This window comes from Equus caballus, chromosome 1 (genome assembly GCF_041296265.1).
Source record: "Equus caballus isolate H_3958 breed thoroughbred chromosome 1, TB-T2T, whole genome shotgun sequence".
Classification (NCBI taxonomy): domain Eukaryota; kingdom Metazoa; phylum Chordata; class Mammalia; order Perissodactyla; family Equidae; genus Equus; species Equus caballus.
Window position 1 is genome coordinate 161461063 of NC_091684.1, and position 63655 is coordinate 161524717.

The 63655-nt window shown below is 50.0% G+C and overlaps 1 protein-coding gene and 1 long non-coding RNA gene across 3 annotated transcripts; both read left to right on the forward strand.

Moving 5' to 3' along the window:
* The first annotated feature begins 314 nt into the window (after positions 1-314).
* LOC106782151 (uncharacterized) lies at positions 315-1441 on the forward strand. The gene is made up of 2 exons (XR_001378998.3): positions 315-473; positions 1236-1441. It is a non-coding gene; the product is annotated as an uncharacterized lncRNA (long non-coding RNA).
* Positions 1442-13858: 12417 nt separating this feature from the next.
* BMF (Bcl2 modifying factor) lies at positions 13859-35968 on the forward strand. Of its 2 annotated transcripts, XM_070272004.1 has the most exons (6): positions 13892-14026; positions 14412-14539; positions 16662-16958; positions 18460-18620; positions 30444-30541; positions 34460-35968. In XM_070272004.1, exons 3-6 carry the CDS (start codon positions 16667-16669, stop codon positions 34581-34583), a joined length of 675 nt encoding a protein of 224 aa, XP_070128105.1. In that variant the 5' UTR covers positions 13892-14026; positions 14412-14539; positions 16662-16666; the 3' UTR covers positions 34584-35968. The 2 variants fall into 2 exon arrangements, with proteins under 2 accessions (XP_023475902.2, XP_070128105.1); XM_023620134.2 differs by lacking the exon at positions 34460-35968 and having other exon boundaries at positions 13859-14026; positions 30444-34439.
* Positions 35969-63655: the final 27687 nt, after the last annotated feature.

The following is a 63655-nucleotide window of genomic DNA, read 5'->3' on the forward strand; positions in this document are numbered from 1 at the left end:
GGCTGCATCTTGGCCTAAGTGTGGACAATCCTGTGAAGAGAGAAGGCAACTGTAGCAATGCCATGTGAGTGGCTCTGGTCATGCAGAATCTAGAGACCTCGCCCATGGTTGGGCTCTGCCCTCAGGAAACCAAGTAACTCAAAGGCTTAAGGGCACAGAGCTCCTTGACAGTGCAATTTGGGGCCAGAGGTCAGGGCAGTCCAGACTTCCCTCTAACCGGGCAAGGCTCAGGCCCAGCTGTGGATGCTGCCATACTTGCTGTCCCCTCCTACTTCCTCCAGGCACTGCCTGGCTTCTGGGGCAGAGTTCTGAGTGACAGCTCATTAGCTGCAGAGAGCCCGTGGAAATCTAAACTTTAGGACAATCTGTCTGGCCTTGTTTGGGAGCCAGGCTGGTCAGCAATGGCCAGAGAACAAAGGGCTCTACAGCTCTGGGAAGAAAACAGCATGAAGCTTTAATGGTGCACTGTAAAGGTGGGTGTAATGACCTGGGGCCAAATTCCCCTACACTCCCAGGTCTGCTCCTCTGCCAGCCTTCCTAGAGATTTCCTTCGATGGCTCCATGCTGCTGGCATGCGCTCACATGTCTGCCCCACTGTAGCTGCTGTGCAGATTCTCTTCGGGGGGTGGGCACTCTCTAAGGGTCATGTGCCCGGCAGGCCCACCCTTCCCGGACTGAAGAGCTCTCTGCTGCCTGAGGATTCTTTGGGGCTCAGGCTCACCTTAACTCACTGCTTACGTGAGCCATGGATCTGGAGGGAGAAGAAGGGAGGGCAGCTGGGCCTGGATCTGGAAGGGGAAAAAGGCCGAAGTTGAGAGGGCGGAGAGATCAAGGGAGGACACTAGGTCTCTGTGGCACTGGATTTCTCGCCCTCACCTCAGGGAGGCCCCAGACACTGGCTGCTCCTGGGCTGCAGCAGTGTCCTGCCCTGCCGTCATGCCACCTGCTTCCCACAGGCCGGCTTATCACATTCGCTTGATTGAAATCACCACTGGCTACCCTAATTAATTCATTGTGCATGTTTGCTTCTAAGTATATGCAAATATATGCAAATAAGCACACCATCTGTGGCTATCCCAAGAGTCCTGGTGTTATTTTTGCTCAGATTCCCAGGTTGGGAATGTGGGATTCATGTGGGCATTCCAGAGGGCTGGGGGCATTTAAAAGATGGGACCATTTCCTTTTTAAAGAAAACAGCCCACTTTCCCTCTACTCCCTTTTCTTTTTTCTTTTAGAAATTCAGCCCTAGACTCTGCAAGAGAATGGAGAAATGTGAACCCAAACCCAAAAATGAAAGCCCGGAAGAAAGCCCCAAGCCCTCATGGGAATGGGTACAACCTGTGAGGCGCTGTCTCTCCTGTGAAGAAACAGGGTCACAAGATTGTCATATTATTTTTTACACTAATAATTTTAGAATTAAAATCAACTTTATGTTCTGCTATTTGCGTTTCTAAGTTGTGTACTGGAAATGTAGATTGTAAGTGAAAATGGATTCAACCACAAGTTTGCCACAGCCCTGGCTGGGGAATTATCAGAGAAATAGTTAACATGTAAATCCTACCCTGTTCTTAATTAGCAATAGCTCTGAAAGTCACAGACACCGAGTCTCAGGGACACTGGTGCTTCTGGGGGGTCACAGAGGAGATTCGGGCAGCTGACCGATCGTACCCCTGCCACTCCTTCCCTTTCCTGGGAAAGGGAAGGGAAACTAACATTTCCTGAGCATCTATGTGGCTGGCACCATTTTAAGAACTCGCACATTTGTTGTCTCATTTAATCCCCATTTTTTATAAACAGATGAAGAAACCGGGACTCAAAGAAGTTCAGTAACCTGTGAGAGGTACAGCAGGATTTCTCTCTGTGTCCGAGGATTCCAAACCTGGCCCTTCTTTCACTACCAGCTACTTCCCTAAATCAGCCTGTAGCAGAGGAAGCTTCTGCTTTACAGGCAAGCTCAACCCAGGAGTCTGGTGGCTATTCTCCCTAACTTCAGGCAAGGCTAGGAGCCACAATCCATTGTTTCCAGAGGCCCCATTTTGCATAACCACATATCCAGGATGGCACACGGGCTCTAGGGGACCCTGGCTTCCATTTTACTTCCATAGTCTGCTAAGCTGCACACCAAGTTCTCTTTCTGTCTGAGAAATCACCCTAGACTTTGAAAGCACCAAAGATAGGCCAAGTCAGGCAGGGTGTGGCCGCTGTGTGTGCTGGGTAAAGGCTGCATCTTGAGACAATCTGGATCAGGCTCCTGGGGTGCAGGATGGGGGCTGATAGAGGATCTTGCTTGTTTCATGAATAAGTAAAGGATTTGGGCGACACCAGACGCTCTTTGTTCAACGCAGACGCCTCCTTGTCCTCCAGAGGGAATTTAACACTGAGTGATTAAAAATGAACATCAGGCTCAAGCTTTCAGCGTCTGTTTCCTGGGATGGTGGTCCATCTGAGCGGAGGGGCAAGATGCATCGTTCCACGCCCTCCAGCTCCACCTCAGGTTAGCGAAGAGGCTCTGTTTCCCACTGTGTCCCTCTGTAGGGCAGATTTGGGAGGAGGAGGCGTAGGATGGAAATTAGGTCTTTTAGGCCCTCCTCCATAACCTGCATTAGTAAATTTATTAATTTTAAAGTCTGAATCTTCTTTTCTTCTTGTTAATGCAAAGCTCTCCCTAGAGGTATAGTCCTCAACCCCAGATGTTCATTTGAATAACCTGGGGAGCTTTACAAAATTCTAAGTCTCGGATCCACAGAGATTCTACTTGGTCTTGGGGAGACCACGGGCATCAGCAGTTTTTTAAGCTCCCCAGGTAGTTCTAATGTGCAGCCAATGCTGAGAACTGCTTCATCCATACCACTCGGAGGAATTCTTAAAACACAGACCGCTGGGCCCCACCCTGGGAGTTTCTGAGTCAGTAGGTCTGGCAGGGAGAAGAAGAATTTGCACTTCTAACAGTTCCAGGTGATGCTGACACTGCTGGACCAGGGACTACACTTTGAAAACTGCTGTTCTAGAGAGACTCTTAATGGTGAAGGCAACTGTTAATAATAACTCCTACTATTTATAGAGAACTTACGATATGTTGAGCACCTTGGTGTCTAGCATTTTACATTCCTATAGTAATCATATTCTGTATAATATGATTTCTTAGGTAAATTATATGCTGTTTTTAACATGTTACAGTTATTTTGTATGTGTTAGGTTTGACTCCCCAGCTAGAATATGTACCTTCTGAAAACAGGGCCAATTGTTTTTTCATTCTTTTTCTGGACTTTCTCTCCCTCTCCTGTAGTTGTCATACAGTGCTGAACACATAGCAATAGCTATGATTTGTTGAGCATCTCCTATATACCAAGGCACTCTACTAGGTGATTTGTATAGTTTCTTACAGTTTCTGTTCCCCAACAACCACAAGAAGAGGGTACTATAATCATCTCCATCTGAAAGGAGATGTAACTAAGTTCAGAGAGCTTAATTTACTATTCCCAAATCATCAGTAGGTGCCAATGCTGGAGTTCAAATTCCCATTTGTCTGACCCCAAAACCTTGTTCTTACCCTGTTACACTGGCTTCTTAACTGAGTCACAGCATTATCTCTGACCACCTTATTAAATCCCCAAGGAGTCCTGGCTCCTTTCTCAATGGCCTCTGGGCCTGACTGGAGTGGAGAAGGGGTAGCGGGTCTTGATGACTTTGGGGATGCTGGCTAGAATGGGGGGAGTGGACTAACCAAGGCCTCTTGGGCCCCACAGCTTTTATATCCTCAAACCACTATACCTGGCGCATAGTTGAAGCACAGTATTTATTTAATAGACTAGCACTATCTGTACCTTATATTATAGCACTTGATTGTATACTGTTTTGCGTTAATGTCCTCTTTTTCTTCTTCTGTGTAAAGTGTACCTCCTCAAAAGACTAAGAAAACAAAAGATTACCAAACCTAATCCAGCAATACATAGAAAGGATTATACGTGAAGCGGAATTTGTCCCAAGATTGCAAGGTTGGTTTAACATATATAATCAATCAATATAATACACAGTATCAAAAATAAAGGACAAAATCACATGATGATCTCAATAGACACAGAAAAGGCATTTGACAAAATCTAACACCCTTCCATGATAAAAACACTCAATAAACTAGAAATAGAATGAAACTTCCTCAGCCTGATAAAGGGCATCCTCAAAAACCCCATAGCTAACATCATACTTAACAGTGAAAGACTGAAAGCTTTTGCCCCAAGATGAGGAATAAGACAAGGATGTTCACTATTGTCACTTTTATGCAACATTGTACTGGAGGTTCTATCCAGGGCAGTTAGGCAAGAACAAGAAATAAAAGGCATACAGATTGGAAGTAAGAAATAAGACTTTCCTCTATTCACAGATGACCTGATCTTGGATATAGAAAAGCCTAAGGAATTCTCAAAAAAGAAAAAAAAAAAACTATTGGACTAATAAATGAATTCATCAAGATTATAGAATATGAGATCAATTTACAAAAGTTAATTGTATTTCAATACACTAGCAATGAACAATCAGAAAATAAAATTAAGAAAGTAATTATATTACAGTAGCACCAAAAGAATAAAATACTTAGGAATAAATTTCTAAAAGATGTGCAACATGTGTACACTGAAAACTATAAGACATTGTTGAAAGAAATTGAAATTAAAAAAGATCTAAATAAATGGAAAGATATCCTATGTTTATGAATTAGAAGACCTAACATTCTTAAGATGGCAATACTCCCTAGTTGATTTATAGATTCACTGCAGTCCCAATCAAAATCCCAGATGGCTTTTTTGCAGAAATTGACAAGCGGATCCTAAAATTCACATGGATATGCAAGGGACTAAGAATATCCAAACGATCTTCAAAAACAAGAACAAAGCTGGAGGACTCAAACCCCCCAATTTCTAAAGTTACTATACAGCTACAGTAATCAAGATAGTGTGGTACTGGCATAAAGGAGAGACTTAGAGATGGAAGGAATAAAATTGACAGTCCAGAAATAAACTCTCACAAATATGGTCAACTGATTTTCAACAAGGGTGCCAAGACCATTCGATGGGGGAAAGAATAGTCTTTTCAACCAATGGTGCTGGGACAAATGGATAGCCACATGGGATATAATTGAGCTCGCTCTTTAAATCATTCAGAAAAAAATTAGCTAAACATGGAGCATAGGCCTAAATGTAAGAGCTAAAACTATAAATCTCGTAGAAGAAAACATATGAGTAGATCTTTGTGACCTTGAGTTAAGTAGTGGTTTCTTAGATATGACACCAAAAGCATAAGGGACATAAGGAAGAATAGACAAATTGAACTACAACAAAATTAAAAACTTTTGTGCTGCAAATGACATCATCAACACAAGAAGTAAAAAAGTCTAAAAGAATAGGAGAAAATATTTGCAAATCATGTATCTGATAAGGGACTAGTATCCAAAATATATAAAGAATTCTTACAACTCAACAATAAAAAGACATCTAACCCGATTTAAAAATGGGCAAAGGGGGGCCGGCCTGGTGGCGTAGTGGTTAAGTTCATGCACTCCACTTTGGTGACCTGGGGTTCACGACTTTGGATCCTGGGCATGGGCCTACATACCACTCATCAAGCCATGCTGTGGAGGTGTCCCACACACAAAATAGATGAAAATTGTCACAGGTGTTAGTTTAGGGACAATCTTCCTCAAGCAAAAAGAGGAAGATTGGCAACAGATGTTAGCTCAGGGCCAATCTTCCTCACCAAAAAAAAAAAAAAAAAAAGGGAAGAAAGAAAAAGGGCAAAGGATTTGAATAGACCATTCTCCAAGGAAGATATACAAATGGCCAATAAACGCATGAAAAAATACTTAACAGTATTAGTCATTAGGTAAGTGCAAATCAAACCCACAATGATTCTTCAAAAGATTGAACATAAAATTACCATTTGACCCAGCAATTCTATTCCTAGATATATACTCAAAAGAATGGAAACAGGTGTTCAAACAAAACCTTGTCCACGAATGTTCATAGCACTATGCACAATAGCCAGAAGGCAGAAACAGTCTAAATGTCCATCAACTGATAATCAAAATGTGATAAATCCATACAATGGAATATTATCCAGCCATAAAAAGGAATGAAGTCTGATACATGCTACATCATGGATTAATCTTGAACGAATTAGGTTAAGCGAAAGAAGCCAACTATAAAAGACAACATAATACATGATTCCATTTATATGGAACGTCCAGAATAGGCAAATCTACAGAGATAGAAAGTAGATTCATAGTTACTTGGGCTGAGGAGGGGTTGAGGGAGATGAAGCATTACTGCTAATGGGTATGGGATTTCTTTTTGGGGTGACGAAAATGTTCTAAAATTGTGATGATGGTTACACAACTCCATAAATATTGTAAAAACCATTAGATTGTACGCTTTAAATGGGTGAATGATATGGTGGGTGAATTATATCTCAATAAAGACTATAAGGGCCGGCAATGGGAAGGCAGGCAGAAGTGTATAACACTCCAAATATGGTGTGGGGCACTTAGTATGTGCTCAATAAATACTTAATGTAAAGGAAAGAGTTTCTTTTCAGAGAAGAAGTCATGAGGTTACCCCTCTTGGGGATGTGTGGAAATAGGAAGAGATCCCATTGCCAAAAATCCAAAAGAGATCAAATGAAACAAAGTCCCCAAAACATAAGATGAAATTATTTTTTTTTAAATTGCATCTCAAAGATAGTGACACAAACTTTGTTTTAAGTACCAAAGAAATGGAATACAGAAGCTCTCTGCCTACAGGGCATATTTGAGCAATAAACACTTAAATAAAAACTTCCTGCAGACAAGGAAACGGGTAAACTCCAGGAATGCTTTCTGAGGAACCACCCTCTGAACACAAAGCCATATCGAGATTCTTTTTTTCTCCTCCCCTCTGAGAGCTCACTTACTCCAAAGGCACCATGAAGGTCATAGTCTATGACCCTGTCTCCGAGCTGATGTAAGCTGGGGATGCAGTTTCTCCCTAAAGTCAGTAAGAATTTATGCCAGGGGCCCACACAGAGGTCAGTTTTGTATATTTTATGCCCTCATTGAGAAAATGATTCTACTTGGAAGCGTTTGGGAATTTTTGATGTTTCTCCAGTTGTGAAATCCAGGATTGAGGCTAATACTTAGTTTCTTCATCACGAGTTTACACAGCCTCAGATGATGCTTAGGAGTCCATGAAACCTGGAATAGGCTCCACAACCTGGTCTGGCCTGGGGGAAGAGTTCAGAGTCCTTGGGGTCCGCCTTCATTCCTTAGCGGTTTATTACATCTAGAACAGGCTTAATGCCCCTGGAGCCTTAGAAGAGAGCCGGAAATGGCCCTATCGTGACTCAGTTTCACATTGCAGTTTGACTTTTTTTAAACAAAGTAAACCAGTATCAGTAACTTAAGGCTGGTCTGGTCCTAAGAGAACAACTTGATTTTTATTCAAATCACTGATTCAGGTGCCCTAACCCCTGCCAAGGAGTAAGTCAGGTTACTGGTGCAAAGAGCATCTGAGAGCTGGGAGAGACCCATGTTGCGCTCACTGGTTTAGTGTAGCTCTCTCTCCAGGTGAAGAGACACCGATAACCCTGCTAGTAGAGCCGTTGAAAATGTCACTCAGACTCAAGTGAACCATTTCCAAATGGGGATGATAACGTTAACGGAAGCAGCCTCTCCACACAGGATGACTTCCACGAAAATGTCGAGCATTTTATGAGCCGATAAAGGGCTGACTGTTGTTGCTGTGGCCCAAGGGGAGGCCAGAGAGAGGTAGCAAATGCAGGAGGAAATCAGGGTAGGAGAGATTAAGGAGATAAGAAAGAATGCTGCATGGGGCAGCAGGAGAAGGAAGTTGGCAGAGAGGGAAAGGAAGTCCAGGATGGACAGAAGAGGAACCACAGGGGCAAGGATGTATCCTCAGTTCCAGAAGATTCCATGGCCATGTAGGGAGGAAAACACAGCCCCGTGCAGTGTCTGCCGATCTATTGGGCTCCAGAAAGCACACCAGAGACATCCTGGCTGTGTTGGCAGGCTCTTCAGCTCCTTCCTCTTGCTGGCCCACCTGACAGGCAGGCATGGCCCAGACATGTGGGCACTCTTCCTTCAAAGGCAAATGCAAGGGTAAGGGTGCCTGCCTGGGACTTGTCTGCTGCATCAAAGAAGACTTTTTCTCTGAGCCCATGGGATCTCTGATTGGTCCTTGACTGGGAAAGCCCCTTCAGCCTGACCTCCCCTTCCTCGTCTGGCAGTGCTCAGAAAAGGGATGAGGGGCCCCGGTTGGTCCTGTGCAAATCCCATCCAAGCGACAGACCACGGTCCCTTGTCCAGTCATGCATGTTAGCCTAAACCCACAGGGCTAGGGCGGGGCTAGAAGATAAGGCAGTGTGCTCAACGTAGGCAAGGATAGAAGCAGGAACTGAAAATGTGCCCCAGAGCTGATGCTGGGCCGCTGGACCGCTTCCTGCGGGTGATGCAATCACTTCTGCCGCAGGTGGTGGTGACAGTGGGAGTGTTTGCAACTGAGAGAGGCTGGAATTCACCTCGCTAGGCTGCCTCAGGCTTGGCCTTCCTGTTCTGGGGGCACAGGGGACAGTGTGTTATTGATGGGGGAAGGGGAGTGAATTCTGTCTGTGGGGAGGGACTGGGTGTGCTTTAAGGCAGTACATGTAGGGGATGTGAGCATAGGCTCTCATGTCAGAAAGATGTGGCCTCCAATCATGGTTCTGTTGCTGTTTTGACTGTCTTTGGAGAAGTGACCTTAGTGTCCTTGAGTGTAAAATGGCACTGATGGTGACAGCTCCCTCTTGGGGTTGTTTAGGATTAAATGAGATGCCTTTTGTCACATGTCTGGCATTTGGTAGGTGCTCAATAGGTGAGAGTTGTTTTGGCTAGAGCCCAGGGACCTCAGGCAAGATTGGGACAAGAAGCTGATGTTGCCCCAAAGTCCTAACTCCTGCCCAGCTGGCCTGTTTACCCAAGTTATGCCACCTCTGAATCTGTAGGGGCAAGGACATAAATTTGAGTGTTGGAAGGTCACTTGTGGATGGCAGAGCTAGGAACTAAACCCAGATTTCCTGATATCTAGCCTAGAGCCCTTTCTATTTGACCTGATGACAAGTGGGCTTCGGGAACAAGGAAGAAGTGGGGCATCAGACATTTCCAAGACGCCTTTGTGCAAGGAAACAGCAAGACTGCTTTGGTGGAAGCTCAGCCTCCCTCAGAAGGCTGTTTACCCTCAGCTCTCAAGTCACAGCTCTCCCTGCCACATCCCTCTCCTGTCCCCAGTTTTGCTTTGAGCTTGGGTGTAGGTGTGCATATAAGGGTTCATGTTTGGGGAGAAAGGGTGCGAACATGCTCAAAGATCCTCCCAGGGCTTGTATCTGCACCTCCAGTCCTTGGTATGGAGCCTAGCCCATAGCAGGTGCTCAGAAAATGTTTGATGAACTCGTACCTGGGGGATTGAGACTCTCCCTCATTGCCAGAGAGTGACCCTCTCCCACTCCAGGACATTGGGGGCTAGGGAGGTGGCTGGAAATCAGCTGATCCAACTCATCTTCTCAGAGGAGCAGATTCAAAACCTGGGAGGCTCTAGGCCTGGAAGGGACCAGTCCCCCGTTCTGCCAGGTGGCAGTTTTCCTTGATAGTAATTGATCATTCTCTGGCCTCAGCTGGAAATTTCTGAGATTTCCCTGCTAATCCCAAGGAGAAGCATGTACTGAGGTACTAATGTACTTTGCCCAGGAAAGAGGCTGCATCCTGGGGAAGTGGAGTAAAAGGAGGAGTATTCTGATTGGATTTCTTCATTCCTCGGCAGAATACAGCCAACTTCTTTTTCGTGGGCTGGGCATGCTGAGCCCTGGGCTGGGCAGGAGGTGGGGGAGAGAGGAGCTGAGGACACTGCCCTAAGGACCATGCCTGTAGTTTTTCTGTAAATTCTTCTCCACAGACTTAGTGAGTTCCATCATGGGCCAAGCCTGGAGGAGGGTGGTCTGAGGGTATCAAAGGGATGACACATCGTCTTTGCCTCCTAGGGGCAGCCTCTGCTGGTGAGAAGAAACTCAGGTAAGGCCAGCCATCCCAAGTGGCAAACACAACGTAGATAGGACATTTATGGAAAATCCTCCACTGCAGCTTTTTTTCCCACTCGCCAACACAGAACTCTTCACATTTTTTAAATGCGGAAATGTACATTTATTCACTCATTTGGTAAATATTTATTGAGTGTTCCCCCCAAACAAAACTGAAGATGTGCTGAATGTCATAATTCATGGGCTCCTGGACCGCACCTTATCTTTTAGGTTCTACCGGGCTTCAGCACGGTAGCCTCAGACTCTGCATTTCCCTATACACACAGGTCTCTGAAGTCCCAAATGTCTTCTCTTTAGTAGCTGCTTTTTCTATTTGAATTCCCCTGAGCCAGTGACTGGCAAGTAGTGAATTCATCGACTGGGAAATCAAGTCTCTCCACTTGCTTACTCCATCAGCAGAAGCCAATTTGTCTGTTCTGCTATATTTTCTCTCTCTCTCTCTCTCTCTCTCTCTCTCTCTCTCTCTGTCACACACACACACACACACACACACGCACACACTCTGTAACTCAGAAGAGAGGGGCTATTCCTTTGCCGACAGATGGAATAATGCACGGAGAGATAAATTCACTCTGTTAGAGCAAATCCAGGGAGAGAAGGATACCAAGCCTTCCAGGTTCCTGGTCTTTCTTCTGTACACGATCCCTCCTAGAGGGATTTAAGAGGCAAGGGGCTCCCCCACCAAGACCCCCACCTTACCCATAAATCAGTTTCCAATCTAACCCCTCCCTGGGGGTTGAGTTACAAACCTCGGTAACCCCGGGGCAGCCTGCCTGGTAATTCCTATTATTCAGCTGTCAGCTGGTTTTTTACAAACCTCCCTTCCCAGTGATCCAGTTACCGGAGTTTTAGAGCCCATTCCTTGTCTCAGAGAGAAATCCTATAGCCAGGTGGAACAATGGACAGGGCTCCTGCCCGCTTTCTACGGGGAGCTGGGTTTTTCTTTTCTGTTGAAAGCAGCCTCCTCTTAACTCTTTGCATCCCTCCCAGTTCATCGGGGAAGGTCTGCCTCCCTCTCAGGCTCCCACACTGATGACTTTCAGAGCAACTCTGCCTTGCCCTGGGCAAAGTTTTGCCTCCTTCAAGAGCCAGCTCTAGCCAGCAGAGGAGAAAACAAACTGGGGCAAGGAGTGGGAAGAGAAAGAGATAAGACATTCTCCAAAGTAAAGGTTGCTGTGGCTGCAATGGGCACTTGCTCTGAGCCTAGTCAAAAGCTCAGGGTTCATCTGTTCGTGGGGTTCCTTGGTCAGGGAGCTCAGAGCCCTGATCTCCAGCCCAGTGGGCCCTGACACTGCTGAGTCTGCCCTGTGCTGGAAGGAGAGAAAGGGCCTGGAGGGAGGGGTCTGCTTTGACAGTGATGAGAGGTGGAGAGTGAGGCTCCTGACCTCCCTGACCCCTTTATCCCTGACAGTCTTTTCTGGTCCCTCCAGCTCAGAAGGCTGGGCCCCTGCTGCTTGACCTTAGAGGCTGAGAGCACAGGAGGCGAAGCCACCGGTGTCCTTCAGAACCAGCCTGAGGGAGCAGTCTGCGAAGGCCTGGGAGAGAGGTCTTGGAAGAAATGTCACTAGAGCGTGAGACCCTCCCCCCATCTTGCAAACTGCCCAGACCCATTCAGATGATCCCCTCTGCTCCCCAGCTCCATTTCCCTAAGTGGTGATGTTTAATCTTTTATAAGGAAATCTTGCAAGCTATGGAGATATCCCCCAACACACATGCAAATGTTTGTGTGAACCCACAAAAAACTTACCCAGTTTCAGGGGCTCACAGACCCTAAGCTGAGGAGACCGTGGTGAGTCTGGCGAATACATGGATCCCAGGTTAAAATCTTGCTCTACCACCTTCCTTGCCTTGTGGACCCAATTCCATCGTGCAGGGCTGTGAGGAAGCAGACAGAGCTGGAGCAGCTTAGATAGGTCGGGAGAAGTAGGATGACCCCTACCCCCTGGGGCCTGTGCTACCCCAGAGGACACATTCAGAGCTGCTTGGTCCTTCAGTTCTACTCTTGACATAGTGATGCCATTTAGCACCACAGTCCAGCCTGAGATGCTGGCACAGGAGAAATGACAATAAGAAGAGAAGGATGGCAGGAAGGAGGGGAAAGAGGTCTGTGCATGGTGAACATGGTGAGGGCTCCCCAGTGCCCTGCATGGAGGCTGGGATTGGTCTCTTTATCTCCCCACGTGTGGCATTGGCCACCCTGGACTCTCCCCTCTTTCCCTTTTCCTTCTTCTCCATCCTTTGGGGACAGTGTTTTCCTACTTGAGCAACCACAGCCCTCAACATGTCTGGTTCGCTCTCTTTCAGGTACTCTTTGCAGGAGCTAGAGAAGGAATGGGTAGGAAAAAGGCTCAAGGAGACTTCAGGCTCCTCTGGGCTAAGGGTCCCGGCTCCATTTAGCTTAAGTCTGTCTGAGTTTACAACCCAGAGAGAGCAGCTTGGTGGTCAGAGCACTGCCAGTCCTCACCGCCCCATCAATGCTCACCTAGTCTGTTGCAGGGACTGGCCCCCTCTCACTGATTTCTAGCCTCTTCATTTCTCTTTCCTAAAATTCAAGCTTGGTCAAGTCACTCCTCTTCTATAAAATCTTTGCTCCCCTTTGCCTCCAGAATTAAGTACAGATTCCACAGCCTGGCATCCCAGAGACACCTCGGTATCTGACCTGAACCTACCTGTTCATGCCCACTCTTCCTGAATCCTGGTGTCCTCCAGCCTGCCCCTGCTCCCAGTACAGGTTCTCCAGTTCCACACTTTACTCTGCTGCCCCTAGGCCTGGGCTGTTTTATCTGGTTTTCTTTATTGAAAAATCTCCCCATCCTTCAAGGCCCAACTCAAAAGCCATCTCCCTGAAGCCTTCCCCAGTCTTTGCATTCTGGATTTTTCTGCCTCTCCCAGCAGTCATTATCCCTGGAATGAACACATCCATGCTGCTTTCCATCAATTTCAGTCTACCTCTCCAAGCAGACTGTCAGCTCCCTGAGGGCAGGCACCAAGCTTCTGGCATCTAGCCCAGTACCTGGCACAATGTGGGCGCTCAATAAATGTTTGTGAAATAGCCCTTACCAATAGTACGCCATCTGCAGGACACGTTGCTCTCCTGGCAGCACCAGCACCATCTCTGGATGCTGCCATAAACAGGATGTGTGTCAACCGCCCAAGCAGCCCCTACATTCTTGATCTCGCCTCTCTTCAGCTAGATGCTTATTTTCTGATTGTCCACGCCCAATCAAGAAGAGGATTTGAGGGTCCCTTTGGATGTGTTTGATCTGAATGTCACTCACTAACAGCGCGATACACGTGTTCTCATGCTTCCTACAGTATTGGGGCTGGAATTTTCTTCTGACCCGCTCGGTAGGCGGGAGAATGCTTTGCCACCAGGTCGGGATCCACAGGAACGTGTACCTTGCACTCACTGGATGCCGCCAGCCTCGTCTCAAAGCTGCCCGCCTCCTCTTCCCCTCCTTTTCTGGACGCGCGTAATTATTCAGCCTATTCCCAAGAAAGAGAAGACAAAAGTCACTTTGGCGCCCCCTCTCTCCCTCCTAATACAGAGGACTCAGGGACTCTCCTGCGCTTCCCTAGCCTGCGTTAGGAATCTGCGCGGGCGGCGGCGCTCCTATTGCGTTTCTGGAGGGGGTAGGAATTTTGCTCGGCCCCTTGCAATGTTTCCAAGGGAAGGTTCGTACATTCGTGACCGTCCCTGGCAGCCGCCCAGCCCGGGACTTGGGGCTCCACTCGCCATTGGCCAGCCGGCGGGGTGACGCGCTGGGGGCGGGGCCTCATCAGCTGTTTGCGGGATGCCCCGAGCGGGCGTATTTTGGAAACAATACCGCGCGGTGCAGAGTGGCCTCCTCCCGCGCCCGCCCGCCCGCTGCCGCCGCCGCCCCCGTCCGCGCCTCCCGCCTCCTGCCGCAGCCGGGTGAGCGCCCGGGCGGCCGGGGGCCGGGCGGAGTTGGATTGCACCTCCTCGGAGAAGTGGGGAGAGGAGTCGCGCTGCGCCTGGGGGCCCGGGAGGGGTTGGGCTGCGGGCGTCTGGGGTGACCATGAGGGACTGGGGCGCCGGGGTGCAGGAACGGGGTGCAGAACCCACATCTGGGTGCGTTGTTCCACGAGGGAACTTGGGGGTACTGGCATTTGAGACTCCAAGGAGTTGGGTCCAGGTGGGCAGGGTAAGCAGCGGTGCACGGCTGAGCAGACCTGGGCGCCCTAGAACGGCCGGCCTCTGGGTCTGACTTTGGGGTAGGGCAGGGAGTTGTGGGCCGTCCCGCCTCCCTGCAGAGTCTGAAGGCTCCTCTCCTTAACAGCTGGGCTTTTCCCCTCCTTCCCAATTGAGTCTGGGCGCCAAGCCCCCAAGTGCTCGTCACGCTGGACCCTGGCACGGAGCCCTGGCATCACGACTCGGAGGCCGAGACTCTCTCCTGGAGTCACCCAGGTCTGCTGTGTGTTGTGTGAGTGCGTGAGGGTGTATGTGTGCGTTCCCAGATTTTAGCCCCTGTGGAGGTTCAGAGTGTCTGGCTACTGCCTTCTAGGAGGAGGAGTCTAGGTTCAGCATCCCTGTTAGAGCCCTCAGGGGCTAGGAAGGCTCCAGCGGGCTTTAGTTCTCCTTGCTAGGAATAAAGCCTTCCCTGGCAGTGCTCTCAGGAGATGCCCTTCTCCTACCCGTTTGGACATCACCTCTTCAGCTCAGGGGAAGGGGAAGAAGAGGTTTCTCTTTACTGTATCCCAGCTTACACTTGGCCTTGCCCAGCAGCCCTCACCCTCAGAGGCTCCCACCTACAGAAGAGCCACCTGCAGTTCCTGTGGAGAGTGGGAAGGGTCCCCCGGGCTTGCAGAGCCACACCCTCTGGCTGCCCCTCCCCCACCGTCCAGCCAAACAAGGGTTGAACTTTGGGGCTTTGCTGGGAGGGGGAGGGGGAGGTGACGGGCTTCAAAGGAAAAACCAAGACAATGACTCCTGCTTGTGACTGGCTTTGGAGGGCCCCTGCTTAGGTTGGGATTGCCAGCTTGCAGAGGAGGTTGAAGGGCAGGAGGGCAGCCCCTGCCAGGTGACTGGCAGGACAGCACTTGGTCCTTTCAGTGGGAAACTTTCTTTCCTGGGACTGATAAGCTGGAGTTCTCTCACCCCCCTTTGGAAAACATTATCCGAAGAACACCATGTGCCTGTTTTGCCATCCAAGTGGGCATCTCCTCGCTCTCCAGGGAAGAGGGCAGAGATAGGACCATAGATAGCTCAGGGTCTGGATGGGATAGAGGGAGGGTTGAAGCAAGCAGAGAAAGCTTGCATTTGGGAAGGGCAGGATTTCTGAAATAAGGGAGATTCATTTAAGTACTTTACCAACCCACAGACCATTTGGCTTGTTCTTCAAAGGCAGGAGACCGGAGACAGAATTCCCAGGGGACCTCTAATTGAATCTGGCAGTGACAAACATTGTCTCTCTATATCCTTAACCACTTGGGGTTGCTGCTTCTGGCTGCCCTAGGGGCCCTAAGTGGTTCCTGGTGTATGTGTAGGGGCCTGGGTTGGGAGCTCACGTTGCTGGGTAGTTCCAAGCTCAGACTTCCAAGACCATCAGGCAGAGCAAGAGGAACTTCTTTATCACCATGAAACTCATATCAACAACCTGAATAGTCTAGGCTGGGAGTGAGGTCACAGAGAGAGGGCTGAATTTCACTTCCTTCTGTGAGGCAGGTTGTACCAATCTCAGGTTCAGTGCTGGCAGGAATGGGAGGCTGTGGGGAAAGATTTGAAGTCTTGGAGACTAGTGAGTAGACTGAACTGGGGGAGGCTGGCTACTTTGCTGGATGCTGGACCTACCCTCGAGTCCAGGTTGTGGTGGGCAGACAGCTCTGCTTTGCTGAGTGGGCAGCTGCAATGACGAACTTAGGTCTTTTTCCCCTGTCTCTCCTAGGACACTCTCTTACCACACCTCCAGCCTGTTTGTTGTGTTGAGCAAGCAGTGGGTGGAGACTAGTAGATGAGCAGCTGGGCGGGGCTTAGCAGGTTTGGAGGGAACCTGGCTGCCCTAGGATTGCTGGCTTTTGTTTTTGCTGGTGAGCCTGGAGCTCAGCTCAGACTGAGATGAGAGCTTGGTGGTTACTCCTCAGGGCAGTGAGTGTGTGTGTGTGTTGTGAGCACTGCTCATACAGCCAGTCACAGCGCCCTTCTGCCCTTCCACAGTCACTCACAGAGGACAGCCTTGTCCACATTTCCCCAGCTACCCATTGTGCTTGTAGCAGCTGATCCTGCCTGTGCTATTGCTCAGAGTCAGTAGCAGTCAAACTTCAGGACTGGGACTGTCCTGGGTCAGAAGAAGAGGCCAAGGGGAGGGTGACTCTGGGTGGGCCCAGGGAAGAGGTAGGGCGAGTCCCTGAAAGGTGAGGCAGTCCACATTTGGGGGTGGGTGTTACTCTTGGCACTGCTTGTCTGTCATCAGTACCAGGCCTTACTTCCCCAGATAAGAAGAGGGGCAGGGAAGAAGGAAGGCGGGGGGAGTCCTTCCAGGTTTGGCCTGACTGGGGGCAGCATCCCGGATGCCTGCATTGCGCCCTAACAGGGGACATGGAGCCGCCTCAGTGTGTAGAGGAGCTGGAGGATGATGTGTTCCAGCCAGAGGATGGGGAGCCGGGGACCCAGCCCAGGAGCTTGCTCTCTGCTGACCTGTTTGCCCCGAGCCAGCTGGACTGCCCCCTCAGCCATCTGCGGCTCTTCCCTCTCACCCACTGCTGTGGCCCTGGCCTTCGACCCACCAGCCAGGAAGACAAGGCCACCCAGACCCTCAGTCCAGCCTCCCCAAGCCAGGGTGTCATGCTGCCTTGTGGGGTGACCGAGGAACCCCAGCGACTCTTTTATGGTGAGTGCTCTTAGCCTCAGGACTCCTCCCATAGAGACTGGGGGAAAAGAGGGGACTTCCCCTCCCCAAACCTGCCCCTTGCTATTTCCTTCCCTAAATGGAGCAGCAGGGGCTGCTGAGTCCGCAGCATTCACCCTTCTGCCTCTCTGCTTGTTATTGCTCCTCACCTGTGCTCCTCGGGCCCAAGAACGGCAAGTTGCCCTGCCGTTGTTTCTGCTCTTTTGTCCCTTCCTGGAGGGATCTGTGGGTCCCTGGTGTCTCCTTGGGTTGGAGGGAGGGTCCCTGGGCTTTGGCTTTTACACCCTGTGGCCCATTGAGTGGCCCAGCCTTTTGTGTCCTGGTAATGATGTGGCTCACATTGCCCTGGAGAAGGTTGGGGGATCTGTGACTCGCTGTTGACACTGAAGGGAAAAACCCAGCCTATTCTTGGAAGGAAGGTTCCTGAAGGCAGAAGGTGGCCCCCAATTGTCACTCGGGACTTTCTGTGCTAGGAAGGGGAACTGGAGAAAGAGGTTTGGCCTGCCTGGGCTCAGTGCCAGCAGAGGGGCTGTTTCTAAGGCTCAGACAAGACCCCTTCATTTGTGGGCTTAAATGGTTTGTTTTATGAGCAACATGCCCTCCTCTGGCAAAAGGGCAGGGTTCGACACTCAGTCTGTTTTCTTGTTTGAGCACAATAGCTGCTGGAGGGAGGGAAAGGTTCGGAGGCTATCTTGCTGTGTCTGACGGAGCAGGTCGCAGGGACACTGTGGTTATTCTTAGAGGGAGCTGCTCCACAGGGCAGTTCTGGCCACGCAGTTCTGGCGGGAGTCTGAGAAGCTGGATAAGGCGGGCGGGCGGGCGGGCGGGGAAGAGGGACAGGAGGGAGCAGGCGGTGGGCACCCCTAGCGGCAGCTGGATTGCCTGCAGTGGTAAGTGAGGAGCCTGGGGCTGCCTCCAGAGAGGAACTTGGCTGTTCTGTGGGTCTAAGGAGTTTTCTCTCCCTAATTTTTGTGCCACTGTCCGGAGCTTCAGGACCGAAGACCAGCCTTTCTCTGCTTCACTAAGAAGTGAAGATGCTTTTTTGTTTTCTCTTTCTCTGTCCCTTGCTTTGCTCAACCCAGGAACTCTGGAGAGCTGCCTCCAGTGCTTTCCCAAAGAGCTTCAACCTGCTACCACATGAATAATAAATTGTGGTCAATGTAGCTCGGTAAATAAGGACAGAAGGTTAGCACGTTCACCGTGCCTATTACCTTTGCCATGGCTCTGCCAGTGACTGGAGAACTGAAGCGAAGGCTGGGACCATTTCATTCTGTTCTCCCAGCATCAACTTTTATACACTCGGGCAGATGGCAAGTCAGGCTGTCTGAATTTGGCAGAGTCCCCTGATAAAGGCAGGCTATGTTCCTCTCCCTTCCCATCCTGGGGTTTACCCTTGGCCCCAGGTCTCAGCTAGGAGTGGTAGGCATGGGGAGGATGGGGCAGTCGTGGAGAATGCTGAGATGTGGGCCCTCTGTCTTTGCAGGCAATGCTGGCTACCGGCTCCCTCTCCCTGCCAGTTTCCCTGCAGGCTTGCCCCTTGGTGAGCAGCCCCCTGAAGGGCAGTGGCAACATCGAGCAGAGGTACAGATTGCCCGAAAACTTCAGTGCATTGCAGACCAGTTCCATCGGCTTCATATGCAGCAAGTAGGCATGGGGGCTTGGGGGGGTGGTGAGTCTTCTGGGGCTGGGGGGCCGGGGCCTGCCTCAGCGACTCCGTCTGCCAAGCCTCAAGGATAAGGTCCTGGAGTTTTGGCCTAATGCTGTTGTGATTCCCGTGGACTGGATGGGCCCGACTGCGTGAGCACTCTTGCCCTCATCTCAGAGCTCTAAGTTGGTTATGGGCCTGCTCTAAGCTCAGGCTCCATGAGAGGAGGGTGTCGAGATGCTGCGACCCCTCCTGGGGAATGGGATGGCTTTCTGCAGGCTTGCTTGACAAGCTGTCTCTTCTTGAGGCCCGGGTTGGGCGATTGTCCCACACAGACCTCAGGGGAAGATTTTCAGGGTGCTGCAGGGTAACTGGACAGTTGGGGGTGCCTGGCTGAGGTGCAGTGGGAAACAGGGGAACCCAGACTGGGGATGGGCCTGAGTGGGGGAAAGCGGTGGAACCGGTTGTAACCTGACACTTTCCAGCTGGGGAGGCCGCTCCTCATTGTCTCTGTCTGGGAAGCGGGGCTGGGACTCTGGAGAGTGTACCTCCGAGAGTCTCTCCAGACCAGCGGCCGGGCGCTCGGCGGGTGCTTGGCCGGCAGCCTGGCACCAGCCCCGCCAGGGCGGAGCATCGCGTGTCAGTCGAGCATGTGGCAGAGTCCATCAACAAAGGCGGCGGCTGGCAGGCTCGTGCTGGAGGAGCCCTCCGTGCCACGGCCTGGAGGCTGCCCTGCTCGGCAGCCGCCGTCTGGGCCAGCCCCCAGGCACTTAACCCTTCTTCTCTGGGCTGGCTTTCTGGATGGCTGCCAAGGCAGGGAGAGGAGCCCGAGGCTGGATCTGTGCTAGGACAGCCACTGCTGAAGCAAAGGCACACCACCTGGAAATGAGCACAGTCCCTACCTCTGGGACAGTGTCCCTGGGCCAGCAGGCTGTGTGTGTGTGTGTGTGTGTGTGTGTGTGTGTGTCTAGTCTTGTCTGTCTGTCAGGAAATCAAGAGAATAAATAATTCACCATGACTGGGCACCCCCTGAGGTTCCATGGGTAACTTCAGGTGACCAGAGGAGAGCTATTGATAGTAGAAGGTTTGACTTAAGGGCCAAACTGTTGCCAGCACCAGGGGAAAGAGAAATTGTGGGTGTCCTGAGAACAGGCTATCAGGGGTTAGATATGGTTAGTGCCTCTGCCAAGGGGTTCTGAGGGAAGTTTGGGGCTAGGCTTGGTCCTGGTGGCTCTTCCAGTCCCTTAGTGATCAGGAATGGAGGGTGGCCCTATGCTTAGATAGTAGGGGAGTCTGGCCTCCTCCTCTGGCCCCCAGCTGTAGTCCCTGTTCCCTCCTTTGATTGTTCTGTGGAAACTTGGCTTCGAGTTTCCCCTTCAGTCCCTGTGTGGACTTACTCTGATTATTGATTTCTGTCTCTTGGCCTCCTTCCTGCCCTTTCACTCTACCCTGGTTCTGTGGCCTGTGGCTGGACCTCACTCAGCTTCTGTCCTGGTGCTGGAGCTGATGGAGGACACAGTGGCTGTGGGTCTCCTAGACTCATCTAGAGGACTATCTGGAAGGCAGCTTTCTTCATTCCCAATAGACCGGATCTCTCCCAACACTTGCTTCCCAGAAACTTCCCCCATCCACTGTTGAGCCCCTGTAGGACTGGGAGCAGGCGGGGAGCCCTCCCTTGCCCAGCTGTGCCAGGAACAGGACCAGAACATAGCCCTGGGCCTTTCTTCCTGACTCAGTCCTGAACAGGAGGAGGCGGCCCTTATGCCAAGGTCTGACCTTGCTCTTTGCTGCTTGGCATCATTTCCCCCAGTCCGGGGCTGCCTCTTTGAGGGCATGGTTCAGCTCTGGACAAGGTGCTGTCCTCTCAGCCAGAGCCACCCCAGCCAGGGAGGAGGAGGAGCAGAACAGCAGAGCTGGAGAACTGCAAGACAGTCTCCCCTGCTCTGCATCTCACCCCATACTGGCTCTTGAGTCTCCTGTGCCCCTCACCCTCCTGCCAGCTACCTGCTTCTGCTACCCTGCAGTGGCAGGAGGCTGGCCAGTGAGGCCTTTCCCACCTAGAGCTGGTTTTCCCAGATTTTCCATTACAAAGAGCCAGGCTTTTTGTTCAGGGAGTCCTGTTGCTCTTAACCCCCTACTCCCCACTAACCCTGCTCACAGACCTTCACCAAGAGCTCATCCTGTGGGAAGGGCCAGGATCACGGTACAGGCAGAGGGAGCACTGGCATGCCTAGGACCTTCTGGTAGACAATTGTAAGAAGTGAGTCGTTTTCTGAACTTGATTATTATATAAACTATGGTCTAAATATTTTCGTATCTAGAAAGTACTGTTGTCACTCTTATATTCTTATCCTTTACCTTCTTTCCCTATTCCCTTGCCTCACCTTTGCGGGGAGGGAAACTGAGGCACTGGGATGGAAGTGGTTTGGGATTAAGTTTCTAGGCTTCAAGTACAAAGTCGGAAGGCCCAGGGCTGAGCACCAGCTCTGCCACCTGCTAGCCATTGCAGAGTCACTTGACCTCGCAGAGCCTGTTTTCTCTTCTGTCAATTACAGCTAATACCACAGAATGTGACTCTGAAGATTAAGTGAGAAAATATCTATGACCGTTCCAGGCACACAGTAGGTATTCTTTAATGCTTCTTTCTTTCTGTCTGTCTATTATCCTGATTATCCCCCACGTTTGTTCTTGTCAGTTCGCAATGCATTTCCCACCGCACCTGTCAAGCTGATCCCTGAGCAGAGCTGCCTCTTCTGAGTATCCTCTGCCTGCCCTGTCCAGAGAGATCAGTGTCCACACCATTCACTTATGGGCCTTGGCCTTGTACAGTTCTCCTCAGAGAATGGTGGTCATCCCCCAGCATTGTGGGACAGCCCAGAAAGACAACCCAAGAGGCAGTAAGAAGGTAGAAGGGGCCTGGCCATCCCTCTCCTCAGATCTGGTTGGTGTCCCAGGACCAGAGAGTGGCCATTGGTCCCTAAGTCCTGTAGGGAGTGTGAGCTCCTGCCTTTTGTCCCTGGTTGCAGACCTCAGTTATCCTTTTTTTGTGTATTTTTTTCTGTACATTCTCCCTAGAAGATGTGGAGAAGAGGGAGGGGTATGAAGATGGAGCAGTGCATTTTAGGATGGCATCATGGAATATTGAGTGCGTCAACATGACCCCAGATGCAACTGCTCCAAACTCCCCTGGGTGTGGGTTTATGTGGGCCGTAAACCCTCCCAGCCTATTTCCCAGGGATCATGGAGGGTGGAGGTCTAGCCTGGTTACCCAAGTGATCAGTTCACGGGGGCTCCTCTGGACCAACAGGTGAGGAATTGGAGGCAGAAGATCAGTAAGGTGCTTGCTGCCTGCTCTTTGGGTCTCCAAAGCGGCAAGAGAGTTGGAGGCAGAGTGAGTGGACATAAAAGCCTTTGTAGACTTCATCACACACCCTGCCTTCCTTTGGCTGGGTCAGGAGTGGAAGGTTCCCCTCTTTGCTCCTCTGTGAGCTGACTGGCTGCAGCAGGTGACCTCTAGTGGCCTTCTGACCATGGCCTACCTTGACTCGGGTTCTGTGAGAGGGCCCTGGTGTTTCCGTGTCCATCCAGCTTCTGCATGGAAGAGGGTAGTGCAAGTCTGCTTTCTCGCTGAGCTCACGGGCTGCTCTGGCCAGAAGGTGTGAGTCCCAGCTTCTTTCCCTCTGCCGTGGGCTCCTGCAGCGTGGGCTGAAGAAGGGGCTGTAGCTGCTATCCTCTCCCCTTAGGAAAGTCTCCGGTCCCATTGGCACCATATTGAAATTTGTAGGGATGTTTTTGGGCAATGTTAAGAAGCCAAGAATCCTCACAAAAAAAGTAGCTGCTGTAGACTGTTGAGTGAGCAAAGCTACAGCAGTGTTGGAATTCTTTGTGTTGGAAATGGCTTTTTCCCTTGGACCAGGAGTGGCTCCATTCAGAACAGTCGGATTTGGAAATTCCCTGAATAGTAATTAGACTTTTTGGAAAATGAAATCTGAGAAAAATTTCCAGCTACTCAGTTTAAATCATCTCTAGTTGCAATATCACAGAAAGGATCCTGGAGTTAGAGGCAGCCCTGGGTTCAAATCCCAGGTCTATAACTTAGGAGTTCTGCATTCACAGGCAAATCATTTAACTTCTCTGAGCCTCGGTTTCCAATACTTACCTTGCAGAGTTGATGTGAGGGCCCTTTGGAAACTGTAATACGTGTAACCATTAACATATGGACAGTTTAACACCTTTGGAAGTGGGTTAAAAGTTGATTTTAGGATTTCGCTTGGACAGAACTTTATAGTTCTTGGGGAGCTCTTTTGAAAGTTGTACCCAAGGTGGTGTTTGCATGGTTTATTAACTAGCAGCTGCCTTGCCAGCAGCCTGGATCCTTTGTTCAGGGAGCCACCGACTGCTTCCTGACCCTTTGGGAACGCTCTCCTTGTTGGCAAGTGGCTTTCTGGAGTTCAGACTCTGGCTAATGAGGTGGTTCGGGCCCTAGAATGAGGCAGCCCTGGGCAGGAGCCCCAGAGAGTCACCCTAGAGTAAGAAGGGTCCCTTCGGAGCCAGCCTCTGTCCCAGGAGTGGGAGGTCTACCTAGGGCATGCCTGGGGAAGAGTGAGGCTGGGGGAGGGGCTGTTGAGAGCCGCCGTGCGTGAGAGCCATGCTGGGGCTTGGGGGCCCTGTGTTTGCTCTGTGGCTGGCTCTGTTTATATCGCTCGCTATATTTAGCTTCTGAGTCATCAGCGTGGCTGACTGGAGGCCGAGTTCCCCACACAACTCTGCACCTGACTACTCTCTCTTCCAGGAGAAGGGCCTTGTAGTTCCGGACAGTTCATTCCTTCCCCACCAAGGCAAGCCATGGGGATGGGAGTTGGCTTTTGTTTTTTTTCTCTTGAGGGGTGGGGGTAATAGGGGGACGGGTTGGGGGAGGCACTGAAAAAAGAGAGAGAAAGACAAATGTCTGGTTTGCCTTTTGATCCACATCTGGCAACTAAGAGGGCATGTTCCATGACCAGAATGAGAATAGTCGTGTGTGTGTTGGGGAGGAGGGTCAGGCCTTCTTCTCTGCTCAGCTTGCCTTGTCCTGTCCAGGGAACTGGCCCCAGGCAGGACAAGAAGAGCCAGCTGCAAAGCCCCCAAATTGAAAGTCAGAGCCTTGGGGTTCCTTCTCCAGAGCACTTTAGACCCCCCACCCCCCAGTCCCCTCTCTGCCTCACCTCTGACCAGAACACACACACCGCTGTTCCTTTCTGAGTTGTTAAGAAGTTGCCCAGGAGTTTGATGGAGCTGTTCTCAGACTCAGGGAAACAGAGCCCCCCCTGGGGGAAGCTGGAGAAGCCTTCAGTAGTTCCTACCTCCAGGCGGTGGAAGGGCAGCGTGAGGCTCTGGGGACATGGGTGGTATGCACAACCCTGTCCCGAACCTCCAGCCCACAGTGCCAGTGGCTTCCAGTCGTGTTAGCGGAAGCCCTCTTGTCTTCAACTGAGAACCGGCTGGCCCCAGGCTGCCCTTTCTTCCTTGAAGAAGTGATTGGTGTTGCCATGGTGGTGGCCGGTGGCTTCAACATCCTCTTAGCGCTGCTGGCTGGGCTGAGGAAGCTCTTGGCAAGGAATATTTTTTCCTTTTCCGTTTTGCCACGTTGCTCGTTCCTCGGCTGTCTGGGTCAGGAGCATTCTGGGGCAGTAGGCACCCTGGGCCCAAGGGCTGCCCCATGGGTTTCGGAACCCATTCCTTGGCTTGGCAGCCTGGAATTCTGAGCCCAGCTGCCCCTGTCTGCCACGGCCCAGCCCAGAGTGAAAAGTCAGGGATTTCTCCAGGACTTCATGGGTCTATTTAGAAGATAGTCCTCCTAAGGGGGGCGCTGTGAGCAGAGCTTACTGAGGGAAGCATTCAGCAAAGTGAAGTGGGGCCCACGTCTCTCTTGTCCTCACCAGGGAGGGGAGAGCTGCTCTGTGCAACACCAGGTCCAACGCTTTACATATGTTTTTCTCGTTTAATCACCACAGCAACCTTGTACTTCTAGACCCCATTTTCTAGGAAACTGAGGCTCAGAGAAGTGAGATAATATGCCCAAGTTACACTATAAGTGCCTGAGCTGGGAGCCATACAGATCTGATTGATTCTAAAACCATGCTCTTCCCACCCATGCTCCTCAGCGAGCGCTCCTGGAGAGCGAGGCTACGATGGAGCTCTCACTTTTGCCCCACCCGGCCCTGCCTCCTGTAACGCTTAGTTCTGTGTTCTTGCTTTTCTCCCCTTCAGATTGTAAAATACTTGAAGACAAGGTTTACATCCTGCTCATCTTTGTATCCTTCATAACTCTTAGCTCAGTTGGGTGCTTGATAAAAGCGCACTGAGCTGAACAAAAACATCTTCCCAACTTCTTTCAAGTGAATTTTTCTTGAAGTCCCCTTATCTCTGTGTTCCTCTTCTCAGTGGCAAGGCTCTTTCCTTCAGCCTCGACCAGAGTGGGTTTAGGCTATGATGGGGGAAAGAGAAGAGACAGGAAAAGGTCACTTTATAGCATAGCTTCCTGTAAAGCCGGGTAAAGCCGGCATTCTAAAGAAACTGATGTTGGTTGCAGAACATGATCTGAAGTTATAATTTCAGTCCAGTTTTAGCTTTATTTCTGTTTGATCTTGGTTAGCTCTGCCTCTGAAAGGTTTATTTTTTCTGGTCCACAGCATTCTTACTAAATAGTTAATGATCCGGAAACAATGTCTTTAAACATGCTAGGGGAGCAATTCAGAGGCGGTTCTTTTTGAAAAGTTAATACTATTTTCATAATGTGAATAAAACACACTGTAATATTTTAGTGAAAGAACAGGGCCCCGGAGTCAGAAGTCAGGAGTCTGAATAACCCCCCACTCAGCTAACTTGCTCGGGGAAACTTTTCTGAGCCTTTGCTTCCTCCTCCATGAGATGGGATGGGTAATACCTGCCCTTTCTCTGTCCCAGATCTTTGTGAGGAGCACACGGGAAGACAGGCACGCACTCCGTTCCAAGTATGAAATATTATAAACGGCTGGCTGTTTGGAAGACTTGCAAGGTTCTTTTAAAAGCAGAGCCACCGCGTTGCCTTGCTCCTTCCTCTAATTCTCTGGGGTGAATCAGCTCTTGCTGGAGCATCTGGAACACCGATGACACACAAAGCCCCCAGAGGGTGTGAATTGGATCCGAAGCGGGAGAGGCAGAGGGAGATTCTTATGGGGGGTGAGGGGCAGGGAACACTCTTTGTGCTCAGGGCAGAGGCCATGTGGGATGAAACAGAGTTTGATTTGTGTAATCCACCCTTGTCAGACACCATAGCCAGCTCTTAAAAAAAAAAAAAAAAAAAGAAAGCCATTTACTAGTTGGGCCTCTCCCCAAGCAGGAGGCTGATTCTGTCACGTCGAGCACATCTCTAGACCTGGCCAGACATCAGTTGTTCTGGCCTCAGACAAGTGGGTGATCTTGCAAGGCTGACTTGTCTGTAGTCAGTCCAGCGTGCACTCGTTGAGCACCTATTGTATGCCCCTGCCTGTGCCCTGTTATACAGGAGGAACGACGGCGCGTTCTGTCACAGTGCCTTGCATACAGTGGGGGTGACTTGAACACTTGTTGGCTGATGCCTTCATCCGTGACCACAGCAGGAAAGTGGAACTGAGGCAAAGAAGCATCCTAGATCTCTAATACCTGGTTGTGCTCCTTAAGTCAAGAGAGTGTTTTTATCCACTGTGTTAGGACCCCTTCCCGTGGAGCATCACCTCTGTTCTTTCCCTCCGTGCCTTGGCCCTGCCCTCCTGTCTCTGAATTTGAGGCCTTCTGGTGTAAGCTTCAATTCCCACCAGCTTCCCATCTGCTGTACCCCAACCCGCTACCCCTGAGGGCACCCCGGCTATGCATTATGGGAACCCCCACTCTTTGCAGGTTCCCGAACTTTGAGGGGTGCTCAAGCCAAGTCTGGGAGAGCAAGGCCTTGCTCCAGGGGTTTGTCCCCGTTGATCTCAGATTGTATGCTGGCTGCCCTGCCGAGTGCCTGAGAGTCAGAGGCCAGGCGTCCTCTCTCCTGTTCCCCTTCCTTCTTGCCTTCTCCCCACCTCTCTGGGAAGAATCCTGTTCTCTGGTGGTTGGTGTCTTTGTGTACTTCATCCTGTTCCGTGAATGGTGATTTCCTTCCTCTTTACTGTTTCTCTCACTGGCCTCCCTTCAAGTCCTTTTTCTTTCCTCTCTAGTCAGGCCCTTTTGTTTAATTTTTAAAAAAATACTTCATTTATTGTTGCTCCTCATAATCAGGGCATTCTTTGATTCTCTTGGTATGAGGCAGCTTGGTTTCTTTTCAGAAAAGGGCCTTTGGGGGGCTGCCCTGTGGCAGGAGAAGGTTCAGGGGAATATGTGTAGCATCTGCTTGTGCCCAGAGAAAGGGCTGCTGGGACCGCAGGCAGGTTCCGGGGCCAGCTCTTGCTGGCCTCACAACTGCCACAGCAGCCAGCTTCAGTTGGTCCAGGGCAGTCTGTTCTCCAGGCCAACCCGGACCCTCCACCAGGCTGACTGGAGTCACTGGTTGGTGCTGTGAGTTGTAATCCTGAATGTAACTGTGGATGACAAATGCCGAATCGCCAGTCCTTAGGGTTGGAAAGCACCTCAGTGGTTTTCAAATGCCTGTCTGTGGCCTGGCTGCCCAGAACCCCCGCGGCAGGATTTACCTCTGGCTTGGCCGAGTCCTTCCTCTGGTGGGAAGAGATTGAAAGAGACTGAAGAAAAAACCAGATTATGAAGTGTTTTCTTCTAGGATGTAGGATTATGAGTGATTTTCTTTTCTCCTCTAATTTCTTGAATTTTCCAAAGTTTCTACAGTTAACAGGTATTACTTTTATGACTAAAATATATAACGAATGTTACTTTTGATTTAAAAAATGTCACCCCGGGGAGCTTGTTCAGGATACAAATTCCTGGGTCCCTTCCCTGGAGATTCTGACCCAGTCTGGGGGGGTCCCGGGGACTCTGTCTTTACAACAGCACCTTAGTGGATTCTGTGACACAGTCAGGTTTGGGCAGCACTGATCTAATACAACACCTGCATGTCACTAATAAGGAGAGTGGAGACTCACAGACAGGCTGGTGGGAGACCCCAGCCTACGGCCAGATCCTCTGATTCCTGGCCCAGAGTGCCGTGCACCGCCACGGTGCCCCGAGGCCTGTCACAGGCAGAGGCACAGAGCCTGGGTCCTTTCCCAGGGTGGGGCCGTGTGCCCTGCCTCCTGAGCCTAGGCCTGCCTGTGTCTCCCAGCAAGACCTCAGCTTTCCAGTCTGACAGTACTCCTGGCCCACAGCTGCTTCTGGGTCCCCCACCACCCCCAAATGATGGGAGAGAGGGTGCTGCCTTGTTTCATCCCTAAAGACCTCAGGACCTAGGCAGCAGGTTGGCCTTCATCAGGGGAATCTTGGGAGAAACATATAGAGATGGAATTGGCCTAGACCCCAAGTCACAGACTTGTGATCTCCCTTCCTTAGCTATTGAGCTGTTTTGAGATGATTTAGAGCAGGGGAGGATGGCGGGCCTGCTTTGGTATGAAGAAAGGTATATGGTAGCGCTCGAGCCTTGCGATGAGGGGAAGGACCAGTGCTCTAGGGCCGGGAGGTCTGGGTTTAGCCCAGTCCTGGCCACTTACCAGCTATGTGGCCAAGTTCCCTCTTTCAGTGATCTCATCTGTAAAGTGGGGTTGTACCTACGTTTATAGACCAACCTCATGGGGTTGTTGAGAGGACCCGTAGAGTTTACTTTGTGTAGAGCAGTGCTGCTCATACTCCAGTGCGTCTCCGAGTTACCTGGGGATCTTGTTAAAAATGCACTTTCTGATTCAGTAGGTCTGCATTTCTAATAAGCTCCCGATGATGCTGAGGCTGCTGGTCCGTGGACCACACTTTGAGAATCAAGGATGTAAAACACTCAGAACCTGGCACACTCAGTGTTACTATTATTGCTATGATCACGGTTGTTGTTGTTACTTGGCCTTTCCAAACAGGCACCTGAGGAGACTCAGAATTCCAGCAGACTGGCCTCTCCAGGGATTAGTCTTTTCCTGGATTCTCCTCCTGTTCCACCCCATGACCTTTGCACCTGTCCTGGGCAGCAGCTGGGGGGGGGGGGGGCCGGGGCCTCGTGCTCTGCCCAGCTGCTGTGGGCCTGAGTCTCCAGGTTTGCAGCTGAGTCCATTGTCACGCTGCTTTACTCTAACCAGATTTTGTTAAGCCGGGTGTGTTTCCTCCTTTTACTCATCTTTATTTACAAAACATGAGGAAGCCATGGTCTCCCCAGCCACAGTGGGCCAGGCCTCCTCTGTGGCACACCCCATTTCCCTTCCCTTCCTAGTAGTAGCCATGCCTCCACCTTTCTGGATTGTTTTCTGGCCTCCCTTCTGCAGATGAATGCTGAATGCTGTTGCCACAGACGTGGGGCATTCTGTTCACCTGGGTTGGCAGGGCTCTGAGGTCAGCTTCTGTTGACGCCTCCCCTCTCTTTGCGGCCTAAGGTGAAACGGAACCCAGCAGCCTGGACATCGCCTTGTTGCCTGGGGCCAGAGGGATGTGGGAAGTTCTAGGAGTCTGGGAGACCTGGCCTCACTTTCCTGTTCTGCCACTAACTTACCCGCTCCCTCCTCTTCCGCTCTGACTAGGAGTTGCCTGGTGGGGGCCGGGCTGTGGCTAAAGACAGCCCAAGAGAGGGCTCCAGCTTCCCCAGACACTTCACATAAACGTGCTGGCTGCCTGGGCCACTACGGTAATCCGAGTCTGGCCCATGCTGGCTCCTTTCTGCACACTAGCATTTTATTCCTCTGGCCACACTGAGAACCCGGCGGAGGGGGCCCAGCCAGGTCCTCCTGCCCTGGCAGACAAAGAGAGGACAAAGACCACCTCTCCAGTGCCCCTCAGTCCCCTCAGGGGACTTCTGCTGGCCCCTGGGACGTGATACCTGTGTGGGCGGGGCACCAGCCACCGTCCTGTGAGCCACTGACCCCTGACCTTTGCCCTCAGCTTCCCTGCCTGACAGTAGGACCTGGGATAACCTCCAGAGAGTAGTGTGCATTCTTTGTTTTTGTTTTGTTTTCAAGTATGTTCTTGCTTAACGTTTAATTGGCTCCAGTCAGTAGGAAAGCTCTCCAAGAGGGATTATTTATGGCTTACTGTCAAGAGCAGCTATAAAAAGGGCCGCGCTGAGCTGGAGATGCTGGGAAGGGAGAGAGGGCGGGCGCACAAGTGTGTGTGTGTGTGTGTGTGTCTGTGAGTGTGCGTGTTTGCACTGGATGAAATCAGATTTTTGCTGCCTCAGCAGTGTGGTTTAAATTGAAGATTAACCCTTTGACCTTCACAGTGTCAAATCACTTGCAGATGCAGCCTCCCCCTGCTTTTCCCCCTTGTTCTCTGTGTTACTTTGGAGGTGGGGGGAAGCGAGGGGGGCACTTCTTCTCTTTCTTTCTGAAGAAAGTTTGTTGTTCGTGCAGCTGAGGTTTGAGGGGCTCAGGAGCCAATCTGATTAAAAGCAGCACTTGGCTAAACTCTGGAAAATCCTGCAAGCAGGGGAAAAAGTTTAATCCTCTTGTGCACAGTGCATAAAGAGCCTGGTCTTTTCTTTTTAATGTTCCAACTGCAATTGTTTTTGGAGAACTCGACTATCTCGCCGTCATCGCCACTTCTCTGGGCACCCCCCACCCCCTGCCCCGGCGCCCCCCCCAGTTTGCTGCACTGATGGGATTAAAGGGCCACCGTCCCAAGGTTTGTCCATCCGAACTTAATGGAAATGAGAGGGAGTCCTCTGAGGCTGCCTTTAGGAGTCACCTTGATTCTTTTCCTTTCAGCACCAGCAGAACCGAAATCGCGTGTGGTGGCAGACCCTGCTCTTTCTCCACAACCTCGCTTTGAACGGAGACGAGAACAGGAACGGGGCAGGTCCCAGGTGAGGCTGGGCTGCCCTCTCCGCATGGCACAGCAGGAAGGACAGCGCGAGGACTGATGCTGTGTCTTGTGGAGTTGTTTTGTGTTTTTGATTTTAAAATGTTTCTCTGTTTGTAAATAAGACATACCCAAGTGGGACCTCTTTCCCTGTTTCGGGCCTCGACCACGAATGGGGGCCTTTGTCAAACACTGTTGAAGTAGAGGCTGGTGTGTCTGTGATGGTGGGGCCTCCCAAGGGCTGTGACAAGTACATTCTTCAGTCAGCAGTTGTCGAAGATGACTGGGTAGTCATGTTCTCTGTCAAGCGGACTGTTGTTTTCTCACAAGAACTCGTTTAAGAAATAGGAGACTGGATTAGACTCCTGGTTCCACCAAACCTATCACCCTTCCACCGTGCATGGGCCTGAGATCTGGACGGTCACACTGCTTTCACCCACCAGGGCCTTGGCCAGGGGCTTTCCATCTGAGCATGGCAACTTCACTAGGCCAGCCAGCCTGTCTCTGGGTTCTCGTCTGGCCCAGCCAGCACCCACTGCAAGGGCTCAGGGGTTCTTGCCCAGCCCTGTCATCTCCAGCAGACCTCAGGGAGGGTTGGGTTTCTCCAAGGACCCCCTCAAACATGCCACAACATGAACCAAACTTCCGGGTAGGCCTCAAATCTGACTTGGTCCCACTTGGAGGCCCCAGGATTGGTCCTGAGGTGCAGAACCACTGCCACCTCTGGCTCTCTGGGACTGGCGTGGTGTCAACGATGGATGAGCCAAATAGCCAGTCAACGTGCTGTAGCCAGCAGCTTGTGCCTTTGTCAGCTCTTCTTTCTGAAGACCCAGCCAACAGACTGCATTCCATCCCCAGTATCAACACTCTAGGGCGTGAAGGGGCAGGATGGCAGTGGGACTGGGAAATGTGGTGGCCATCCCACCTGTAAGAGACAGCCCTAGAGGAACCCAGACATCTTGGTTTCCTTGGAAACAACATACCTCCTCCCCCTTATCCCCATTCCTTTTTCACACCTAGTGGGATACAGGAAGAAGCCAGCACAGTGGCTTTGTCAGCTGAAATGTGTCTTTTAGAGTAACAGACAGTGATTAGAGTGCGGAACCGTCAAAGCTGGTACACATTTCCTGTCTTCCTTCAGCTTCCAGCCAGGCCAGGAGGGTGTGCTCTGGAAGTCAGCAGGATTGCAGCTGCCTCTGTCCGAACTTCTTCCCTTCTCTCCCTGCTGTGGCACTAATGGAGAGAATTTAAAGCAGCCAGTCTGGCTGCTCTGATCGCAGACACAGGGAATCTGAAAAGACACAGGGAATCCATTAACCAGACACTTAGAAATTAAATTATAATTTTTGCATACGTAAGAAAAGATAACATTGGTGCTAATGGTGAAGCAAGGCCCAAAGAAAAGATGGCTTCCCTGGGCAGAGAAGATCCCAAGGCTACCCAAGGGAATTGGAGGAGTTCAGAGTAAACTCTCAGATCTGAACAAGCCCAGGCTCCTCCACTTCTGCCCAGAGGAGGTCTTCAGTACTGTCGAAGGAAGCATTGATCTTCTGGATGTACAGTTGGGCAGGTTGTTCACTGCACAAGGGCACCTGCAGAGGAAGATAATGGAGGCTAAAATCCAGCCCGTGCTGTGCCTGCTAAGCTGTATGCCCTAGTGTCTACCCAGGAAGGGGTGCTGTATGGGCTCACCGTGGCCCTGAGAAGGAACTCAAACTGTGGATAAGCCTTTGTTTTGTTCTGCGTGGATGCTCTGGAGGTATTACCTCTTTTTAGCCAAAATTATATTCTCAGGGTGTGTACCATGGTTTGTCTGCTAAGAAGATGGGTTCCTGCTTACAAGAAGGAGCCCAGGGAACAGGCATGAAGACTGGCTCTGGGACACGCTGACCATTGTGGAATCCAGCCTTTCCTGTGTGTCTCCATACCGTTTTATGATGGGTATAGGACGTGTGTTGTTTTCCCTTCTCCTGGACCATGGCTGTGACAGGCAGGCTGCTGCTATGTGCTTGAGTGGCACACACAAGAAAACAGGATTAGTTCTGCCAGCCACCTTTGAACCTCTCTTGGCAGACTTTCCACCTGAGCTGAGTGAGAGTAAATAAATGGTCTAGGCCTGGGTGCTGAGGCACAGCCATCGGCTTCAGACACCTTGCCAGGCCCAGGCAGGATGCCCTGTGGCCTGTCTGGGGAACTGAACCAGGACTTTGACAAGCCCACCTGGACGTCGAGCCTAGGGCCAGGCACGGGGAGGGTGGTCTGACCGCACTGTCTCCATTTTCTGCGAAGCCAGGAACTAACTCACTGTCTAAGCAAGCCGGGGCAAAATTTCAAACTCCCTTCCTTCCCCCTCCCAAAAAAACCCCAGGAGGTAACTGGCAGAGTAGCCCCAGGAGGGGGAGAGGTTCCTCCTGGCTGGCTGTGTTTAATTGGCCTGGTGAGCCAGCCTGGCCCCTTCCCCCTCTGCTTGGTGAGTTGGTCTGAACATTCCTCAAGTCCAGCCTCAGGAGACACGTCCCTCCCCTTGGGCCCCCTCTCCCCATCCCCCACCTCCAGGAGCTTGGCTGTCTCTAGTGACGGGGGTGGAGAAGCAGATTTAGAGGGAGGGAGAGTCTGCCCTGGGTCCTGACCTGTAACCGGGAGCTTTTGTGGTTTGCTGGGGGTGGGTGGTGGGAGAGGGACTGAAAACCTCCCTCCCTTTTGTAGAAATGCTCTGGAGGAAGGGAGGCCTGATATTCAGGGTCACAACAGTCCTTCTAATTCAGAACCCCAGAGGAGGGCTTTCTGGAAGCTGGTGGACAGAACTGGGGAGGGAACCCCCCCAGGCCAGACATCTGACTCGCCCAGCGAGTTGGAGGACTCAGCCTGGTCTCTCTGCCTTCGCCGGCTTCTAAGTCTGGGCTGCTGGAGAGCTGCCCCGGTGGCCTTCTCTTGCTCAATCTGAGTCAGAGAAAGATCACCTCCCAGTGACCTCCCCGAACGTGTAGGGGAGGGGGTCTGTTCTGTGTCCAGAGTTTATGTGGCAGCATGTTCCGAGTGCTCAGAGGGGCCCAGCTGACACGTCTCACTGTCCTCAGCAGCCTGTCCCTGTTCGAGGGTGGCTCCAGCCTGGGTATGGCACGGAGCGGGTTGTCTGGGATGTATCAGCCAAGGGCTCCATCTGCCTGCAGTCCTCTGGGAAGGAGCCCGCTGCCCCAGGAGAACTTGATGAAGAGGGAGGTAGAGAGAGTGGAGAGCACCAGAAGCAGGAAGACTTCAGCTGCTGCGGCTCAGCTGGCCCGGCAGGGCGTCTGTGAATCCGTCCTGCAGCCCAGGCTGGAGGAAGCTGCCGAGTCCCTCTGTGTGTTGGCCAGGACTCTTGGTGGGAGGCCACGCCGGCCGCACTCCTTCCAGGAAGGGGTTAACCTATCAGCCTGTGTCGGCTCCTGGGGGCACTGTGGGCAGCAGGCACCCCGGGGCTGGTGAGAACTTTGAGGTTTGAGACAATAGCAGAGAAAGCTGAGCTCTTCCACAGATGTGCCAGCCTCCCCGGCTGAAGGTGCTCAGAGCCCGTGCAGGCTCCCGGGTCTGCACTGCCCCTCTCTGCACAGGTGGCCAGCACCTCTCCCTGCTCTGTGAGCATTGCCCAGTGGGCCACCCCATCCCTGAGTCCACAGGGGCTGTCAAGGGGAGACCCAGTGAGAATGTAGCATTTTGTTGATCCCAGGTTAGTTGTCCTGGGTCCTAGGCACTCTGCCTCTGGGAGAGAGACAGAGAAAGAGGGAGGGGAATGGGGACCCATCGTTTTTAACCTGTACAGAGTATTCAGCTTTATGTTCTTCACATGCATATATGTGTGTGTGTGCGTGTATCTTCCCCCCCATTAATTGGTACAATTTTTAATAAAAACCATTTAAAGCAAAGCTGGTCTTTCTTTTTCCAGGTGTGGTAAAAATGTGAGGGGACCCGTTAGGGAATTGGAGACTTCTGACTTGTTTCTCAGCTGCCATCCTGAGTTACCCCCAGCTCCCGGCTTTTGTCAGGACTTCGTGCTCTCTTGGAGTTGAGAACAGCCCATCTGACTGCACAGTAAGCAGCATGGTAGAGGCCCCATGAGGTGGAAAGACTTGGGATTTGGATCCAGACTGGATGTGGATCCTGTTCCGGCCTCAACCAGCTGAATGATCTTAGGCAAGCTACGTAACCTCTCTGAGCCTTCGGTTCTTCCATGTGTAAATTACAGCTGCGCCTGCCTTGCAAGATTACTGGGAAGGTATGCACAGGCCCTGCCCATGGCCGGCACTCAGCAATGGCAGCCGCAGTGACGTCAGTGCCCTGGTGGCCGCTCCACACAGCCCCACACCCATGTGTCAAGCGGGGCTTCGGTTTCTTTTAATCAAGGTAGCATCTCAAGAGGTAGGCTAGTTGTAGGGGGACTTTGTGGATTAACAATGTGTCTGACTCAAAAGGGTAATTTAAAGCTCTTGAGAAGATTCTGAAAGTCCTTGGGAGAAACCACTCCTGGTCCTATCAGCAGTAAGCTGTGAGCCGAAGGGCCCCCTCACCTTGTCTGTGCCGCTGGGCCCCAACGATTTAGGAAGCTGTCAGCTCTCAAGGACCAGCCTCAGACTCCAGTTCCTACCCTCACAGACGGCGGGAGCTTGAAATGATGTCTGTTGTCTTGTCTGACCTCTTCGTTTTATGGAGGAGTAAACTGAGGCCCAGAAGGGGGATGAGTTTTCTGTTTGGGCTTCTTAAACAGCTGAGTCAGTCAGGGGTCCTTACTCCATCCATCTGAGTTTCCATTTGGAAATTGCTGTGCTCTTGCCCAGATCTGAGGGGAAGCCAAAACTTGTCTCTTTTTAATGCCAAATAACTGCCTCTTCTCCTGTAAAACATGACACTTCTAACCACTCTATATTTGGACAGAGAGGTTTATTTTTACTGGGGTGTGATAGAAGTGGGGCCTGGTGCCACGTCCGGATGTTATTCTATATTTCACTTGCTGGGTTGCAGTGGAGCCCATTAAGCAGCTCCTATGAGGTACACACAGAATTAGTAGGTGATGGTGATGGTAATGTCTTTCTTTCAAGTTATCAGCTCCTACTTTGGGTGAGGCCACACTCCGTTGTCCCAGCTAGAAACCGGAGAGCTCGCCCTTGTCCCACCGGGTCCCTCCCTGTCCCTCTCTTATCTCTCCAGAGGAAATCCAGTAGGAAGCTAAAGGCACAGCTGCCCAAGTTGGAACCCAGGGCTGCTTCTCACCTACTGAGTGGCATTGGGCAGGTCACATAATCTTTGCATGCCTCAGTTTCCTCATCTGTAAAATGAGATGCTAATAGTACTTCCCTCATAAGGTTGTCGTGAGCATTAAATGTGTGAATACAGGTAAGGGGCTTAGAATAGTGCTTGGTGCATATTAAGTTTTCAATAAATGTTAGCTGTCAATATGATTAATAATATTATTACTTTTATTATAACTGTAGGCAGCTGATCAATAGGCTTGGGCCATTCTTACTGGGAAACATCACTCGCGCCTATCCTCTGTTTCTGCCACATTGTCTTCACGTGAGTCCTGTTGCCTGGACAGCTGCAGAGCCCACGCACTGGTCTCTTTGCCAGCCTTGCCCCTTCCACGGAGCGCTCTCTGCTGCTGGGGGCCTTTCTAAAAGGCAGACCCAATCCCATCAGTCCCCCCTGGAAACTTGCCCCAGTGGATCAAGCCCCCAGTCCTTAGCCTGCCTCTCCAGCCGCCCCCTTGTATTAGTATTCTGAATTTGTATTCTGCGTAACAAATTACCCCAAAATTTAGCAGCCTAAAACCACACTTATTATCTCACAGTTTCTGTGGGTGCGGAATTCAGGAGTGACAGCCCAAGGTGACAGCATGATGAGAGGCTGGTGTTAAGGTGGAGCTTCCAGGAGCACCCATTTAATGTACACAAAGTCACCTGTACAGGCTCAGCAGGGAGAGAGAGAGAAACGTCTGCAGATGCATCTCCTGCCCTCCACGCAGTGACATGTGGTGCCTGGAGTGAGCGTGACATGGGAACGTGCATGACAGCCCCTTCCTGGCATCATGTCACAGCAGCATCTCCTCACACTCAAAGATAAGTCTTTCTAGTCCAACGTGGCCCTAAATGCCAGTCGTTTCCTCTGCCGCCCAACTGAGGCAGCAGAACACTTCTAAGCTGAAGGGAAAGCTGGCTGGCTGGGATTTCCTAAGAGGAGATGTGTTGCTTTGTTGGACTTAATGGGTGTCTGAAAGGATTTTCAGGGGCAATTTTCACCTCATGTGATTTTTGCCTTACAGGAGGTCTTGGAACCAGTGCCTGTGGAAAATGAGACTCCATGGGACCACTAAACGCAGCCACTCTGCCCTGAATCCCCTGCTTCCTGGGAGAAGTGTTTGCCCTCCTAACTAGGAAGGCTCAGGGTGGAATTGTAATCGCCCTGAAGCGGGGGCAGGGGTCAAAGTAAGTGATGTGCTGTCTGGCTGCTGCCTTTGCTGCCATTCCAAGGTCCCCGGCTCCATGCTACCTTGCAGGTAGATCTGTCACTAGCCTTTGAACCAATGCCAAGCCCTGCCTGTGAGAGAAGACAAGGTCCGTTGGCTGAGTCAATGGCACTGGCTGAGCAACACTACCCTAAGCCCACACACAGATTCTAAAGAAATGGGCCACAGGATCCCTGTTCTCAAAATCTGTCCTAAAAGAAACCCAGTTGGTGTGATGCAGTGGAAACCCCACTTGACTAGGACTGAGAAGACTGGGTTTTTAAGCTGACTCTATCATTAACTGGCTGAATGACTTCGGGCAAAGCAGTGACTTCAGCTCTCTAGTCCTTGGGGTCCTCATCTGTAAAATGGGGTCAGACCAGCCTGTATAGCTGTGACCTGCCCAGCATTTTATTCAGCAACTTCTTTTTTGGATCTTAGACTCCTTTTGAGATTCTGCAGAAACAATATACAAATCCTCTCCTCGAGAGAAGGCACGTTATATGTACAGACGCACTTTATGTAAGATTTCAGGCAATGTACTGAGTCTCTTTATCTGTCACTTGGTCCCTAGGTTTAAGGACTATAGTTTTACTGCAAAGGAAAAAGCTAAAAAACAAGTAATGCAAAAACTTAGAAGCCAAAGCAAGCTTCTTCCTCATTCCACTCCTGACTTTGCTCATATCGCAAGAAGTTAGCTCTCCCTCCTGTACAGTTCACTCTGTACACCGGGAAGGAGGCTGGTGCCGTCTCTGGAGGCACTTGTGTTTATCGTCCTGCATTCTGGATTTCAGAGATGCACGCTCCTCCATCAGTGAACTTGGAGGAGACTGAAGCTGTGACGACGGTCTAGTCCTTTTGGAGGCCACGTACCCAGACCAGACAGGGTATTTGTGGACACAGTTGTCTTTGTAGACCTTCTAACTTATCCAGCTTGAAGCAAGGAAAGAGCCTGGGTGCCTTTCAACAAACTCAGGGAGGGGAGGGGTTTCTCATGAAGGTGTCTCGGGAGTTCGTGCTGAATGAGCTGGTGGGAAGCAATCAGATGCCCAAGGTGGTGGAGAATGTGGCCTGTGGCCCTGGGAGACCCCAGAGCTGTGAAGGGCAAAAGCCTGGGAGCTCTGGGCAGCCCTGAAAAAAGGTTATGTTTTTCACCTGAGTGAGCCCTAGGCTCTGCCCAATGAGTCTATCTTTGAAGAGGAGAGGTTTGGTGTCTGATGGCAAGCTCATTTCTAACACACCATTACATTTGCCAAGTGCCCTTGAGCACCGGGCAGCAATTTCACAGGTACTGTGCGTGCACGTGCACGCGCACGCACACACACTCAAGTGGGCTGGGTACTGTTTTAAATAGCAACCACAGATAAACCCATCAGCCCCCAAGTCTGGTAGATCAAGCCTGGGGTCAGTGAGCCTCTTGCCTGAGCACTAGAGTTTGGTACTGCCTCAATATGCAGCTGTTTATTGCCATTCCAGATACAGAATTTCAGTGATCCCTCCCTAAAATATAGAGACGAGCTGGTGACATTTCATTAACTGGGAAACTGAATCTACCTTTGTAAGACTGGATTTCATACCCTCAGCACCACCTCTCACCACTGGCAGTCACCATTTACCCAATACAACTATCACCATTTTCTTGACCACCAATGGGCATTAGGAGGTGAATGGCTCTGTGCACATCTGCATAGACTGAAGGCTCCTGGTGGCAGGAACTGGTCCGTCTCATTCACTACTATATCCCCACTATCCAGCAAAGAACTTGACACTTGCGAGATGCTCAGAAATCTTTGTGGAAAGGAGTGACAAATAATGATTGGAGGAGTGGGATGAGTATTAATGTGATGTTCAGCAAGATATGCCATCCACCGCCATGTTTGTTTCCTTTTCCTCCACCTGCCAAAGTCCGGAAGTCAAATTCTGCAGACTTTCAGGAAACTTGCTTGCTCCCTTCAGTAAGATTCAGTGCAGCAATTGCTGGGCAGAGGTGGGATTGGGGAAACGGCACATTGGCACTGTGGCAGTGGGCTCCGAGCAGTGTAGGATGGTGGGCCAGGTTGAGGGCCTCCTGCCTCACTCAGTATTGACCATAAGCAGATCCCAAGCTCATCAAGTGTCCATGGGGCCCCAGCACCTTGGAGAATGATGCTGCCAATGGGCTGCTGGTGCCTGAGGGTGCAGCCACAGTGGGCTGAGTCAGCAGCTTGTCAGCTTGCCTCTGGCAGTGCTCAGCCAAGCACCACTCTCCCCCCTCCTGAGGAGGGGCACTGACGGGGAGATGTGGTCCAAGCTGCCCTGTTCTCTTCTTCGGTTCATCCCAGCCATCCAAGACGCGAAGGGGGAGGAGCTGGGGGGAGCATTGGCACAGGAACAGCCTGCAGTGTTTAGATGTTAGGACTCCAAGGAAGTTCTATTGGATAATCTATCAAAACTCCCCTCTCGGACATTGCTGTTGCTTCCAGTTGCTTCGGCTGCCTCATCTCAACACTGGCTGCAGGAGTATGTGTGTTCCTTTGCAAGCCAAGGAAGCTCTCTTTGTTTTTTTTTTAAGTTCTTTGCTCTACCATGAGCCACAAACAGAGGCTCTCCCCACGGAAGCCTCAGAGCCTGACACAAAGAGTGGTATCCTATGAGACCCCCAAAACCTGTGTCAGCGCTCTTTCCCGCTCCCCCTGTGTTTAGCCTCAGGACTGCCAATCGCTCGCTCCCTGCACACAAAGGCTTCTCTGTTTCTGGCCAGGCTGGAGTCACATGCTTTCACTCTTAACCCAGCACTTTAAAACTAAACACCCACCCTCTTTGGCCCCGGATGACCCTGTTTACGTCTGCCGAGCCAATTCCAAACAGCAACGGTAGTGAAAACTTCTGTGGGGAGAGACTTCTTGACTATTGGTGTAGGAGAACAAATCTTCACTTTGTACAACGGGACGACTTTAAGAAGTTTTGGGAAGGACTTAGAGGAAAAAAACACAAGGAAGCCAGCAGCCTACCCCAACTTCTCTATTTTCTAAACTGTCTCTTACCAGAGACTCCAGGGGCTCAGGATAAAGCAAGAAACAGAAAATGGTGAGCAGAGTTTTAATGGCTGAGGGGAAGAACATTCTGGAATTTCTTATTGAGATCCTACTTTGTTTAACCCTTAAGGAAAGGGATGTTTTCTTTCTTTTTAAATTTATTATTATTTATTTTTTATGAAGGATATTCTGTTTGCTCCAGGTCACTGAAGATAGGAGAGAAAGATTCCCTTCCTTAGTTTAGGGAAGTGAACTGTGAAACTACAGAAGCTTCTGGAGAAGCAGTCTGGGCTGATCCGTTTCAAAGTTCTGGGTCAGAAGGACTCGCGTTTCTGTTTTTCCCCAAAGATTCCTTTTCTTTCAGTCTGTGTGGTGGCCCATGCTGGCTGTGGAGGAAGTCAAGTTTCCTTTGATTGTTCTTCCCATGATCAAAGTGGTAGAAGTTGAAGGGAAAATACCAGAGCCCGAAAGTGCTGGTAACATTGGAGGCCCCAGATTAGGTATTCGTAAACAGTACAGACAGCAGAAATGATCGAGTGCCTGTGGGTCTCATGTCCATCCCCAAAGAAAGCAGTGATGATGGAGCCAACCAGGCCAGTTCTATGTCCGAGGGGTCAGTGAAATTCTGTGGGCAGGGAATAGCAAAGAAGTTTCATCTCTAGTGATGATACTGAGAAACCGGCAGCCGCCTGTGTTAGGAAGGATTCTGAGGCTACATCGAGGCTTAGCACAAAAGAGCGCCATGACCAATGAGCAGTGTCTGCTGGGCAGGGGAGGAGGAAACGACAGCACAGATTTGCTATCTCTGTCCTAGCACAATCTCAGAAAGTTAGATTATCATACACGTGTAAAGCTGAGTAGAAAACAGGCAGTTCCAGAGAGGAAACGGTCGATGGGAGAAGATGTAGTAATTATGGCAGAGACAGTGGTGCTCGCTAAACATTGTATTTAGTCCTGCATGTTAGGTGGGCCACGTGACAAGTTCTGAGCAATGAAATATAAGCAGAAATGATGTGTGTCACTTCCAGACTGGGACAGAAAACACATGTATGTCCTTCTGTACTCTCTCTTCCCTTGTTCCATTAAGGAGGCCTCTTGTTCCAGATAGTGCAGCTACCACATGCTGTGACCTCTGTCACCCTGGGTCCCTGAGGACTGTGTGGAGCAGAGCCTCTGAGCAGCCTGAATGAAAACACAGCACAAGAGAGAAATAACCCTTTTTGGTGTCCACTGGACTTTCAGAGTTCCTTTATTACTGCAGTGTACCTACCCTGACTAACATAGTTACCAAAGGGAACAGTTTTTTCTTTTCTTTTTTCATTTTCTGCCCACATTTGAGATGACTATTTCAAAGAAATGAAAAGATAGAACCTTGAAAATCAGCTCTGGTGTATATCAGAGCTGCCAGTCCAGAAGATGCCATTTGAAGGGGGGATTACAATTCTGCAAAATAGTGAAATGTATGGGAAAGTAATTTGAAAGTATAAGCAACATACAAATATAGTGTATTTTAAACATCACTTCTAGTGCTAGTGCTTACTCTACCAATACTACTGTTACTACCTGGGGCCAGAAAGGATGGTGAGAAGCATCACTTATGAAAGGAGAAGAAAATGTTTCAGATTTATGAAAGCACTGATGTTAGGGAACTGGGGCTGGAGAAATCCAGATATAAAAGGTAAAAGAGACCTTGGCAATTTAATCATATGTCAAAGGATTTCTTAAGAAAAAATGCTGATTACCCCTGGTCACAATTATCAAAGTATTTCCATGCCAAGGTCTCTTCACCAACCTCTTCCAAAATGTTTGCACAGATGGTTCGGTTTACACACTTGTTTAACACACAGCTTGTTGATCAGTTTTCTTATTTTCTTCTCAACTGCTGTTCTTCCTTATCCCCGTCACAACTATTAGTATTTGTACTACTGTGCAATTGCCCAATCTGTTTTCTCTCCTCCGCTGGCCACTTCCCATTCCCATATGGTCATGTGTCACTTAATGATGGGGATACATTCTGAGAAATGCGTTGTTAGGCGATTTCATCATCGTGCGAACATCATGGAGTGCACTTCCACAAACCCAGATGATCAGCCTACCGCACACCTAGGCTCTGTGCTATAGCCTAGTGCTCGCAGGCTGCAAAGCTGTACAGACGTGGCTGTACTGAGTACTGTAGGCAACTAAGTATTTGTGTATCTAAACATATCTAAACCTAGAAAAGCTATAGTAAAAATACGGTATAGAAGATAAAAAAATGGCACACCTGTAGAGGGCACTTACCGTGAATGGAGCTTGCAGGACTGGAAGCTGCTCTGGGTGAGTCAGTGGAGTGGGGAGTGAATGTGAAAGCCTGGGACATCACTGCACACTTCTGTAGACTTTATAAACACGGTACACTTAGGCTACACTAAATTTATAAACAAATATCTTTCTTTCTTCAATAATAAAATAACCCTAGCTCACTGTAACTTTTTCACTTTACAAACTTTAAAATTTTTTTCAACTTTTTGACTCTTTTGTAAGAACACTTAGCTTAAAACACACACACATATGTATACAAAATAGTTTCTTTCTTTATATCCTTATTCTATAAGCTTTTTTCTATTTTTAAGACCCTTTATTTATTTTTTTTACTTTTTAAACTTTTTTAAAAAACTAAGACACAAACACACACTTTAGCCCAGGCCTACACAGGGTCAGGATCATCAATATCCCTGTCTTCCACTCCGCCTCTTGTCCCACTGGGAGGTCTTCAGGGGCAGTAACATGCATAGAGCTGTCATCTCCTATGATAACAGTGCCTTCTTCTGGAACACCTCCTGAAGGACCTGCCTCAGGCTCTTCTTGGGGTGGTGTCACTCTTTTCAGAAATATGCCATGGTGTTTTGCTTGGTTTGTTCTTTTTTTTCATCATAGATTTGCTTGTAAGCAGATAATGGACCATGAACATTCCTCTCTATTAATGAAAACCTTTTGGTGTTGGGGTCCATGTTTTCAAACTTTTTAAGGAGCTTGTTGAAGTGTGCAACAGCTTCGATTAAACCCTTCACTGTGAATTTTCTTGGGGGTTCTTCTTTTTCTCCTGCAGTTTTCTTTTCTCTTGCTATGACATCACGACGGCTACAACATCATTAGGCAATAGCGATTTTTCAGCTCCTTTATGATCCTAAGGGACCACTGTCATATATGTGATCTGTCATTGACCAAAACGTCGTGATGTGGTGCACAGCTGTATATCAGATCCCCGCACAGTGTTCACTGTGATTACAGTCCTTTAAGGTTTTGCTCATCGTTCTCGGGCTCTATAAACCTTTGCATCTCTGATGATCCCTTTAGGAAACATTCCTATAAGTGCAATTTCTGGATCAGAGATGTAAGGAAGGCTAACTGCTGTATTAGATAGCCCCCCCTAAATCTCAAAGCCTTAAGACACAAAAAGTTTATTTCTCACTCATGGAGCTATCTAAGGTGGGTGTTTGGTGAGTGGCCTTCGACATGTGATTCAGGGCTCCAGTCTCCATCTAGCCTGTCACTCAGCCAACTTCAGCATGTACCTTCAAAAGCCACTACAGATGGGGAAAGAGGGTGGAGAAGGCGCCTCTGCTTCTTAGCCACAGCGGCTTGGAAATGACCCACCCCTCCTCCATTCATTTTCCATTAGTGAGCACTAGTCACATGGTCCATGCTTACTGCAAGGGGAACTAGGGAACACAGTCCCTGGCTGGCCTGGCACTTCTAGCGTCAGCTGCACACTGTGGAAGGGTGCATAATCTGTGCAAAGCTAACTCACTCCAGCCACAAAGGGTATTCCAAGTCCATTTGTGTTAATTCTACAAGGAAAGTCCCAGGCACCGCTGGGTCACAGGATTGACTAAGGTGGCTAAAATTTCACCATTGACTCCACTCCCTTCCTTCTCTTATCACTAGACTCGGAGTGAATCACTTTGATTCCGATGGTGTGATTTTCCTGTCCTGTGTTTTTACCCAACATCTCGACAAGTCTTGCTTAGTGGAAATTTCCACCCTCACTCCCCTTCCTTCTGGAGGGCAAGAAGTAATTTTTGCTGACTGTCCTCATTTGCTTCTGTGCCCTTCTCCTGCCCCAGGGTGCCATCTCCCTTTCCCCGGAGCCTGAACAGATATTCCTCTGCCTTTGAGTCTTCTCCACAAGGCGTTTCCTTTGAGGCCTCTCTGGAAACCAGCCCCCTCGACTCTTTTGGGACTTGAATTTTCAGAGTGAGTTCTTGCTGGCTCTGGGCCTACTGTTCACCTTGTCTCCTGGCCTGCTTATAGTCCTACCAATTTAGTCCCGTCCCCAGGTCTGGGGACAGTGCACAGTTTGTCTCTGGCTGGCTTCAGTGCCGACCTTGAAGGGTAGACCTGGAGCCCTGGACTTGACCTTAGGCCTAGTGGGCTCTCCTGCAGTGGGTGGTTATGTCTGGCATGGGAACAGCAGGCAAGGCACTTCCACCCCCAGGTCCTATCGACTCATTTTAATAGTTAGAGGAGGAAAGAGGGAGAGCAGGGACAGAGAAGCGATGTTGATGGTGCTTGCACATTTCCCCGAGCACAATGCTAGGTTTTCTGGGCTAGTTAGAATTGATAGCACAGTGCTGAGTAGTACTACTGCCTTGGGAGAACCAGAAAACTCCCAATTTGGGCCAGGAGGGACTGCCACACATTCTGGACTGGGAGCCCCCTCCCAAGACTCCTGGGATCCAAGGTTCTTCCCAGTGAATGGCCTCAGGCCCTAAGCTTTGGCCACAAGAAGGCAGCAGGTGGGACAAATTCCTCCTTGTCGCCGGCCCTAGGAAATGTGCCCAGGAGAAGCAAGTTATAAACCACCTATCACCTTCTTTCAGAACTGGTGATAAGAGTGCTCTAAGGAGAGGGGCTCATGTTCTTCTGGCCCCAGGAGTTCTCTCCTCCCCTGCTTCTCCCTCTCCTAGCCTCCGAGAGTCTAACTCCAGAGGGGGACACCGGCAAAGAGACCCCAAAGCCAGGCAGTTGGCTGACTTGTGACCTGCCTTGTGCCTCAGCTGCTCCCCTACACACCTGCTTTCAGGGAAACCCTCAGAAATGGACCTTTTTTGGTGGGGAAGGGACCAGTAAAGACACCAATTTCCTCGAGAGAGTTGGGGCAGGGGGGCAGCCGAGAGAAAGCTGCTCTGTCTGGAAAGGAAGCCAGAAAGGAAGACAGAGTCTCTTTGAACTTCTCCCACCGAGCTGCCAGGAAGATTGCAAAAGCACCATCAGACCGGATCAGGATGCGAAAGGAACAGCCAGGAAGGCATGGCTCCTTTGAAGGTCTCCACGCTGGTGAGGTACAGCTTCTGGAGGGGAACACCAGCTGGAGTGGGGAGCAAGCCTGGTTGCTCAACCCCCCCCCCCACCCCACTCTGGAAACAGGCTCAGTGATGCTGTTGTTCTGTTCCCGGCGGCCACCAGAGCCAGAGGAAAGGGGGTTGTAAGGAGCAGATGCTGGTGAGCTGGCCAGGAGAGGGGAGGATCAGGTGAACAATGCAGGGGCCTGCAGAGAAGGAGACTTCAGCAAGGACAAGGCCAACTCAGATGCTGGGGAGACTGCGCTGGTGAGGCCCAGCCATGGCCCAGAGGGACGGGGACCAGGACATTCGGCGTTGGCGTCGGGCAGGGGGGTTGGTGGGGTATGAGCAACACCTGTTATGTAATTTGTGGGACCCATTGCAAAACGAAAACTCAAGCCCCTCGTTAAAAAATTATGAAGAATTTCAAGAGGGCAACAAAGCCTTAAACCAAGTGCGAGCCCTTAAACACAGGGCACCGTGTGGCTGCTCAGATCGCTCCTCTGAAGCCTGCCTGGTATGAGGTTATCCAGTGTGTCAGCCAATGCCAAAAGGATGCGTCCAGGCTGTAGATGTGAAGGCCAGGGCTGAAAAAACTCAAACTCCCTGGGGAGTCTTTTGGTTTTAAAAAATATTGGGGAAAAATAAAGACTCTCCATTAACAACACGTTTTTAACTTTTTTACAGGCTTTCATATCTCTAAAACCATATAACAAAGGTGACAATTTTATGAGCCAAGTTATGCATGCACATTTTATGTTCCTAAACGACCTCAGTGATTTTTGTAGGTCCTTAAAGGACACTAAAAAGGTAAGTGTGGTGGGCAAGAAAAGAATTCTGTGTATTTCTATTCCTCCATCGAATGTCCATGTTTCTTTCATAGAAAAGTCATCCCTCCCACCATTCCCTCCTTTTGTCCAAAGTGTCTGGACATTTCTCACCCCTGGTCCAGACCAGTTTTGTTTCTAACTTGTCACTGTGTTGTCTTTCACAGCTGGGAGGCCACATCTCCCCATGTTGTTAGAGCTGGTGTCATTTGGTGGGCCACATTCTCCCCTCCCCTCAAGCCCAACCACCCTCAGCCAGTCAGTCATTACGTATATCAAACTGCCTCTGAAAACAGAGCTCAGGGAAAAGTAAAAGATCTGGTCCTAGAGCTTGAGGAGAGACTCGAGGGAAACTGAGTGTTGCAGGAAGAACTAGAGGTGGCATGAGAGCTGGCTGCTTTTCCTCTGCTCTCGCTGGTCTGTTTCAAATGCCTCTCGCTCCGTTTCAACATCCTTCTCTGGGTAATGAGGTGGAGGCGTTATAAGCGCCTCCCGGGATGGGATGCACCCCTCCACCTGCAGCTCACAAGGCGTGGGATGGTCCGGCTCTAGCAGACCTGACCTCCTTGCTCTCCCTGTGGCCTCAGGGAGCAGGGACTGTCACTCTGGGCATGTGGCCAGGTGTTTTCTCTCCTCTGTGGGGTTTTCTGGACCTCTCAGGGGAGAGCTGTACCGACCATCCCCTAAAATTTGGAGACTCTGCCCAGTGGAAGGATCTGTCTCCCTGATGTGAGGCCAAATCAGCAAAATCTTTGCTTAGCAAGACTGCGAGGCCATGGATCTCCCAGAATAGGATGAGGAGCCAGCTTGAGATGGAGACACGTGCCGTGATGAGGAGTTATACTTACTTCATTGCCCAGGGGAGAGTGTCCAAGGAGAGTCTGGGAGCTAGAAGTAAACCTAAAAAAGCAAAGAATTTCCTTTCCACCCAGCCAAGCCCCACTTGTAAACTGCAACATGCACAGCTTTGAACAGAGAAGCTTAGGAGAGCCCTCAGGTTGGCTCTCCTGCCGTCCCTCCCCCGCCTTTAGGGATGGGTTGCTGGGGGGTGGGGGAGCAGAGCCAGTGGCCCCACAGGCTTTTTGAGCGACAGGAAAAGAAAGGTGTGCTCAGGCCTCAGTCTGGAAACCAGAAAGGAGGCCTGTTTCACCTGTGCTTCCTGCTGACAGACACCAGTCCAGCTCAGCCACCTCAGGGGGTCCTCATTCCTTGCTACTGCCCCATCCCCCACCCCTACCCCCACCCGCAACCCCAGACTGTGGGGCCACAGAGCTGCCTGGGACAGGAAGAGGCCCTATCAGGGACAGTCCCTTAGGGCAGGCCAAAGGTCAGAAGGTCAGGGCTGAGGGTCTGGGGGCCCTACAGGCGGCCCTTCCCCAGGGGCAGTGACGGCAGCGGGCGGGAGCCCAGCCAGCGGGTGGCAGCGGGCCCCCGGCAGGCCTCATGCCCTCGTGGCCAGGGTGACTGGATCTGCCAGCTGTGGGGCCGGCCCGTGCCAAGTCTGCCCTGGCTCCGTCTAGTCGTAATCGATGCTGGCGCCAGGCCAGGCCCCCTGCCAGCTCTGGTCACACTCGGCTAACGCGAGAGGCCCAGCCCATTAACTCCTGGCCAAGGCCCATTGTCTGGGCCCCTGCCCGGCGGTTTATTTACTCCAGGGCTGGCCGGCTGGGGCTGGGAGGGGGTGGCGGCGGCGGGCAGGGCAAGGAGGGGAGAGCGGGTAGGAGCCGGGGGTGGACAGGACGGCGGCTTCCAGAGCCCCAGGGCAGGGCACGCTGGGGAGGGGTTTGTTTTGTTTTTTGGGTTTTTTTTTTCAGCCACATCAAAAATTCCCTGTAAAGGCAGAGCGGGACAGATGCACTTTCAGGGGTGATCCGTACCTTAGGGATGGGAACAGGCTCTGTAGACACTGGATCCTTAACTCCCAGAGGCCTTCAATCCTCTAAAAGAATTTTCACATTACATACCTTCTTGTATTTTTCAAGTTGGCACTTAAAATTTTTCGTCACAAGTTTAAATGTTCCAAGCGATATCCTTTCTAGCATTTTATGAACACTGATTTTTTACACCTTCCCATTATAGTCATTATGAAAATTCAAAGAAAAATAGATATTAACATTTTAAAATAAAATTTTTATATCTCTTTTACATGTCCAATGGAATCTAAATGTCATAGCAATTTGATATCCTCCATTATTCATTTAAAAAAGAGAGAAACAAACTCTAATTCTGGAACAGCTGGAAATGTACATTGTTCCTTTTCCTCCATGAGCTTGTATTTCCATTCCACTCCTATTATAGATTTTATCCTAATATAATATCTTTTTATGATTGAAAATCTTTTACTGAATAAAATGTCAATAAAAAATTTTAAGTTGAAACTTTGTTTATAGAGCTCTGTTAATTTTTATTATGATTTTAGCTGTTACAGTGATTACTATTCAATTGATCGGAACAATGTAAATAATTGTAAAATTTGGTAAACAAGTACTAAACATAAAAGGTAAATTTTTATTGAAAATACATGTCTTAATGGGGTGGTAGGAGCAGGTTTTCTTCCCAATAAGTGCATGTATATGTGGATGACTATTAGTGATTGCAGGACTGAAGGTTCAGCATCTATTTCATTCCCATGTTTTATTTTTGTAGATTTAAACATTGAGAAACATTGTTCCTGCAAATAGATAGATAGATAGATAGATAGAAACCACTGAGTTTCATTAGAGGAATGTCATTCAATTCTTTGAACTTCTTGCAAGTTATATGCCTAATATTCTTATTATCAAATTGTTTTTAATGATCTGCTGACAATTTGATTAGCATCTCCTTCAATTTTTTTGAAAGCAAAGAATTGGAAACCCATCTGACTTGCAAAACAACTTGTCACCCCATCCTTAGAGTCACTCAGTTCTCATACCTACTCCACAATCCAGTGCCTACGGTGGGGGCCAGAAAGGTGGAGAGGTGCAGCTTTCTCTGCTGAGGCCTTGTCCCTCCGGGCATGAAAGAGATGCCTTATCTTAGGTGCCTTTTAGGGAGATCATTTTTAGGAAAGAGAGCATAGAAAATTGAGGATCAGAAAAGGGATTCTCTCAAACTGTCTTGATTCACAACCCGTTTGAGGGTTCCTGGGGTATGCTACCCCAGTTTTATGACTAAGACTGAGAATTTTTTTTTCTTTGAGGAAGACTTTTTTTTTTTTTTGAGGAAGATTAGCCCTGAGCTAACTGCTGCCTATCCTCCTCTTTTTGCTGAGGAAGACTGGCCCTGAGCTAACATTCATACCCATCTTCCTCTAGTTTATATGTGGGACGCCTACCACAGCATGTCTTGTCAAGCGGTGCCATGTCTGCACCTGGGATCCGAACCGGCGAATCCCGGGCCACTGAAGTGGAACCTGCGCACATAACCGCTGCGCCACCGGGCTGGCCCTAAGACTGAAAATTTACTTGAGGCCCAGAACTTAAATTTTGACTCCTCTGCTAGGAGTGAGCTCAAAAATAGACATGATTTAAATACACAGACGCCTGTGGCCGGTGCTCCAAATCTTCACAGGCCTCAGACTGCCCTTAGCAGAGGTGATCTGCCTTAAGTCCAGCTGTCCTCAGGCCCATGCCTGCAACCTGCTATTTATTGTTAGTATTTATTGAGGGTTCCCTGAGCTGACGGAAGAAAGTGGCCGGAATCTGGGAGAGACCCTATTCTTCAGAGTTAGAGACATCAATCTATCTCAGGGTCTGAGAGAAGTGGTTTCCAACCAATTGGCAAAAAATTTGAGAGGCAGCACCCCCAAATATTTGCATCTTTACAAATTATACATTTGTGCAACTCTCAACCCATATATTATGGGGATTAAACTTTATTTTAGATTTTAAAAACATAAGTTTATTTTATTCCCTCCTCTCAACTATTGTCTGTGAACCTTCCTTGTAACCCAGTACTCTAGAACTTTCCGGAGAGGTTGTTCTCAAAGCCCCAGGGAATGTCTGGGGAGGGGGAGGAGAAGGTACTGGAAACTTTGTTCTGGCTCTCTCAAACGCGTGGCTCTCCACAGCCCTCCAGCCAATATTTACTAAGACTATGTGCCAGGCACTGTGCAGGGTTCCAAGAATACAAAATGACACCGTGCCTGGTTGCACAACAGTGTGAATATGGTTAACACTACCGAAGTGTACACTTAAAAATGGTTAAGATGGAAAATTTTGTTATGTGTTTTTTTCCACGCACAAAAAAGACACAGTCTCTGCTCGTAAAGAGATTATGGGGTAGTGAGGGAAACAGAATTTGCTCATTTGTTTATCTGGCAACTTTTAATTAATGGAGTGCCGATCATGTTCGAGGCCCTTAGTAGGTACTGGGGAGAAGCCTGTAGGCAAAACCAGGCCCCGTTGGTTGCTTAGGGAGCTGTCGGTCCATGGCCAGGCGGGAATGTGCACCTGTTCTGCCCAATACAATAACTGCTAGCCATACGTGGCTGTCTAAATTAATTAAAATTAAGTAAAATGTAAAATTCAGACCCCAGTCTCACTAGCCACTTTTCAAGTGCTCGATAGCCGCAGGCGGCTACTGCGACCACATTGGACAGCATCGATAGAGCACTCTTCCTTCATCGCAGACAGCTCCAAAGCAGAGTGTGGTCACTGCAAGGAACAGGACGAGCCATTGTCAGCCTACCCAGTGCCCTGGTGGCAGTTTGTAAAAGGTGTTCCCTCTGGGCGGGCGCAGCTCCATGTCAGGGATAAGGCTTGTGGAATAGCATGTGGTCTGGGTGTAAGAGAAGTCAAAGTCTAGAGAAAAGGAAATGTAAACCACCATGTGGCACTCAGGTCCCTGGAAGTAAAAGACTCGGTCTACTGGTCTAAACTTATCTCACACTATCCTCTCCCACGCGTGTACCATGCAGCCGGGCTCATGCTATTTTCTCAGCCTGGGGTCCTCTCCCCCAGCTCTGCACAACTAAATTCCTTTCAAGGCCCAGATAAAACACCACCTCCTCTCTCCCCAAAGTCTTTCCTGAGCCCTTTATGAGGCTAACTACCATTTACTGAGCACATACTCTATTTGTGTTATGGGTGGGTGTGGGCGTGGGCAGTGGAGTGTGGTGGTGTGGCCACAGGACGAAGACGGAGCCCTTAGACTTTCAGTGTGAGTGGTTTTAAGTCCCCCAACCACATGGCCAGCCACAGTAGCTGCACCATCAGAGCACACATTCTTCAGGCAACGGAAGACTCTGGGACCCTGCACATCCCCGCCCCTTACCTGTGTCTTCTGAAGAGCAGTAACTATGCCTGACACAGCCTTGTCTCTACCTCCTGCCTCATGTCACGCAGAAAAGACCCCAGGAAAGGACTTTTTGAAGGAGTCTACCCTTCCATGCCTCAATGATCCAACCTGAGAAATGGTGAGGCTGAGCTTTACCAGCTGGCAATGACTTAAAGTCTCCAGAGATTCGCTAAAGAAGCTGGAACGTAAGTAGCCACTTCCCAGGGACAGTTCTTAAGGAAGACAGAGGTGTGGGCAGGTCTCACTCTTCCTGTGCCTCAGAAGATCCACCTCCTCTGGGTGAGCTTCAGAAGGGGTAGATGTTGCTGCCTGAGATGTATCTTAGCAAAACACTTCCTGCCAGGATCCCGATAGCTGCCTTCTCAACCCTGCAGAACCTGCCTGGAGTTAGATGCCATTTCTTCTCCTGTTTTCGCAGCTGGTGCCTGGGACGGGAGATTCATCCCCATGCTGAGAGTGCTGTGTGGCCCAGTGAGAAGAGGATCAGCTTTGGAATTGAGCCTGGGTTCAAATGCTTCTTCTGCCACTAGTCAGCCCAGTGACCCTGGACAAATAACTCAACCCCTCTGAGCCTATTTCCATATCTGTAAAATGGACAACAGTAGCTGTTTCACAGGTTGTTGACAGAACTAAATGACAATAAATCTATAATGGTTTAGAGGTTAAGATCCTGCCTCTGTCACTTACTGACTGTGGGACTTTAGGCAGTTTACTTAGATGTTCTGTGCCTCTGTCACCTTGTCCCGAAAGGGGACCCATAGTAGAGGCTAATGTAGAGGGCCATTGTGAGGATTGCTTAATGCCTGACACATGGGGAGCGCTCAGTGAATGTTAATATTGATTATTTCAATTCCCAACCAGTGAGGTAGGCAAGGTAGTTATTACTGTCCCTGCCCAGCAGGTCAGGAGGATCCCACACTTGCTGTTGGTGAAGCCTGGATGAGATGAGAATCTGGCTCCCGTGCATCCTAGTCCAGGGCTTCAAATCAAGGCCCTGGCCAAAACCTTGTTCTGGCTGGTTCCCTGGGCTCATGGAGCTGCTGGATAGTGAACAGCCCATCTCTGAGCTATGGATGCTGGCTTTGTTCCATCCTAGAGGGCCTGGGGAGCCTCTCCATGTCAGTCTGTGGCATTGTCCCTTGTCCCTGCTAGAATCTTCCCACTGCCTGAGGGAAGTTACTTTCCTCTCCTTGCTCAGGCCTGAAGTTCATGGCTTCTGTGCCTACCCCTCTTGGTTGCTCAGGATCAGAGTGGCACGGGAGAACAAGGAGCACTGGGGAGCCAGGGAGGAGGAGGGGGGCAGGCCTTGGCTCTACCTCCCAGCTATCTTGACAGCAGGAGCATGGTTAATATAAAGCCAGAGCCCCAGGAAAAATAAAGTGTTGGCTAAGTGATGGGAAGGCTGAGGAGACAGGAGGCCAGGGAAATGAGAAGAAGAGAGAGAACAAGATTTACGGAGCTGGAAGGGACCTCCTCTCCTCTCTATTTTATAGATAATGGAAATGAGGCCTATTTTGCCCAAATTTACACACCTTCTTGTAGGAAAGATTGGGACAATAATCTAGCCTCTTGAGTGCCCACTCAGCTTTCCTTCTGGTATCCCATACTGCCCATGCCTCCCACGCTGAACAGTTGGTGTCTGGCATGACTTCCTCTCCCCCAACCCTAACATCACTGCCTCACTGCCACATACCACCCAGGGTGTCAGGCTGGAGGAGGAGGCTAGGATGAGACCTGTTACCTACCTTCCCTTGAAAGAGCATCGGGATAATCCATCCCATCATGCCTTGCAGCCCTTATGTCTCCAGTCACCACCAGAAGCCTGACAACCTTGATCATCCTCATCCCCCAGACTTCACTCCCATATAGCTCTATAATCCCCTAATCTGACCCAACCCCCCAAATCCTTTCTCTTTGCCCTCTGGAACTCATGGGCATAATCTCCCCATATAACCAACCTTCTCTTTGAACATTCCCTCATCTTCTTACTCTAACAGAAACCTCGCTGATTCCCCAAACACGATTTCCTTGCAGCCACCTCCTGTGGTGGCTATTTCTTGTCCTACATCCCTCATGCCAATATGCCTGGAGGTGGGGACTTGTCCTCCTTGCTCCTGATGGCTGTCTCTAGGATTTTTCTCCTTCCTCCTCACCCTAAAACTCCATCTCCTTTGAAGGCCATGCCCTCAGACCAAACCAACCACCACTCCTTCTAGTGGCAGACATGTACCGTACTTCAGACCATTCCTACTCATTCACAGAATAGTCGAGTGCCTGGCTCATGATCTTCCTCTCCACCACCACTCCTTTGCTATTTTTTGAGAACTTAGCATTCAGTCTTTTATTCAACGAATATTTGTGAGCATTTACTGTGTGCCAGGTACTGTTCTTAGAATAGAAGATACAGGAGTAAACCAGAGAGAAAATGTCCCAGCCCTGAAGGTTCTTACATTCCCACAGGAACAAGGATAATTAACAAATAAATAAGTACTGCATAATGTAATGTTAGGTAGAGATGCTACGGGAAAAAAAAAGGCAGCTGAAGGAGTTGTGGCAGAATGAAGGAACTGTCTTAGAGGCAGCGGGCAGGGAAGGTTGTCTACATAGATGACCCACCCAACACCTACCACTGGTGGTCTTTGACCTCTTCTCTCCACCAGTCTTCTTCTCACCTTTGCCAGCCACTCCCATGGCCATGGGCTGTTAACTCAGCACTTCTGAATCTCCGGCTCTCTGACCACCACTTCCTGTGTTTTTTAGCTCATTTACTCTATTTCCTCCACAGTATTCTTTGTCCCCTTTGGGACCTCCATTCCACTAACTCACCCTCTTTCACTGTCCATCAGTTCCTTCATCTCCTCATTAGCCTCCCTCTCCAGCTTGATTCTGTGGTCTGTGACAATAATCGCTCTTTTGCACAAGCCCTCCACTCTCTTCACCCTTTCCCTTTGGTTGGACTCTTTTGACGCACCTCAACCCTGCTTAACCCCGATGTCCCACCTCCTCTGCACCTGCGCTGAGTAGCTGAACATCACTGGGGAAAATTCACAGCCACGCTGACTAGCCACACTTTACATTTTTGACCACAAATCTCAAGTGGGCACTCAGCTTGCCCAGTAATCCTACTGTGTTTCTCTACCAAATTCACTGCCCTACTTTCCAGATGAGTGTTTCACATTTCTCCTCTCTTCTCCAACCCTTAACACCTCCTCTTTGTTCCCGCTGTTAGCTAACGACCTTGCTGCTTATTTTGCTGAGGAAATAGATGTGATTATATGAGAAGTACCTGTCTTCTCACCATCAGATTTCCCAAGGTGCCTGCGTCTGTTCCCTAGTCATTGCCTTCCTTTCTTATAATGGATGGCCTCTTCTCAAATTCTGGGCCAACCTCTCCACTTATGCGTCAGATTCCAATCCCTTCGCTTACTCGAGGACTTTGCCCAAAATTATTCTGCTCCTTCCTACACTATCCAAGTGCCCCTCTCTACCAGATCATTCCCTTCAGCATATAAACATGTAATCTCTCTCGTCTTCATAACAAATTCTCCCTAGACCCTATACCCTCTTCATCTCCTGCCCCATTTTCTTCTTCCCCACATCCTCATCTCCACTCCCTTCTTGCCCACTCCAGCCAAGCTTTTGTCTCTACCACTCCAAGGAAACTGTACTTGTCCAAATCACCAATGACCTCCAAAAGTCAGTTGCCTGTCATCTCATTCAGCCTCTCAGCAGCATTTGCACAGTAGCGAAATTGCTTCTTCTTGAAACATTGTCTTCCTTGGAGTCTAGGACTCCACATGGTCTGCTCTCCTCCTACCTCAGGGGCAGGTCTTTCACAGGCTCCCTCACAGGCTCCCCTTCTTTGTGATCTCTCAATGTTAGCATGGTGTGAGGACTTCTTTTCTATTTACAGTCTCTGTCTGGTTAGATCCCCTCTAGGTCTGTGACTTTAAATGCCATCTAGAGGTTGGCCTCTTTGAGAGGCAATGGGGAACAGAGTAGAGAATGAAACAGCAGCTCTAGCTCTGGAATCCGGGCCTGGCTGCGAAGCCCTGCTCTGGCCCCAGTGAACTGTGTGACCTGGTTGTTAAATAATCCCCCGTGCCTTGTAAGACGGTATCTTACGTGGAATCTCCCAAAAGCAGAATCTGAGACAAAGGCTCAAGTGTGAGGAGGTTATTTGGGAACATGACACAGGGAGCAGGAGTGAGGGAGGGGAAGAGTGAAATAGGGCTACAGGGTTGCCAATCAAGGGTGTGTTAAAGGATCGGCCACCTCCATGGGTGACTGCTGCTTGATCCCGAAGGACCTTCTGAGAAGCTTTGTGAAATGTACTTCAGAACTTGCCAGAAGAAAGGAAAGGCACTTATCCATTGACTCCTGTCAAGTCATCCCATGGATGTTAATTCCTCTGCACTTCCGGTTGGTTCATGTGTCAACGCCAAGTGGCTTCCATGGGTTTGCCATATCACCATGTCAGGAGGTAAGAGGCATGCAGGAGGACATCGTCAGGCTGCATTTGTGTGACACTGGTAGAAGCCTGTGCAAAACCGGTTACCCCAGCAGTGGCTGGAACCAGATGTGAGGCTGAGGGGATCTGAAGTGGTACCTAAGATGTGCCCAATACAGATGGGGGTAATTATAGAACTCTCCTCATAGGATTGCTGGCCCTTAGCTTATGACCATCTACATGGTCATATGTGAAATGTATTTATTTGACTCTGACCCTGACATCTCTCCTGCCTAGTAGACATCTCAGAGGCCCATCACTTCCAAAACAGAGCTCTGATTCCATCCCTCTGCCAACCCAACTATTCTTCCAGACTTCTCCATTGCAGTTAAATGGCTTGGATTCATCTCTCTCCCTCAAGCCTCACATCCAATCCATTATCAAACTCTATCTTCAAAATATACCCCAGTCTGACCTTCTCATTAATTTCCGTCAGCGAGGAACCTGCCCAGGCCAAGTCAGCATGGCCCTATCCGGCCCCCTGCAGCTGTCTCACCTCTGCTCTTGCTTTCTTACAGTTTATTCTCCTATAGCAGATGCAAAGATAATGTGACTCCCATGATTAAAGCAGCCTTCTAATAGCTTCCCGTTATTTTTATAACGGCTTTGAGATATAATTCATATTCCATATAATTCACCCATTTAAAATATACAATTCAATGGTTTTTCAGTATATTCACAGGATTGTGTGACCATTCCCATAATCAATTTTAGAATATTTTCATAACCCTGTATCCATCAGTATTCACCGCCCATTTCCTCCCCACCCTCCTGGTCCTGGGCTAATCTACTTTAGAGACTAATCTACTCTCTATCTCTATGGATTTGCCTATTTTGGATATTTCACGTAAATAGAATCATGCAGTATGTGTCTTTGTAACCAGTTTCTTTTTTCCGTTATTCTTAAAATAAGACCCAAACTCCTTGGCATGGTCTGGTGCCCGCTGCAGGCTCCGCAGCTTGCTGCCTGCCTCTCTCCTCCGCCTTCTCCAGCCTCGCTCGAGCGGTGAGCAGGCCCACTCCTTCGCCCTCAGGACCTTGACCCCCACTCTTCCCTTTGCCTGGGACTCTCTTTGTCAGATCTGTGAATGGGCCACTCCTCGTGATTCAGGTATCCGCTGGAATGTCACCTCCTCAGAGAGGACTTCCCTCCTGTCCATCCCCCCATCTCAACCCCTTCCCCTTACTATCTAAAATATTTATTGATTGTTCTACTTACTTGTTCACTGGTTCTCTCCCTGTTTAGACCTCCACAAAGTGGGGATTCTGTCTTGTTGATGCTGTATCCTCAGCATGTACAGTGCTGGGTGCGCACTTGGGATTTGGCTGCATGAATGGTTGGGCAATGCTTCTGGAGTCCCACTGAGGAGTTTCCACAGTTCCTTCTACCCCCTAAAACAGCCTGAGGCACCTTCAAAGTTACAAGCTCTTCCCTAGCTCTAATGAAAACCCACCACATTACAGTTTACATCCGTTTTATTTTTCTGCTGGGTATTGGGTCCTCACTCATATATCCCACACTGATGGCCCTCCTCCCACCAGCTAAGCTCTCTTCCCTCAGGCTCTCCTCATAGATTCTCTTCCTGGAGTCCCTTGCTCCCCTCGGGAAGAGTACCCCGCTTATCAGCTGTGAGGGTAATGTTCCAACACAAATAGAACAGCATGGCCTGGGACACCCCGTCCTCAGCTCTCTGTGCACCATCATCAGCCAAGCTGAGTGCTCTGGCCTTCTGCTCGGGCCTTGGCCTTCTTCCTCCCTCGATTCTTTGGAGCCCTGATATTGCCTTCTTCCTTTCTCTTTAAAAAATCTCAGCCTGGTGGGAATGAAAAGGCACAACCTCTATGGAAGAGAGTCTGCAGTATCCCTCTAAATGACAAACGCATGAACCCCTGGAGCCTCCGTACCTGTGCCCAGCCGGCACTGTCTGACAGCAGAAGGTTGGACACTGACCACCTAGTGCCATCAATAGAGGTCTGGTTTAGAACAAGGAACGCTTTGTAGCTGTAAAAAAAAAAATGGAGAATCCTCTACGTGTGGATATAGAGTAATCCCCAGCACATATTGTCAAGAAAGACCGTGATTATAGTAAACCACCTATTGAATAATAAGGAGGAAAACTAAGAAAACATTTACATAAAGAAATGTTGGGGGGCCGGCCCCGTGGCCGAGTGGTTAAGTTCGTGTGCTCTGCATCGGCGGCCCAGGGTTTCCTCGGTTCAGATCCTGGGTGCAGACATGGCACCGCTCATCAGGCCATGCTCAGGCGGCATCCCACATGCCACAACTAGAAGAACCTACAACTGACATATACAACTATGTACTGGGGAGAAGAAGAAAAAAAAAAAGGAAATATTGGAAGGATATAAATTTTTTTTTGTATATATATCAGGGGATGGACACTGCTAGGGAAAAATTAGGAGGAAAAATTCTGAGATTTTTATGTCATTTTTGTATTTGAATCACAGTGTTACATATTTAAAAATAAAATAAATAAAAATATATTGAAAAAATCACAATCTTATTTGAGGGGCTCTTATCTTCTAAGGACTCTTAAGATCTTTCTTTTGAGAAATTGAAAGTGCTCAGTAGGGGCCGGCCTGGTGGCACAGCGGTTAAGTGCGCACATTCCACTTCAGTAGCTTGGGATTTGCTGGTTCGGATCCTGGCTGAGGATACGGCACCACTTGGCAAGCCAAGCTGTGGTAGCCCTCCCACATACAAAGTATAAAGTAGAGGGAGATGGGCACGGATGTGAGCTCAGGGCCAGTTTTCCTCAGCAAAAAGACGATTGGCAGCAGATGTTAGCTCAGGGCTAATCTTCTTCAAAAAAAAAAACGAAAGAAAGAAAGAAAGAAAGAAAGAAAGAAAGAAAGAAAGAAAGAAAGAAAGAAAGAAAGAAAGAAAGAAAGAAAGAAAGAAAGAAAGAAAGAAAGAAAGAAAGAAAGAAAGAAAGAAAGAAAGAAAGAAAGAAAGAAAGAAAGAAAGAAAGAAAGAAAGTGCTCGGTAATCATGGTTGGGTGCAGAGAGTAACCCCTACGACGCTGGCTGTGACGTCTAGGGTGTGGCCTGTCAGCTCACCAAGGATGGGCCTTGTTTTGTTCATCAGTATGTTCCCAACACCAGCACAACGGATGACACACAGTAGACACTCACTAAATATTCTTTGAATGAAATACGAAATAAACGCATGAATAAAAAGATTGCTAACTCAATAATAGAGCATTTCAGCCTTGGTGCAGGGTCTATACTAATATGAAATGTCAAAATGGGTGAATCTGAGCAAGGAGGAAAAGTTCAGGGCTGTTTAAGTGAGAAACCAAAGGTGACACTCCAGATGTGTAGCTCTGCCAACAACAGATTTCTTGGAATTTTCTTGGTGCATGGGGTCTGGACAACCATGATGAGTAAATGCTGAATCTAGTGTAATAACAGCAATGAAGCAAAGTAAACAAATAAATAACCCAGTGTAGGCAGGATCACTTTGTCACGGGCCTTCGTCATCCAGCCCCCTCTTCTCAGGAGCTCAAAGTCCTTTCACCGGCTTCGCCTCCGCATACCTGAGAGCAGACCCTGACTGGCAGCCGACTCCCGGCCAGAACTTTGTGCTCGTGGCCACGTGGCACTGCTGCAAACAGGCCAAGCACAAGTCTGGAGTACACAGTGGACTCCTGGCACTGGCAAGGGTGGTTGGCATCAGTTATACCCCCTTAGGAGTGTCAGCTCACGAGGGAGCCAAGACGGAAGCTTGCCCGCTGCCTGCGCAGCACACGCCCTCACCTCCTCCTGGCCAGGCTGCCACCTTGCAGCTGTCCTCTTCCTGAGGCAGGGGAGTGAGGACCAAATGGTGGCTTCTGTCGGGCCCCCTCCCTCCCTCCTCCCCACATCTGACTCAGGGGTTTCTGCAGATGGGTGGCTCTGTTTCCTTTCAAGACTACTTTGCCAAATTGCCCTCCCTCTTCCTAGCCTGGATAGGGGAGTTGTCTCTGAGGGGGAGCTGGGCTTTTTCTGCAGACCAGAGGCCACCAAAGCCACACAGGAAAAGTGTTGAATTGAAGCAATTCGCCCGGAGCTGGATGTGAGAGAAGCCAGAGCCCAGGGCCCCATCACCTCCAGTGCCTGTCACATTCCTGCCTTCTCATCCCTCCATTTCCCAAGCCTCGGCTCTGGACCCAAGTGAACATCCCTTGGCTGTGACCTGGGGTGGAGCACCCCATGTGGTATCAGCCAGATGTCCCCCTGGGATTTGGGCGCACGCCCCGTGGTGGGGCAGTGGGCAGGCTGTTAGCCAAGGGCTGAGACTTTGGACCCTGCTAACTCTCCGGGGGGAGATGACCCAGCAGGACATCTCCCACACTTTTGCTTCATTGCCTCAGAGAGGGGAGTGCTCAGAGGTGCCCCCGGGAGCACATTTGTCTGACCAAGAGGCCAGCTGGGTATCTGCCCAGGCTCTGTGGCAACCTGCCCTTTTCTAGGCTAGACAGAGAACAGAGCCTGCCAGAATCCTAGCATTGTGGGTTCAAGGCTGTGGTGACCAGCAGAGGCCTGGCCCCGCCAGATCTCACTTCCTCCTGTTCCTTCCTGTCCTTCCCACTCACCTCTCACACTCAACTCACCCTCTCCTTCAGGTACTCTACTCCCTCCCCTCCCCCAGGGGGAATGCCAAGCCCACACTAAAGAGACCAGCAGCTTCTTCCAGAAGTCAGTTGAGGCAAGGGAGAAGCTGAGAGGCCCCATGGAGAGGGTTTGTGGCCACCTCCAAAGCTGGAATCTCTGCCTTTGGCGTTAGTGGGAAGCCTAGCTGACCCCTCCCAGGTTTGGTCACTCAACCAGAGCACTCCCTGTGGCAGGTCCAGGTCAGAGGGCTGCAAACCCTCCCGTGCCACCCCCAGCAGCTGGACCTCGGGTGAGGAGCTCCCCCCAGGCGCCTCAGGCCTGGGGCCTCTCAAGTTCCCTCCAAGGGAGGGGGCTGCTGCAGAGCCAGCTGCAGCTGTGGGAAACCACACACCGCAGCCTGCAGGTGCAAGGGGCCTGGGGGAAGGGGAGAGGATTAACTATTTCTTGGGAGCAGGCCTTCTCCATTCCTTCCATTCCCAATCCATGGCTTCCAAGAGGCCGAGTACCACACTCGGGAGTGGGGGTAGGTTCACAGCCACAGAAAAGTCAAAGGACTTGTATCAAGGGACATGTTAGACAAACCCCTGCCTGAGAGGCCCACAAGCTTGCAGAGGGAGGCCAGGCACCATCACTGACTCTGGGCTGGCTTCAGAGGCCCCTGAGAAATCTTGGGTATCATGTCCCTTTTCACGTCTGACTTCCCACAGCCCAGAGAGATTCCCTGTCACGGGACCCTGCCTGGGGGGAGGTGGGAGGGAGCCTCATCCTCAGGGTGTAGTACTCACCCCCACCCTGGGTCTGCCCACTGAGGCACCCAGCCTCCTAGGGCTGCTTCAGGGAGTATTAGGCCCAGCCTCAGAGGAGGGGCTGGTGGCTGAGCGGGCCCGTTCCCACTCGGTCCGGGGCCCCCAAGTGGTAACCATTAGTGTGGAGTAAACCAAGGCTTGGACACTGCTCTGGGGTTGTCAAAGGAGCCAGAAGCCATTCAAGGGGAAAGTTTTCACACGGTTCCCAGAAGGGCTCCTTACAGCTCTGCCTGTCCCTAGAGGTTAGCCTGGTACTTAGGTCTGCCCATCTGCCTGCCTGCCTCCCAGCCCAGGCTGGTCAGCCTTCTCATCCTGCCAGTCCCCCTGCCTGCTGGGGGCGCACCACCAAGAGCCGTCTTCTGGCAAGAGGCCCAGGAGGTGCAGGATCCTGCAGGAAAGGCCAGCCTGGCCCTTGTTTTAAGCATCCCCTTCTCATTCTTCCCAGTATAACTCATTCCCCTACTCTCTGGATCTTTCCTAAATGTGAGAAAGGTGACATCTCTAGGAGGAACTGAGTTCATTCTACACACATGTCTGAGCACCCACCACTTGTCAGACTGTGCTAAGGCTTAGGATGTGGTGACGTGTCCTTGCCCTGGAGGAGCTCACAGTCTGGTGGAGTGGACATTTACACTCTTCTCAGAGAGACAGACAGTCCTACTCTATTCAGAGAGACAGACATTCACACTCTATTCAGAGAGACAGGGCTCTGTGAGGGAGGGCAACAAGTACTTCAGGGACAGAGAAGGGGCTGATGATGATAATGGGTATCTGTAGAGAACTCACAAACCTTTTACAAAACACACTGTGCTGGTTGTTTTGAATGAAGCAGAAAGGGGTAAGGCAAGGTGCTTAGGATCAAATTAGGGAGAGACAATACGAGTCACGACATAGGGCAGTAGGGGACTCAGTGGCCAAAGGGTTTTGGGACTCAGAGCAGCAGGGTAACTTCCCACTGGGGTAATCAGGGAAGACTTCTAGAAGGAGGGGGTGTATGAACTGGGGGGAGTGTCAATAGACTGAGTTGGGAGAGGGTGGACTTGAGTTGTGGGGACCTTGGTACCAAAGCAGAGACAGGCGGATGCTTCCATCCTTCTGGAGGAAACACCTGGGGGACAATTAAACATATAAGAAGAGCAAAAGATTCTACAAAATACTAAAGTGAGGGAATTGTCTCTACTGCTGTTCCTCTGCCTCCACTCCCTTAGGAGGGAGGAGACAGTCCTCCTCCTCTCACCCATCAATTTTGGACGTCTAAATTCACCCCATCCTACCTTTCCGTCCTCAGCTCCCCCTTGCCCTACAGGAACCGTCCATGACAACTGTGGTATAATAAAAAACATATATTTGGTCTTTGTCCCCCTTTCCTGGCACAGAGATTCAAATACCCTTGCTATTCCCTGAGTAATAGGAGTGACTTTTGTTATTCACAATGAGCCCTTTCCACCTTACCTGAATGTATACTAATGAGATGAGTCACGGTGGGCTCTTAGACAGTTCCAAGGAAGGGGCTGGCCATGCCAGAAAGATGGTGGGAAAGCGTGAATAGAGGGTTGGAAATTTCATCCCCACCCCACTCCCAACACCTGAGGAAGGGAGGGCGACCGGAGATTGAGTGCAGTTACGTAGTCAATGATTTAATCAACCACACCTATGGAGTGAAACCTCATATAAAAACTGGACACTGAAACTCAGAGCGCTTCCTGGTTGGCGAACACAGTGATGTGCTGGTAGGGTGACACACCCGATTCCCTGAGGAGAAGGCTCTGCACCTCCCACCCCCAGAGCTTCCCTATACATCTCTTCCCTTCGGCTGCTCCAGAGTTGTATTTTATAGGAAAACCCTAACTGCAGGTATAGCACTTTCAGTGAGTTCTGTGAGTCATTCTAGCGAATTACCCAACATGACGTAGGGTAGCGAGAACCCTGAATTTAATAGCCAAGTCAGACAAAAGTGTGGGTAGCCTGAGGATCCTATTTGCATCTGGCATCTGAAGCAGAGGCAGTCTTCTTGGGGACTTTGCCCTTTAATTGTGGGATCTGACATTAACTCTGGGGAGTAGGCATCAGAATTGACACTGAATTGAATTGCAGGGCACCCAGTAGAAGTTGGTGTCAGTACAGAGGCCTCCTTATAACCTTCCCTACAAATCACATGTGTTCCTAACCCCTTCTCTTGCCTGAAATGTGTCTCTCGCCTCCCACGTCCACTCGTCTCCATTTTTCCCAAATTCTTTCTTTTCTTCAAACTCTACCCCGTTTACAAC

Bases quoted from the DNA above. Each gene is read 5' to 3' on its own strand.
- BMF (XM_070272004.1), top strand. From the start codon at position 16,667: ATGGAGCCGCCTCAGTGTGTAGAGGAGCTGGAGGATGATGTGTTCCAG. The intron at 16,959-18,459 runs GTGAGTGCTCTT...CTGTCTTTGCAG, and splicing joins ACCCCAGCGACTCTTTTATG to GCAATGCTGGCTACCGGCTC. The intron at 30,542-34,459 runs GTGAGGCTGGGC...TTCTTTTTCCAG, and splicing joins AGGAACGGGGCAGGTCCCAG to GTGTGGTAAAAATGTGAGGG.